This window comes from Lathyrus oleraceus, chromosome 2 (assembly GCF_024323335.1).
Source record: "Lathyrus oleraceus cultivar Zhongwan6 chromosome 2, CAAS_Psat_ZW6_1.0, whole genome shotgun sequence".
Lineage (NCBI taxonomy): Eukaryota > Viridiplantae > Streptophyta > Magnoliopsida > Fabales > Fabaceae > Lathyrus > Lathyrus oleraceus.
This window is the reverse complement of record NC_066580.1, coordinates 40,774,812-40,846,900: the sequence shown is the minus strand read 5'-3', so window position 1 is coordinate 40,846,900 and position 72,089 is coordinate 40,774,812. Positions and strand designations below refer to the sequence as shown.

Sequence of the window (72,089 nt, the reverse complement as noted above, 5' to 3'; positions counted from 1 at the left end):
GCCGCGTAATATAAGACTTGGGTTGGCCAGTGACGGATTTAATCCATTTAGAACCATGAATTTGTCTCATAGTACTTGGCCTGTGGTATTAATACCATATAACTTTCCACCTTGGTGGTGCATGAAGGCTGAGTATTCTATGTTGTCTTTATTAATCCTTGGACCACGTTCACCTGGGAATAACATTGATGTGTACCTTCAACCATTGATAGAAGAATTGGAAGTGTTATGGGATTTGGGTGTAGAAACATATGATGCATCACTAAATCAAACTTTCCATTGCTGAGGGTTATTTGGTTGAAGAATGCTTGACATTTTGCTCTAGGTATTTTCATAGTGGTGTTGAAACAAGATTCACTAGAATAACAAGGAATAGCGATATATGTGATCCTCATGAACGTGAAAGTTCAAGCTCTTGTCTCAATGTTGGTCATCCTATTGGAGGAAAGAGAAAGGGTGAAGCAATTTCTTTGGATTGCAAATCAAGGAGTTTAGCCCATCGTTACATCTTATTCAATCATGAAGATGTCCAAAATTTTATACGGTAAATGAATATACTTGTAGGTTTCAATTGCATAAAAGAATTGTTTTACAATAACTTTAACAATGTAGTTTTAATTGTAGTGAGCATGAAAATAAAAATCCCAATAAGAGAAAGGGGTGGAGCAAAGCAAAGAGTCAAGGTTTAGATTTTGTTGAATGGTTTAAGAAGCGTGCATTGTTAAGTGATGTATCTGAAAACCTTAGGAAGCTATCCAGAGGATCAAATGAAATTGCACGATGTTTTTCTGGTTATGTAATTAATGGATATAGGTTTCATACAAAACAACGTGATGCTAAACGTAAAACACAAAATAGTGGTGTGACACTGGCGGCAATAACTGAAAGTTTTTCAAGTACCAAAGATGAAAATCCAATAACATAGTCAATAACTTACTAGGGATTAATTACAGAAATAATTGAGGTAGACTATTATGGTAAGTTGAAGTTTGTGTTATTTAGATGTGACTGGTTTGAAGTTGAAGAGGAAAAATATGGGATGACTTGTGTTTACTTCAACAAGAGATGTTACATGGATGATCCTTTTGTATTGGCTTCTCAAGTTCACCAATGCTTCTACATTCAAGATCCTTCTGATGCAAATAAACATTATGTTATGAAATCTATTCTGAGGGATTTTTTTAACATGAATGAACAATCAGATTCAAATCTCCATCAATCGTATGATAGTGATGTATCAGATCATGCAGTGAATCTAGCTTCAAACGATGAAATTTGTGAAGTTGAATTTGTTAGGAATGACATTCCACCAACCATTGTTGATAATTTTGTACCTGTGTCAGATCTAATAGAATCTGATGACGATTCAAATTTATGACAATTTTTTATCTATATTTTGTGAATTTCATTTTGAAACAGTATATATATGTTGTGGATTTTATTTTGCACTTTCCTATTATTATAGTATTTAGGCACAAAGTTGAGACCACTAATTTCCCAGACTATGTTATTAAGATTGAGTTTTTTTTATTCTAACAATTCTGAAAAATGTGTGCTAGAATCAATTTAATTTAGTTTGTGAATCAATTTAATTAGTTTTGTTCTAAAAATTATAGTATTTAGGCCTAATAAGTTGCTTTTTATTTCATATTTAGTATCCGCATATAAAATGGATTTTATTAATTTTTGCTGATTGCTAATTTTTGTTACTGCTATATAATATACTAAGATCCAGCGTGATGGCATATTATATATGTTCATACTCAAAGTTAATATTCAGCCTTGATGTTAGGTTACTCGTAGATGTTTGGTCTTGTAAACTACTTGTTGTAAAGAAGGCGTATGTTGTAAAGAAGCCTTGATGTTAGGTTACTCATAGATGTACGACTTGAGCAATTTTTCCCTCTTGAACTAATTCTTAGAATTGAGCTGGGTCTAGTCAATTTTCAATCATAATAAAATAATGAAAAACATATTGTTTAATTGTTTCTTTTGCAGGATAATGACAAACAAGAATGATTTTATGTTTGATTTCCAAGCTAAGTCTAGTACAAATTTAAGGCGGAAGATGAAAATCAAGGTTGAAAATGAAAAAGCTTTAAAAGACAGCCCAACAAATCAAGGAAGCATTCATATAAACACCAATGTTGAAAAAATTCAAAAGCTAAACCATCAAAAGCAATCAAAAGTAGAAGTCTCTAAGAAAATGGTTAAGCCATGCATGGTTTCTTCTCAGAACAATAATAAGAATCAGTTGGATGTAGAATCCTCCAAGAAAACTATCGGACCAAGAAAAGTGTCTGTACATAACAATAACACAAGGAGCCAATCAGAAGTAGAAGTTGTCAAGCCGAGAAAAGGGTCTGTTCTGAATAATAATAAGAGACAACTTGAAGTAGAAGCCACAAAGGAAAGTATTGAGCCAAAAAAAGTGTTTGTTCTGAACAATAATACTACGAAGAAATTGAAGTCTACGGTGGATCATCAAATTAAAGGTTCGATTGAATCACAAGTCTCAAAGAACAACAATGAGCAAACCAAAGAGGTAATATTTAGTAATTTCTAATTCAATCCTAATAATAAAAATGGGGACAAAACCACTTATAGTAATTTATTATTTTATTAAATGGATTTTTAATTACTATTTGTTAATATCAAATTCATTAAAAATCACTTATAGTAATTTATTATTTTATTAAATGGATTTTTAATTACTATTTGTTAATATCAAATTCATTATTCTTTTACATTCAGATTCTGCAAAGCCTCAACAATACAATGAACAAGTCTCAAGAAGCATTTGAGAAGAAAAAAAGTATTCCAAAGTGTATATCCATGCCACTTACTGAATGTCTAGATAAAAATAAAGAACAAAATGGAGTTGAGGAATTTGACGATTATGATATAGAAGAAAATGAAATGGAAGAATATATGGATAATGGTAGCAACCATGATATTGAGGAAGTTGAGGGAACATGTGCAAATAAAGCTGAAGGTAATAGCTTAGGTGCTTCATCCTCAGGACTAATAAGAAAACGAGGAAAGACTTTATGTCGGAAAATTCATGCACAAGAATTCAAAGATAGACAAGAGATCACCTTGAATAAAGAAGGACAACCAATTGGGCCAGATGAAAAAACAGTGTCTGAACTCAGTAGTTTTTTAGGGACAATAGGAAGAAGTTCAGATTTATGTCCTCTCACTTTCACTAGTTGGATTGCTTTGGTTAAGTTTTGGGAGCAACACAATATAGATCCTGTGTGAGATTATGTCAATGTTGTTAATTTTTTTTATTTGATTTGTTGTTTGTTAGCATACTTTAATGTATACATCTATCTAAATATATATTTTTGCAGGAAAAATACAATGTTCCAAAGGAAGGAAGGAAGACTGTATTTGCTATTATAAATGATGCTTGGAGACGATACAAATGTTTTCTTAAAAGGAATCATTTTAGTAAGTATAAAAGCTTGCGCGAGCAGCTAAAAAATCGTCCACGAGAGGTACCAGAAGAAGATTTTAGAAAGTTATTGGATTATTGGAGAGATAAAAAACTCAAGTAAGATATATTCATATTTATGTTTTACAATGCTGAATTATGTACTGAATTAAAATCACTTTTGGGTTCTAGCAGAAGTTTCAAATGAATTATATACTGAATCTGATAAGTAACATTTCTTAGGGACTTTAGTCATAACATCTTACTACTATGTGACTTTTGAATATCCATAAAAGCTTGATTGAACTTATACATATAATTGTTGTCCATCATCCTGATACACACTTCACAATAAACACGAATGATTGTAGGAAGTCAGTCATCAAAATGCCGAAAATATAGCTCAACTAAAATGGAGACATCGAGTGGGGAATAAAGCCTTTGCTGTTACAAGAGAAAAAATGGTATTATTTTTTAAATTATTCTCATTGAATATTAAATTATATTATTGTATTAATATTCTCATAATCTTGTTTTACTTGGTTTAGCGTGAAAGTAATGAAGATAAAGAACTCCAACGCAGGCTGAAATGTTCATTGCTACTCGACAAAGTAGAAAAGGAAAAGAGTTGGATCAAGAAACTAACCATGCAATAGTAAGTTACTGTTGTTAAATGTTATTATTATTGTTAAGAGTTGTTGTGCATAACATGTATATATTCAAAACAACAAGGAGTCTAGCTAAATCAACACATGTATATATTCAAAACAACAAGGAGTCTAGCTAAATCAACACATGAATATTCACAAGTAACCGATGAGTACAACCTTTTCACACTTGTTTTTATATAGTTATTATGTTCATTTACTAGCTGTGAAAACTGAAACCATGTAGATTAACAACAAAAAGTTCTAATGAGTTTTCATGAAAGAATCCAAAAATTTCATCCTACTAATAATAATCAATCATTCCTTTTTCTCAACAATTTTTTTTGTTAGTCTTTTAATTAATCATACCTAGAAAAAATCTGATTTATCCTCCATGGTATTTTGATTAATTAATCATGTCTTAATCTTTTAATTAATCTAAGAGTAAGCTTTTTTATTTCTTAAAGTTGTGATATTTTGATTGTTCTGTCTTGTTCTTTGCATTTCATTCACTACTACTATATTATGTATATGCTAGATAAAGCTTCAAGACTTGATTGAAAATCATGGACAACCTTCTTCAGAAGCTTTTGAAAGTGTATTTGGCAAACAAAAACCTGGAAGAATGCGTTGCCATGGAAGAACCACAACACCAACTCTCTTGAAAAGAAATGAAGAAATTGCCAAACTAAAAAAAGAGCATGCGGATGAGGTTAGACAATTTAATGATAAGATACAAGAAATTGAGGAGAAACGTCTTCAAGATAAGGAAGAAATGGAAAGAAAAATGCAACTGCATCTTAAGACCATTTTGAATCAAAACACCTCAGAGTTGAATATAGAGGCTCTCGCAGCTCTGATATCAGCTCCTGCAACCGATGCTAATAGTGTCTTACGTTCTTCTGCATCAACACATGCTCCAACTAATGATCAAGTAATTAAGATTGAATTGTCTTATGCTTTACATTATAGTTTTAGAGCTTTATAATAATCTTATTTTCATTTTATTACTTTTATTTTGCAGATCATGAATGATAATATCAATGAAGATTTTCAGTCATTCGATGATGAAGAGACGTAGATATGGAGATGTAGATGTAGATGTTTAAGTTTACTTTTATAGGTTAAAGATGTTATTTTCATTATGAACAATGATTGACAATATGAAATGTATATTGAAGATGTTTTGTTGATTATATATTTTAAATTGAAAGATCATTTTAAAATTTGTATATGAATATTGCTATGTATAAAAAATTATGAATAATTATCAGGTTTATAAAACAAAATGGTTTCACATTAAAAAAAAATCATTTGTTACAACAGTTATAAAGTATTGTCGTAGTATAAAATCGTTGCAATAGCTTTTGAAGAAGAAATTTAGATATGGATCTACTAGAACAGTTTCAAATGAACAACAACTACGAACCGTTGTTATATCAAATGAAACAGCCGTTCCCCAAAACACCAGAAAGTCAACGGTTTTAATATGAGAACGAAGTACAATTGTTGCTATTGGAAGCCGTTCTCTAAGGAATACTAAAAAAACGGTTATGTACGGGGTGTTGCCATTGGACACAATAACCGTTGCAATATGTTAGAGCAACGCCTTAGTTTGACACGGTCTAAAAACCGTTCTAATAGAGAAAGGCAACGGATTTATAAGTTTTTGCAACGGTTTTGTTGCGATGTTGTAGAGTCAAAATATTGTAGTGGGAATAAATGATGACATATCTATCAAATACCGCTGGACCTTCCACCGGACCTTCACACCAGCCACCATTGGATCATGTCAGCACTCAAAGACCCCAAACATCTCAGGAAAATCGTGAGAGACCTCGAAGGCAGACTAACGCATCTGGATGTGGAAAAAGAGGACATTTTAATCCGGCGGATCATTGAATTTCTTATTAATTCCATGTAATTTTTCATTATAACATAAATATAATTTTTATTTTCAGTATTTTTTTATTTATTTGTAAAATTAACATTTAAATTTAAAATAAAATAAAAATTAAAGGTGCATGCACCGCATGCATTAACGCACATTATATAGTGTATGCATGCGCCAATGCCAAGAGACATGACGCATAGATGTTACACTATTGCATACATGCGTCAATGATAATTGTGTCTCCTTTGATGCTTAATTGGATGCCCCAGTTCAACTGACACATCAGTTAAAAATAATAATTATTTTAATAATTTTTTCAAAAAATTAAATTTAAAAATAATCATTATTTAAAAAAAAAATCACGTCATGTCATATATATACTCGAAAGTCCTGGTCTTCCCATTTGGAATAACGCGTCTTTTTCATTTACTCCAGTCCCTACTCGTAAGTCCTGGTCTTCCCATTTGGAACAATGCGTCTTTTTCATTTACTCCAGTCCCTACTCCTACGCATCTTAAATATACACCAAACATTTCTATGAAATATGAATTTTCTACGGTCCCCCTCCCGTCTTAAATATATACAAAATATTTCTATGGAATATGAACTAATAGGTACTATCAATTATCATAATAAAAATTGCAACAGTAAAACTTCTTCCATAGGCCGTGTTTCGTACGGTTGAGAAGGCATACCTACTACAAAACAAGGACCAATTTATATCTGCCACTCCATAATTTTAAAATTTTAAAATTGTCTTTAGAAAAAATTTAAAATACATGAAAAAAATTTACATTATCAAAAATTCTATTTTTTATTAAAAATTTCAAATTTTTTAATATAAAATAAAAATTTCTGAAAAAAAACATGAAGAATAACATAATTTTCAAAAAAAGAAATTCAAAATTTTCGACAATGTATCAAAATTTTCAAAAATACAAAAATAAAATTTAAAAATTTCCAATAAATAAATTTAAGATTCAAAAATTTCAGATATGTATTAAAAATTTCTGGTACAAACATATAAATTTAAAAGAAATGAATTTTTACAAAAGGATATTCAGTAAAAGCGTTATAAATGGGATCTCAGGTCTAAGTGAGAGGATCTCAGGGTAAATGCTCTAAAATAAACAACGCCGACCCAATCAAACTGGAGATCCAAATCTAATTTAAAAATGAATTAAAATTTTAAAAAAATACAATTATAATAGTTAAAAATGATATATATAAAATATAATTATATTTTAATAAATTAAATTAAATTATAATTATATTGACTTTGATTAATCTCACTTTTTAATATATTGAATTTTTATCATAATATTTTTTAAATTTATTTGATTTTTCATAATATTTATTTATATTTATTAATTTTAATATAAAAAAAGCTGTACTTTTCAAAATTTTGAAACCCTCTCAAATTTGAAATTCTTTGTGGTAGAGCCTAGCCTACTAGTCATGCACAGGCGGGCCCGAAAACAAGGATATGCCAATTCTGAATTTTTAACAACTCTAACAATACAAATTTTGTAATTAAAAAATATAATATTATTTATATAAAAATATTTTAAAAGATAAAAGAAATTAAAAAATTTTAAATTTTTTATATGAATTAATAAATATTTGATGTTTAAAAAACATTAATATATATATATATATATATATATATATATATATATATATATATATATATATATATATATATATATATATATATTTATTGTGAATTATTATTTAAATTAAGCATTGTTTTAATTTAATTGTTATAACAGATCAAAATATATTTTTTGTTTTATTTTAAAATGATGAATCAATTTGTCATCTAAATTGATTCCTTGATAGATCCAAGCAAAAATGGCGGAGGACACTGATCATGCAAATTTATAGTTTTTTTATACATGATAACTCACTATTTTTGAGATAAGTATTTATAGGGTGAATTAAGTATGTTGTATTATTTTTAGCTTAGTTGGCGTGGCATATCATATGTGGTCTTAAAAATAAATAAAAGTCTTTTAATTTTTTTAAACTTAAATGTAGTAAAAAAATTTGGGTGTATTTAATGCCTTTGTTCCAAAAGTATTTTTCCATTAATTACTTAATATTATGAGTTTAATTGAAATACACTGACAGTGTAAAAAGATTTTACACCGCCAGTTAATCATAGACGTCAGATTTTGAAAGAAGTTTGACTTTTATTTTAAAAATCTATAAAGTAATACAAACGGATGATGGTGATAAATCGACGGTGTAAATTTTTTTACACTGACAGTGTATAGTAATTAATCTCTAATTTTATTAGTGTAAGATAATTTAATTGATACATATTTTTATTATTAAAAAATTGACACGGCTACATACACATGGGAAAAACCTAAAAAAAATTTAAACAAAATAATGTGACGTGTTAATCACGTCGCAACTTTAAAAATAAAATAAAAAAGTAAATGTTGTCAGACATGTACAGATAAGCACATGGGAAAGACAAATGAACATTTTAACCAATATATGGTGACGTGATAATCACGTCGTAACTTTAAAAGTACAATCAATTAAGAAAAAGAAGTCAGGCGTGCACAGTTAACAGGTGGAGAGAGATTTGTAAAATTTTAAAATTTTAGTTGTGACGTGAAAATCACGTCGCAACTTGAAATTCAAAAACTAAAAAAAATCGTTGACTTGATGGGGGATGTTTGATTGACACATTCATATGATCGTTGGGAAGTTGCGATGTGAATATCATGTGGTAAGGTTGCGACGTGAAATTCACGTCGCTAAATTGACTATATAAATTCCATTTTTCTTTCTCACGCACAGACTCAGTTTCATTCTTCATTTCCTATCAATTCATTTCCTATTCTTCTTTTTCTTTAAAAGTACAATCAATTAAGAAAAAGAAGTCAGGCGTACACAGTTAGCAGGTGGAGGGAGATTTGATTTTTTTTTTAAATTTTAGTTGTGATGTGAAAATCACGTCGCAACTTAAAATTCAAAAACTAAGAAAAGACGTGACTTGATGGAGGACGTTTGACTGACACATTCATATCATCGTTGGGGAGTTACAACGTGAATATCACGTGGCAAGACGTGAAATTCACGTTGCTAAATTGGTTATATAAATTCCATTTTTCTCTCTCACGTCCAGACTCAGTTTCATTCTTCATTTCATATCAATTCATTTCCTCTTCTTCTTCCTTTCATCACATTTCATTTTCAAATCCCCCCACCCAACCCCAATATTATCTTTCTCAAAAGGTATTTTAATATAATATAATTTTTCGTTTTTTATGTATTAAATATTGTGTTGATATTTTAATTGTATAACTAACATTGTTAATTTTTTTCTTCAAGATCTTCAACATATATCACAATTCAAGCATCAAGGTTCATGATTCAAGCTTGTGTTTATCTTCATTGAGGAATTTCAGAAATTTATTAAATAGAATATAATAGTTATTTATTAAAAAAAAATTATTATATGTTTATCAAATGAGCTGGTATTTCAGTTATTTAAATTATAAAAATAAATTATTATATGTTTATTAAGTGAGCTGGTATTTTAGTTATTTAAATTATAAAAATAAATTATTATATGTTTATTAAAAAAATAGAATATAGTAGGTATTTCAGTTATTTATTAAAAAAATAAATTATTATATGTTTATTAAATAGAATATAGTAGTTATTTATTTAAAAAAAACAAAATATTTATGTTTATCTTAAAGAATTTAATATATAAGTTTATAAAAAATAAAATATTATGAAATTTATTTGTAGTTATATATATTATGTTATTTATTTGTAGTTGTATGAAAAGTAGTTTCTAGTTAATATTAGTTTATGTTTAAGAATAATATTCAGTTAGTTAATACTTGTAGTTAATGTTTTATCAAAATTTCCGAAATTGATTAATATATTAAAATCACATTTGTAATTAAAAAGACAATGATTGTATAAATATGCAGTATGAAATATTATCAGTACTATTGAAGTTGGATGTATGATAGGTTGTATCCAGAAAGACGCGACTTAACCCAATTTTTGAAGAAGGAGATAAAGGATTTATCACGTGGACATTTGTTCAGGAATGTTATCGAAGCAAAGGAGGAGTTAGATGTCCTTGTCTTAAATGTGAATATATACCTATAATTAGTGACCCATAGGAAGTAGAACGTCATTTGAAGAGAAGGGGTTTCATTGAAAATTATTGGGTGTGAACATATAATAGAGAAGAACTATCGAGTATCGTACAAGAGACCAGTAATATGAATGTTTCAAGTAGTTGATCATCGATGGAATATGTGGAAAACTTTAATCTGATCGATGAGATGGTGGGCGATGCTTTAGGTGTGAACGTGACCTATGATGAACCTGAAGATTTTGATGGGGAAGAGATGAAGACGCTGTTGTTTTAGGGGTCTTTGGACTCAAAAAATTATCAATGTGTGGTAGACCATTGACCGCCAAGTCAAATTGGAATCTTCCTGATTAATATTTGGAGCTCTTCGCAAAAATGATGGTTGCCACGACTCTTACGAAAGACAACCTGCCTATAAGTTTTTATGATGCAAAGAAGTTGGTGTCGAAGTTGGGTTTATAAGCAAGAAAGATTGATTGTTGCATTAGTGGTTGCATGTTGTTTTATGACAATGAGTTTGGTACTAGTGATGGAGCGTTGAAGGAATGTAAGTTCTATAAGAGTCCAATATATAAAGTTTGTAGTAAAGCCATTAACCGTAAGCAAAAACGTGTAGCAGTGAAGTCCATGTTTTTTCTTCCGATAATACCAAGATTAAAAAGAATGTTTGATTCAATGCACAATGAAAGTCAAATGACATGGCATCATACAAGCAAGAAAAGTTCAGGCACTATGCGACATTCATCTGATGGCGAGGCATGAAAGCACTTTGATCAGATACATACTGATTTTGCCGCAGAACCTAGAAATGTCAGGCTTGGATTATGCTCTGATGGTTTTACTCCATATGTCAAAGCGTCGAGAAGCGAATATTCTTGTTGGCTAGTTATTGTAACCCCTTACAACCTCCCTTCTGAGATGTGCATGACAAAACCATACATGTTTTTAACCTGCCTTATTCCAGGACCGTCGAGTCCAAAATCCGGAATCGATGTGTACTTACAACCTTTAATTGATGATTTGAAGAGGTTATGGATTGAAGAATGAACTTATGATATATTCTGTAAATAGAACTTTATTATGCGAGTTGCCTTGATGTGGACTATTAATGACTTTCCAGCATATGACATGTTGTTGGTTGGGGTACGCATGGCAAAATGGGATATCCATATTGCATGGAAAACACCAAGGCGTTTACGTTTGAGAAAAGGGGGGGGGGTTCGCGGTTTAACTATCATCGCAAATTCCTACCAAGGAATCATCCCTACAAAAGAAACAAGATTGATTTCAGAAAGGAAGAACGAGTAACAAATTTGCCTCCGCCTCGATTGTCACCAGGTAAAGTATGGAACCAAGTTTGTGAACTACCAAAATTCACAGATATTGGTAAAGCATGTAGAATTCAAGGATATGAGGTCACACACAATTGGACAAAAAGAAGTATATTTTGGGACCTCCCATATTAGAAAGATGATTTATTGCGCCATAATCTTAAAGTTATGCATATTGAGAAGAATTTGTTTGATAATGTATTTAACACAGTAATGGATGTTAAAGACAAAACAAAGGACAACGAGAAGGCTAGACAAGACATGGAAATTTGGTGTAATCGAAAAGAGTTGGAGTTAAAGCCTCAACCGAATGGGAAATTATTAAAACCCAAGGCTAATTACAGTCTAACTTCCCAAGAAGCTAAAGTGGTTTGTTAATCGTTAAAATAATTGAGAATGCCTGATGGTTATGCTTCAAATTTAGCAAGGTGTGCCGACGCTAACACTGGGAAGTTGCATGGTATGAAAAGTCATGATTTCCATGTTTTTATGGAACGATTGCTTCCAAATGCGTTCGGTTTACTACCCAGTCATGTGCTTAATCCACTAAATGAAATTAGTCAATTTTTTAGAGATATTTGTGCGTCAGCTTTAAGAGTGGATGGTATCATTTAGTTGGACCAAAATATTCCAGTCACTATTCTGTAAGTTGGAACAAGTATTTCCACCTGGTTTTTTTGACTCTATGGAACAGCTATTCAATATAGGTGGATGTATCCATTTGAAAGGTTCATGGGTGATTCAAAGTGATCGGTGAAAAATAAAGGTAAAGTTGAAGGATCAATATGTGCACATTACTTGCATCGAAAAACATCACATTTTTGCAGTCACTATTTCAATCACTTGATGTTAACTCCAAGAATCATAGGGAATCCCGTAAATGTTAACGAAAGAAGTCAATTTACCTTATCATTCTTTGGGCTTCCAGGTCGTCCCTCTGGAAAGAAGGGTGTGAATTGGCTGACCTAAAAAGAAATGCAATCTGCACATGTGCATGGCTTGATTAACTGGGTTGAAGTTAAACCAGATCTTGAATAAGTATATCCCAACTGTTTAATTTTCTTTACAGTGTCAATATAAAACCTATTACCTTGAAACTTATAGTGTGTTTCTTTTTAGGGAATTTAACACCTCCTATTTTTATAGCACGGATGTATAAGTAACCTCCGGTCACATACATGTTCATTTTCCAGCATGGTTCAAGGAGAAATTGTCATGCATTGTTGCACCGACTCAAGAAATACTCCATTTGAGAAACTTTTATGAAGGCCCTATTCAAAGCATAAATGAATGGTACACATACTTCATGAACGAATATAAATTTCACACTTGAGACTTAGACTGAAGGGAAAAAACCATAAAAAGTGGTGTATTTATAAAAGGAATTACAGATGGCGGTGAAGACGACTTATGTGCCTTTGTTAAACATATCTACGAGTTGGTATACAATTACTTAGACTCGGAAAATAAAGTTGTCTTGTTTTATTATGACTGGTACGATCCATCTTCCAGAGGTACAAAAATAGATAAGACATATGGTACTGTTGAGATTCGAATGGACCGAAGGTACAAAAAGTATGACCCTTTCATACTATCACATATTGTTAGACAAGTTTACTATGTTCCTTATGTTCAATTGTGCCTCATAAACAAGAGTGGTGTGTTGTAATCAAAACAAAACCATTGGGTCATATTGAAACAGGCGATCTAGTGGAAGATGTTGCTTACCAAGTTGATGAAGTTGAACAAATTAATGATGTGATTATAATTGAACAAATTACAAGTTTGTCTGGTACAATGGTTGAGGGGCATCAAGTTGATGCATCCATATTGTTGGTAGAAAATAATGTGGACAAAGAGCATTAAGAGTTAGGATCCGAGGACAATATCACATCAGATGATGAGAATGATATGGATGAAGAGCATGCAGATTTTGAATAAATTGTTTTTGTAATTTTACTTAATGAAACCTTGTATTGACTGTGTTAATGAATATATATTGATGAGATTGTGTTAATAAATAGGTAAAATGCCACCCCGATCTAATAAGGGTAAGAGTAGTGGTAGCGGTAAGAAGACCCAGCATCTAAGGGTAATAATATGTCAGGCACCTCAGTCGGCCATGTGTCCTCCCCCGCAGAGTCGAGAAGATCCTATGTCCATGACCAGTTCTCAACCTCTTATGACATAACTCTCATCTCATGAGTATCCATCTTTTATTAGCCCATATGAGACTCCAACTTTGATTAGCCCATCTAGGGGACCTAGTTATCCATTCAAGCAGACTGGGGGACCTAGCTATCTATACCAGCAGACTACAAGATCTAGTTTTCCACCTTCTTCATAGGTACCCCCATCCTTCATGCAGTTTGGGGATCTAACTTTCCATCTTTCCCACATGTACCTTCATCCTTCATGCACTATGGGGTGTCCCGCACCACACATCCTACACAGGTACCCTTACCATCCACACATATACCTGCGCGTGAGGATGATCATGAGCAGCCAGATGAGGACGATCATGAGGTGCATGACGAGGACGACGATCATGAAGAGGAGGATGGAAATCATGAGGTGGTTCATATCATTGATGAAAGATATTACATTTGGCCCAACGAAAATTTGTAAGTTATAAATTTTTATTTAAGTATACATATTGCCATTTCTTTATATAAACTTATATTTAATACTAATTCAAATTATTGATGTTTAGTTTCGAGCCGAGTTGGACTACTGCCTAATGTATAAGATATGTAATTCAACAATAGTATAAAAAAACTTGGAAGAGATTTAAAGATGTTGATGGGGAAGAAAAAGAAGTTTGGTTTAATTTATTTAAGGTATAATTAATTTGTTTTTGTTAAGTTATTTAATTTATTTGTTAAGTTATTTTTGTTTAAATTAATTTTTTATTATAATTATCTAATTATTTATTTGAATGTCATACAACATTGCATGAAAAGTGTACGTGGGAAAAAATGAACGAGAAAGTGGTTAAAAAATTATTATGACTGAACATCACTTCGACTTTCTAACATGCTACGATGTGCTAGAAAGCGTTGGAAAAGAGAAAATATTTGTCCCAACTGGATAGGAAAATAAGTATTTGATAAACTTCTTATCTATTGGGATACAACTGGTTTTAAGGAAAGATACGAAAAAACAAAGAAAATGAGGGCATCAGAAAAAAGGGGGTTGCCTTAGTGTAGTTGGAAGTATAAGTGTTGCCGAACATGCTCGACCAATGGTAATTATTACTACTTTTTAAAGTTATATTTTGATTTATTATATATTTGTAATTAAATTTTATTTTATTATTTAGGGTAAGAGTTTTGGGAGACCTCCGCTAATGAATGAGCTGGTTATAAAGACTCGGACAAAAAAATCGGGGGAATTTGTTGACGTACGTACCAAAAAAGCTTTGGTAAGTTATTTTAATTGTTTATATATATATATATATATATATATATATATATATATATATATATATATATATATATATATATATATATATATATATATATATATTAATGACAAATTTGTGGCATTATTTTCACGTGGCAACTGAGATATTGTGGCATGAAAATCACGTGGCTATATTTCATTTATAATTTAATTTAAGTTGTTTAAACTATACATATTTAACTTAAATTTTTTATTGTATGTGTAGGAGGATTATCAAACATTTCTCACACAATTTTTGGTTGAAAATCCTCAATATACTCCAAGAGGTTCCGAGCCGCTTAATCCGCATGTGGATTTTTATATTTGGGGTTCAGTAAATGGCGGAAAGGGACCTAATAGGTGTTTTTCTGGTGCTGGATCTTTGACCGACAACCTTAGAAAAGGGAATAAAACTTTATTTCAAAGAGTTAGAGGTGGGGAATGAACGTCACATCCACCACAATTGACACCTGAAAGGCTAGAAACAGTAAGGCAATTGGTGCTAACAGAGGCAAGACGCGAGTCTGCGCAACATGAGGCGGCACTAAAGACCCAAATGAAGGTGCAACAACGTCAAATAGAGGCAATGACGAAGAGGTAAGCTGATATGGAGAAGATGATGCGGGAATTTATGCAATCACAAAGGAGCGATAATCAAGCGTTTGGTGGAAATGAATGAGTTGATGGTCAAGAACAGATGGATGGCGATAATCTTCACCTTGACGAGTTTCTTGATCCCGATGATCCATAGGATTTATATTATTTAAATTTTAAATTTTAAAATTTAATTTTTGTAAGATATTAATTATTCATTTTAGTATATTATAGACTTATTATTTAAAAAAATTATTATTATTTTATATTTAAAAAACAAAAAACAAAAAAATTTATTTATTTTGTATTTATTTATATTTAAAAAATTTATTATTAATTTTAGTATATATTAAAATGTAAAACAATAATTATAGTTTTTTATTTAAAAAAGAATAAAGTTGCGACGTGATTTTCACTTCACAAATTTGTGAAGTGATATTCCCTTCACAACTTTGCCACGTGAAAAACACGTCGCAAGTCACTGTCACCTTCCCTACTTTTTTGACTATAACAGATAAAACTTTGTGAAGTGATTTTCACTTCACAAATTTGCAACGTGAAAATCATGTCGCAAGTTACTGTCACCTTACCTGTCATCTCTGCTACACTGGATTATAGTAGATAAAGCTGAAAAACATGTTGTGAAGTGATTTTCACGTGACAACAAAGTTGCCACCCGTGCTCCTGCCGAGTGAAAGTTAACGTCGCTAAAATCGTGTTGTGAAGTGATATTTCACGTTGTGACGTGAATATCACATGACTATAAACAATTTTTTTTATAGTGTATGTGTGTGTGTGTGTGTATATATATATATATATATATATATATATATATATATATATATATATATATATATATATATATATATATATATATTATTCTTTCGATTTTCTTAAAAATAGAAGGAATATAACTACAAAGAAGTTCGCTTCTAATCTGTGTTACTGCCATCTATGTTTTTTTTTTCAATTGTTTAATTAGTATTTTTCATTTGACGTTTTTCTAGTTTCCCTTTTTTCTTTGTTAATTTTTTTTCCAGTATTAACCTCGGTTACATGGTCCAACTAAGAGGTAATATATTTTGCATTAATATTTTCAAATCAATTTTTTCAAAAGTCCTTTTTAATATTTTATATATTCAAATCTCTCAGTTTTTTTAAAAAACTGACGTGATAGATATTTGAAATGTATTCCTAGAATATGGTGTTATGGTGCTTTTTATATATTTTTTATTTACAATTAAAACATACGCATAATTTTTTTTTTAAAATTGACGTGATTTCTCTTTTGCAAGAAATACTTCAGAGAACTAGACTCTAACTTTTCATTTACCCATCAACGCTCTAACTTCATATCGTCATTCTCTTCGCAAAAACTCTAGACAATTTTCATCGCCGCTCTCATTAAAACTCTTCCAATAATAGGCGATATTCATTAGCACTTGAATATCAAAAATCATCACGTTTGAGGTACGTTTGTTCTTCTTTTTCAATCAAACTCTTCCAATAGTAGGGTTATATCACTGAAATGACTTTAGTATCACTAAAATGACTTTAGTTTCTCTTGATCATTTGTTTTTCCATTTTGATCATTTGTTTCGATACCTATTGAATCAATGTCTTATATAAGTTGTTTTTCACTTGCATTTTTTCACAAAAATTGTTTTAGTATCACTGAAATGACATAATATCAATGAAATGACTTTAGTTTCTCTTGATCATTTGTTTTTCCATTTTGATCACTGAAACATCGTTAGTTAGTATGTTTCTACGTGTTATTTATCACTAAAATGATGTTAGCTAGTATGTTTCTATATTTAGATAGTAATGGTCGATTCAACAAGTACCTTCCATACAACATTTGTTGCAACATTTATTAATACAAAACGTAAAAGAAAAACTAGAGGTGTCATGTTGTATATCAAGGTGAAAAAAGCTTATGAAAATGGTGTTCGCTACTCAATTACAGTTGATGTTGCAACCCGCGGGGCTTATGGTGAGAATGATGAGGATTTTATGGGTTACATTGCGTTACAAGGTAGAAGTAAAGTGAGTATTTTGATAGATAGTTGGCATGACATTAACGATGAATTGAAAAACATCATATGGACCGATATTACGATATTTATTTTGAATTTTATGATCTGTTTTACAAGTATATATGATCATTTAATTATTTTTGTTTCATACTAATAACAATTGTATTGTGTAAACATATGAGGTCTTTATTGTTAGTCCAGAGGATAGTATGGTAAAAAAGAAATTGCTTACATATGCTGGTGAGCGTTAGAGGGGCCTTAAGACACAACTCATCTGTGATTATATTAATCATCCAAGTGATGACGCTCAACGTCCATACTCTATGTATTCATTTATTGATCAGGATGTTTGGGATAAATTTATACAGTTTCGCACCACTCCTGATTTCTTGGCTAAAAGCAAAAAAGGAAAGGATAATAGATCTAGAAATATATATCTGCATAGGTTGTCTCGTGGAGGATATGAAAAACTTGAAAAGAAGATGATTGAATAAAAAAATAAAACAAAGCGAATTTAAGATGGGATATTCTATAAGCCTTGATCACACTTCATCTCTACCCTCACACCATGAGAAATGGATGAGGATACGTCAAAGAAAAGATGGTGAATTCACATTAAAGGCTACACACGAAGTGAGTGAAAAGATTGTAAGTAGATATTTTTTTCAACAATATTTATTTTAGTTAAGTCAATTTGGTAAAGATGAAAATTTATATGTGTTATAGGATGTGTTGGTTGAACAATCCAAAGATGGCCTCTTTGATCCACAAGATCATCATGACATCTTTGTAGAAGCGATTGAAATCGAGGATCATTATGGGCTTGTCCGTGGTTTTGGAAGAGGCGTTGGCTTCTAGTCACATTTTGAACCATCTAAATCATCTAGAGAAGTAAATCGTAGGAGAGAGAATAAATAGATAGTTGATGTAAAGGTTGTGGAGGTAAGAGAGAAGTGGATTCAGGAGGAGAAGGAGAATTTGTTGCAGCAGGTGTTAGAGAATGCCCAGAAGGAGCAAGAGAAGCGAGAAAGGTGGCCGAGGAGGAGCGAAAGAAGTCGAATGAGGAAGATCTTGAGAATATGCTCGAGAAATGTACCTGCGACATGATTGAGGTATATGTAAAAGTTACAAAATTTGTGTTATATGTTTTTGTTATTATTGTTTGCGTATTTTACTTTTTGTATCGTATTTCTATTGTTTTTATGATATAAAAATTGAATTCATTGGGTCTACTCTACCAAACAATTTCAAATGCTCAATTGTACATTCATGATAAAGTTATGGGTAGTACAAGCACGAAATAAAGTTGTTATGTCCACCGAGACAATATTGAAAGCACACCACCACAACTAGATAACACTAAGAGACTTTCAATGATATTAGATAGTATTTCATACATATGCGAGAATATTAAATTCATTCACAAACCATATCAGTTTTACATACTTCCTGTAAGACCCCAATTTTGACCCTAAGATCCCTCATGTAACTTCATCATATGCATTAGTATTGGGATCATACCTTGGCATTCTCCTTACCCCTCTTTCATTGGGTTTATTTTGGGATAGATCACCAAGCACCATGTGATTGTATCATACTTATATTTTATCATTTTTACTAACCAAAATACCAAAAATATGTCTTTGCATTTGCCTAACTCTTTTGTAGGTAGAGCATGATCTCATTGATCTATCAAGTTCACATCTAGGGTCTGAGACCCTCATGACAAAAATCATAACCATGGATTGATCCAAGAATGTTTGTAAGCATCATATATAAATCCCAATGCTTTCTACATGTTATATTGATCAAGTTTTCTTCAAGAGTTTGAGGGTGATTTGCCTTGGAAACCCTAGTTTGACTGGGTATCTTGAGTAACTTCTCCAACAAGATATCTCACCAATTGATCAAATTTCTCAAGGGACACTTCAAAATTCATCATCTTATGCATATATTATCTACCATAAGCCAAGAAAGTCAAAAGAATTGAAGGTTAGCAAGTTGGTTGATGGTGGTTGGCCAGATGAATTCATCTGATCAAAACTGGGTCTCCCTAGACCCTATCTCCTACAATTTTCACCATATGAAAATGATTCCAAGATCAAAGTTACTCTAAATGATATTCCAAACAACTTTCACGTTGAGACCTAGAGCTATGTTTTCTTGGAAAATAATTTTCTATGTTGAAACATTATAGGTCATTTTGTCTAAACCCTAATTTGAAAGTCAACTTCCCAAGGCCATAACTTCCTCTATTTTTATGAGATGAAATATTTCCAAGTTGCATAATCAAATTCAAGATGTCTACTTCAACTTTTATGTGTGGAGTGAAAGCAAATTCAACTTTTATGAGCATGTGATATGAGGTTACATTATAGGTCATTTTTTTACCTATACCATTGAACAAGTGATTTTTCCAAACTTCAAAAATGCATAACTCTATCATTCTAAATCCAAATTACATGACATTTGTTACCATTTTGAATGTATTTGAAAGAGCTACAACTTTTATGAAGACACTTTTCTCATTTGAAGCTCACATAAAAAGTTAAGTAAGGTGGAATATTGAGATATATGGCTTGACACTTAGAAAAAATTTCAACATGTTGAAATTTCCAAACTTCCACCTCCAAGTTATCCATGTTCCAAGCTCCAAATGAAAAAGTGTTCAACATCAAACTTGTTCCCCTTTATCCAAGCTTTCCAAAGAACCCAAGCTCATGCATTTTGGACAAGGTTTGCTAGGTCTGCGCATGGCTTTAACAGGACTGCTTCATTGGATAGAATCAAACTTCAAAACTTCAGTTCACACTGCCTTGCAAATCAAGCTTCCATTCAGACTTCAATTGGAATCATTTTGGACCTTTATGCATTGCATCATGGGCATGTATATGCCCATGCACTCGTGCCATCCACATTGCCAATTTTGGACAAAATTTGAAGTGTGCAAATATCATTCCATTTGGCTATAAATAGCAAGCTTCTGAGCTCATTTGAACAACACTTTACGCGCCAACTTTGTCCCCCATTGAAACCCTCTCATTCTAAAGGAAGACCTGATAAGTTTCAATTTGAAATTTGAGTTTGAATCTAAATTGTTGGAGATTCAAGAACTCTAGGATCCAGAGCCTTGCAACCTCATCAATCACTTCCTGCTAGCTTCTTAAGTGTGATCAGATCGTGTTTGGAGCAAGCAACATCATGAACTGCATAACATTGAAGGTAATTTTCAGAAAACTTCATCTCTTCGATTCTCTCTCAATTCTACTCAATTCTCTTGGATCTTTGGTTGTCTGAAATCTTACCAATATAGGCAAGAAGATTGAGTTGCTTAGAGGTCAAATCGAAGTAACTCAGTTGACACACCTCAAAATTCAACTCCACATATCTTTCTATATATGTGGAGTTAGTTAAAATTGAGGTCAGATTCGTGTTCTACGCCATTTTTTCTTTCAGATCATGTCCTCCATTTTCATTTTCTTGATGGTAATGAGTGAACCAGTCCGGCCAGGGTCATCAAAGAAGATGACCGACCTTTGGACTCCGGCGATGCGCTGGAAGTGTTCAGAGCCATTGATCTTTTTAAAAATGTTTTAATCTCACGCGCCTATTGTGAATACCAAGCCTACGCCACGTCGACTGCAGTGCATCATGGAACACGCGCGCTGGGCCACTTGATTTGCCACCTCAATTAATGAGGGAGATCAAGTGGTCCACATTTTTCATATTTTCTGATTTTCACTTTAATCCTTTTACTTTCATTAATTCATATTAATTTTAATATTGATCCAAAAAATATGAGAGTTTCATCAAAAAATTTCAAATAATTTCCTCTTTCATATTTTGAATTAAAATTATATTTTGGATCATTATTAATATTTTTCATGATTTAATTGATTTTGTGATTGTTTTTAATTGTTTAAAAATACTTTTAAGTCTTTAAAAATCTTGAATTTTTTTCTCTAAGGTCCTTTGACCTTGTTTGACCTATGATAAATCTCATGGCAATTTCTTTGGTGTTTTGATGAGGTTTTAGGAATTTGACAAACCATATTTAATTAGATGTATTATTTTAGTATTTTTAAATTGAATAATTCCTTTGGCCACCTCTTTTGCATATTCTTTTTGTGCGTGGTATGTTTCATGAGCATAGTCCATTATATTATGTCTCTAACATGCATTAACACCAAAATTCTATTGCCCGACCTCAAATAGTTGTGACTTCTACATAAGTCCAATTACGATTGCTTAACATAGCGCTAAATTTGTGACACCAAAAGGCATATCATTCTAGTTAGTGAGATTGCAAGTCTCCCCTCTTTCATGGTATTGTGTGGAAACTTGTCCTTTTTTCCTTCCTTTGGAAGATGTCTTGGTGCAAGGATCCATGCTTGTGATAAGTGGGTTGAGTGTTCTCCAAAGAATGACTTCAAATAAAAAGCAAAAGCAAAAGCAAAACAAGACTAACTTCTAACTCATTAACAAATAACATTTAATTTCAAGCCATTTACTTTAATGTCATTTAATTTTAGTCTTTACTCATTTTGCCATTATTCATGTCATTCTAATTGTTTATGTTAATGCAATTTTCACTTTGTCCACTTGGACCATATTGTGTGATATATTTTGCTTGTGTATACTTTGTTTGTTTGTATGGTCTTTGACCATTAATGTACATAATAACAACAAAGAACCCTAAAAAACTTTTGAGTGGACTGTTGGCTTGATCTTGGACAAATGGACTTAGAATTTAGGCAACATTCCCATGCTAAAGGACTTGGCAAATGCCAAATTTTGTGAAACCAAGTGCTTACAATTTGAAACTTCATCTGATACATCTTTGAAGATCCTTTTTGAGTTCATCTGCAACATGGTCATTATGAAGCTGTTATTTTGAACCTGTGACTTATGGAATTCATCTGTTACATGGGCTAATTTGAAGAAGATCATGGAGTGGCTAAGCTTGGATGTGACTATCTTTATTTGATGCCTTGATCTTCAAGATAATATAATTATGCATTTGTGTGTTGTTTGATTCTAATGTCCAAGGGAATTTGGGTTTCTATTGACATTCTTGTCTATTGGACTGCTACCCATTGGTCAGATCTTTTCAACCCTTAACTTTTAATTTTGTGCATAGGATTAGTCTCTTCATCTCCTCCCCATTTCTTTAATTTCAAAATTTCTCCCTCCTTTTAAAAAATCTTCTTTGTTTGAACTATTTTTGTTCTAAGCTTTGACCACTTTGTAAAAAAAAAAGATAGAAACTTTGGCCTTATGCCGTTGCATTTTCCAACTTCTTTTCTTAAATCAAACTTGTAAATAAACTTAACTATACTTGACTTAAACCTTCAAAAATCCAAAAAAGAACTAACTCATTCAAACCATTTTTAGGCCTTTGTGCCTTTCAAACTTATTTTTGTTAAAAAAAGCAATGCATCCATTTTGTAATTTGTATCTTGAACTACGAGGTTTTGATCCCTCATTTTTATGTTGGCACGTAGGCACAAGTCCGAAGATCTTGTCAAACACAAAAATATAATTAATGAATTCTTTTCTCATCCCCCCACTCTATTTGTTTGTAAACATCACTTTGTACAAAAATACATATGCACACAAGAAAGGGCTCCATATGAGTACCTAGGTCACTTTGGGTGCTAACACCTTCCCTCTGTGTAACCAACCCCCTTACCTGTAATCTCTGACATTTTATTAGTTTTAATTTGAAAACTTTTTACTTTTGGGTTTTGTTCGTACTTTTCTCCTTTCCCTTGGAAACAATAAAAGTGCGGTGGTGACTCTGGTTTTATCGACGTCTAGCTTATCCATAGCTTGATGGTCATGAATTTACCGCTACAAAAATTAAGTGGCGACTCTGCTGGGGAGTAGTCTCCAGTGGGTTTAGCCTACTTTTTGTGTGTATATAATTGTATATATGTGATGTTTGTATATATGTATGTGTGATATAATCTTCTTGTTGTGCTTGGTGATCTCTGAGTGGTGAGATAAGTTCTAACCCGAACTTGAGTGCAATTAAGATAGGAGGATGGTATAGTCATGTTCGACTTGTGTAGAGTAGTCCTTAACAAGTTGGCTTGAGATCCATCTGCTTAGTGGAGACCCTTTTGGATTTGGAAATGTCACACAAGTATTTGTGGTTAGGCATTACTATCTCTAATTTGGGTCTGAGAAGCTGAGGACCTTAGAACATTTAACCCCTCTTGGCCTATTTAGGACGTAGTGCAGAAACTATTCAAGTGTAGACTGGATAATAGTTGTTACGCGATACTACACTCAGGCGAGTTTCTCTTGAGAATATTATGGGTCGATGAGTCAGTCATCTTAACCTATAATATTCGATAGATGGAATTAAGACTCTGGGAACTTTTTAGAACATGACCTACAGGTTTTTATCCTTAGTTCACTCCTTTGGGATGGTTCTTACCCAGACTCCATGCTCGTGACTTACAAAAAACCCTTGATTCTTGGTTGATCCAATCAAGTCTTGTCAATATCAATGAAACTTGGGTGTTGATAAGGTGTAAACCATAATCCACCAAAATGGATGATTGATCTTGACAATGACTTGATTCGTCCCTTGACCTTTGTTTGCTTGCTTTGTGTGTGATCCCTTATTTGTGATTGTTGCATCCATGCATTCATGCGCATTATAACATTCATCACACGAAAATTTCAAGGAAACTGAGGTATTATTTGCAAATATTTTTAGACCATGGATTGTGGACGAAGGAACACTAAGAAGTACAGTTTCAGATGTCCCGACTTGAAAGAGTTAAGGAAGCTAGAATATTTTGTATTAGATCCATTGGACTTCAAACAACGTCATGGGAAGCTTCTATCTATCTTTTCTTCCGATATGGTTGAAGGACTTTTGAGTGTGCTAGTGCAGTTCTATGATCCTCTCTACCGTTGTTTCACTTTCCCAGATTATCAACTTGTGCATGCATTGGAGGAGTATTCTCCTCTTTTTGGGATACCTATTTCTAGTAGAGTACCTTTTAGTTGATTGGAGGAGATTCCCCGATTTAGTCTTATTGCTGAAGCTCTTCACTTGAAGAAGTCTGAGATAGAGGCTCATTGGGTGAAGAAAGGAGGATTATTTGGGTTGCCATCTGATTTCCTCATCAAGGAAGCTACTGCTTTTGTTCAAGCCGGTAGTGTGGATGCTTTTGAAGCTATTTTTGTGTTTCTCATCTATGGATTAGCTTTGTTCCCTAACATTGACGGTTTTGTTGATGTCAACGCCATTAGACTTTTCTTGATTGGGAATCCTGTGCCTACATTGTTGGGTGATATGTATTTCTCTTTGCATCTAAGGAATTCTAAGGGTGGTGGAACTATTGTCTATTTCATTCCTCTTCTTGTAACACCTCAAAATTTGCCCTCCTCTCTTGGGACTAGCTTAGCATATTGCATCTCATTTTTTGTAGGACTTTAGGCATTACATCTTTGCATGTCATGTGAAATAAGCAAGTCATCCTCCTAAGTCTTTCTCAGAAGATGGAGAGGTTAAAAGATTCAAGCTGGAGGGTTTCATGAATTGATCACTAATCATTTGAGGTTTGTGCTTCAATTAGGGTTTATTGGTTCCTCAAGAAGGTTGGGTATTATCTTGGTTGAAATGGTACACCATCATCATCATGGTTCATTATTCCTGATCAGATTCCTTGGGATTAGGGTTTTGACCTCTGGTCAACCCTAATCAGTTGCATTCTTCTAGTCAGGGTTCTGCAAGGAGATGAGGTCTTTATTGAGATGGAGGTCCTCATATGATTTTATTGAGCTTGTATAAGCTAGGGTTTCATTTTGGAGTTATTTCATCAAGTGGTTGAGGCTCAAAATCATCTGTTCATGACCAAGTCATCCATCAACCACAAAAGTCAACTGTCAGGTCAACTGTTGGATTTGAAGGGGGGAAGTGATGAGAAATACTCCATTCATGTTCAAACAAGTCTCATTTGACATTTCAAACACTCACATTGGAGAATTTAAAGTCAGGTCAAAACTTTCCAAAAATAGAAAGTGACCTATAATTCAAATTTGCCAAAAATGGAAAGGTTTTAGCCTAACTTCAACTTCAGATTACATCATCAAGAAAGCTTCAAATTAAATTTTGTTGAACATGAAAGTTGTAGATCTTTCTCTCCCATTTCCAAAAAGTCCAAGATCATCAATTTCTCATGTGTGGTTAAGGAGATATGATCAAAACTTGACAAAGTATGCATTGGACTTCAAATAAGCATAATTTCTCAACCAAAGCTCCAAATTGGATGGCTCTTTTTGCATTTTTCTTCTCTTAACCTCTATTTTCCAAATGAAGCATTGCATTACACCATTTATCATCACATGAGCATTTGATGATTCCTTGGATTTTTGGAGGGAAAATTTGAAATTCAAAATTGGTGCATGGCTTGATCATTTTACCATTACTATTGGCTCTAAAATCAAAATTTAGGTGGAAATGAATCAGATTTTCATGCACTATTCACCATGCATTTCATGCATAGGGTGAAAAACCAAATTTGCCAAAACACTCCATAACTCACTAATTCCATTTGCAAATTGGTTTAAGCATAATTAAGCATGATTAGGGGAACCTATATAAGCCAAACCCTAACTGTTTCTCAAGGGGAGAATTCAGAATTTCAGATCTAGATCAAAATTTTTCACACTTTTTCTCTCAAATTTTCTTTCAATTTCTTCAAACAAATTGCATTTCCTTTGGTTGAATCATCATCTGGAAGCATCATTGAGCAAGATTGAACATAGATCCATAGCAATTCGTGCCTGTTTGAAGCATATGCAAGCTTGAACTCAACAATGGTGAATCCAAATTTTGGTTGAATCACGAGCAATTGAACCTCAAGCTTTCATCCAATCAACTTCACAAGCTTCATAGAGGAACATTGGAGCATTGCAAGGCTTGAATCAACACAAATCCAGATCTGCTCTTCAAGAGGTCATTGAATCGAATCTCTCTTTTCTCAAATATATTATGATGTTGTTATAGATCTTGATTTGCTGGTTAATTTGAGCTTTGAACCATGAAATTCCATGCACTATTGGCTGAGTTAGGTTAAGTTGAATTTTCATGTGTGAAACTTGATTTGCTCAATTCCATGTGTACATGATGATCCATGCTTAGTTTGTGTTAGATTCGGGATCTATGATGAATATACTGCATGTTGATATGATTAATTGTGAAATCTGGGAAAAATGTTCTTGATCATTGATGAACACTCACTGTTCATGAGCTGCGATGAAGAAGATGAAATGCAGGTCTTTGGCAACGCTTTCGATCCATTTTCTGCCACGCAAAACCGTTCCAGAATGTTTGTATTAGGGTTAGCATGTGATTGGCGCATGAGAATTCCATGCAGCGCTCCCATTGGCCAGTTTCTGTTGACCATGCACGTTGAAAGCCAGCGTTTAAATGAAACGCGGCGTTTCATGCTGGCGCCATTTTAAATTCAAATTAAATAAATAATTCCATTTTATTTCATTTAATTGTCACATGTTTATTTCATTTCATTTCCAATCTTTCAAAAATCAAAACAAATTGAATATTGATCCAAAAATTACCAGATTTTTTGCATTGTGATCCTTGATCTCTCTACTTTTTTATCACCATGATTTTGCAAGTTGTGCTTGGCTGAATTTCATTTTGTGCTAGGGTATGTGAGCATGTATGCATTTTGTAGCTTGCCTTGCTTATTCATTTGTTAAATGCTGGTTTTTAATCCAATGAATCTGAAAATTTGCATGATGAAACTAGACTCATTGCTTGACATTTTGGTGTTGATTTGGTATTTTTACCATTTATCATTCCTGTTTTATGATCATGTTAAGTTGGTGTGACAATTTGTGTCACACCTTTTGATGTTCAACTTATGTGATGTGTTTGCCTTGCCAAATGATCTCCAATTGTCCTGATTTTTTGTGTGATGCATATTATGAATGTTGTGATTGCTCATGAATTTTCTTGGAATTTTTGGAACATTTCTGATTTAATTGAGATTTTTCATTCTGGTTGGTCACATTTGAGCTTTAAAATTGCCTTGAACTTCAATTGGTCATGAAATGGATTTGGTAATTGATATTGATGTGAGACCTTTTGGATTGTTTCAATATGTGTTTAAAGTTGATTCATGTTGATTTTCAGCTTCTGTTTTGAATTTTTTTCTCCATCTTTGACCTTAGGCTTTGACCTAGTGGTTTGTTGCTTATGTTTGAGCTTTGATTTCAGGTTAAACATTCAAGTTCCATGGTTAATGGTGCTCCATTCATTTGAGCATTGATGTTTGTTTGTGATTACTAACATTGTGTGTTTTTGTAGGTTGATGTAAACTCATTTGAGTCTTTGCTTTTGGCTTACACCTTATGTACATTGGGATTGTTTGTTGCTTATTGACTGTTGTTTGATTGTCTGAACTTTGTACTGATTTGTTTGATGTTTCCACAGGTACATAAGTTGCTTTAAGTTCACTTTGAACTTTGCTTTGCTTGGTTGATTAACCACTGAGGTATAACTCCTTTGACTTCATGTAGTCTGGAAGACCTGTCCTGTTATGTGGGCAGGCACCTGTCTGAAGCCCTCCTTAAGAGGCAATGCTTGTGAATGTTTACTTTTGTGCCAAGCAGGAAAAGTCCTCTTATGAGGCAATTGGCAGATAAAAGAGATGTGTAATCCATCTCCTGCTACTCAGTGTGTCATTCACTTTGCTCACATACCTCGTGTTGATGCATTGTGGATAATAGCCCAAGATCTCTGTTATGTCAGTCATCTGTGGAGAAGAGTTCCTACTTTCTGAACTCCCACACTTTCATTTGTCTGAAGCTCTCCCAGGCCAGGGATAAGAGCTGTGAGGTCTTACCCTCACTTCCCATTTCATCTGCTTCACCCTAACTCTCAATGTTAGGGTTAAGAGCTAACTACACCCGATTCCAGTTGGCTTGTGTTTCACAGCCTAACCTTGTATGAGCCCATTTGTTTGCATATAATGTGTGTGCTTGCTTTGTGTGCTTGTATGTATTTGCTTGTGCTGTTTAGGATAACTTGCTGCCTGTGCAAGTTAGATAGAAACCTCAACCTAGGACCATTGTGGATTGCATGATAACTATTAGGCTCGAGTCCGGCTCCCTTCTAGTTTGCCATTTCCCTGTCTCTGGTTAGGTTAGAAGTTCTTTCCCTGTTAAGGGGAACTACGTTGCCCTGATCCTCATACCAGATGAGGTACGTAGGCAGGAGATCGTACGAGATCTCTCAGGGCACCCCTTTTCCTTTTTTTTGTGTGTGTTTGCTTGACAGTTATTAGGCTCGAGTGCCAGACTCCCTATTAACTTGTTGGTTGTTAACCTTCTTGTGTGTGTTAGGAGATGGATGTAAGACCAGCGATTGGCATTCCGTATCCTATTGGTGTTTGTTTGTGTGGAGTCTGACGTAAGTCCAGCGATTGGCAGTTGGTTTCCAGTGTGTGTTTGTTGGTTCGGAGTCTGATGTAAGTCCAGTGATTGGCATTCGGTTTCCATGTTTGCCTGTTTGTGTGGAGTCTGACGTAAGCCCAGCGATTGGCAATCGGTTTCTTTGCGTGTGTTTTGTTTCGGCGTGCGTTAGCCGAACTACGGTAGCTCTGATTCTCATTCCAGATGAGATACGTAAGCATAAGATGCGATATCCTAGCGAGCCCGTTCCTCCTTTTCCATCTGTGTTTTATTCCAGTGTGCGTGCATTCTTTTGAGCGGTGTTTAGCAACCTTTCTTCTATCCTTTTGAGCGTGGATCTCGTCGAGTACGACGGATGCGTAGGGGTGCTAATACCTTCCCTTCGCATAACCGACTCCCAATCCCATCTCTCTTTGGTCGCGAGACCATGTCTTTTCCAGGTTTACTTCGAGCGTTTCCTTTCCCTCTTTTGGGATAAATAACGCACGGTGGCGGCTCTGTTTGTTTGCTTTTTCCCGCCGATTGTTTTTCACGGATGCGACACTTCTATACAAGTGGTTTATTTCGCACTTGCCTCAGACACCTGCTTTTATGGAGAACAAACAATGTCTACGGTGGTCTCAGAGACTTATGTCTCTCACTAATGATGATATAGTTTGGTATGATTTGTCTTTGAGTAGTTTGGAGACTATTGATAGTTATGGTGAATTTTCTAATGTGCCTCTAATTGGTACACAAGGAGGAATTAACTACAACCCTGCTTTAGCTCGTCGTCAACTTGGGTTCCCATTGAGAGACAAATCTAATAACACTTTGTTAGAAGGTCTTTTCTATCAAGAGGGTAAAGATCCCCAACATTTGAAGTAGAAGATTGTGCATGCTTGGCATAATATGCATAGGAAAGGAAGATCCAATCTTGGTCCACACAATTGTGTAGCTTTGGAAGCTTACACTCTTTGGGTGAAGAAGAGAGCTATGGAGTTGAAGATGCCTTATCCTTGCGAGAGACCTATGTCTATGGTTGTGGTTGAGCCATTAACTATTCCTAACCAAGATGTAGAGGAGTTGGAAGACGAACTCACCAAGATGAAGCAAGAGAAGGATATGTGGGAAGAGCGTTTCCGTGCTTTGGGCAAAAAGCATGAAGAGTTGCAGTCGGAGTCTAAGGATAAAGATGCACTTATTGAGCTACTTGAAGACCGAGTGACAAAGAGACAGAGGGAGCGGAAGGTTCCATCTTCTAGCATGCCTCATCCTTCCGTTGCTTGGAAGAAGATTGTTGATCAGCTAGTCCTCGAGAAGACTCAGATGAAGACTTCTTTTGAGACCTAGATTCGTCGCATTCGAAGGAAGTACGCGCCTTCAGCCAGATCTTCTGACATTCTTGTTAGGGATCCTTAGGATGACTAGTCTCCTTTTCTCTTGTATTTTTATTTCGGTTTCTGAAATTGTACTCAGTGTAATCCTTCCAGTTATATAAATGAAAAGAGATTCTTGGTCATATAAAATTGTTGCAATTGTTGATATATATATATATATATATATATATATTATATATATATATATATATATATATATAAATATATATATATATATATATATATATATATATATATATATATATATAAATATATATATATATATATATATATATATATATATATATATATATATATATATATATATATATATATATATATATATATATATTTGCAAATGATATAGTAAGTTCCTTGAAAATAAAAATAAATAAACAAGCATTGCATTTCATGCATCATTTGCATAAGCAGGTTTACATGTCGCCAGATGTCTCATTGGTGTTTCTTCTGTGCTTCAGCCAAGCTGACTCATTGGTACAATATTCGCGCCAATCATCTGAAAATCATGGAACATTTGGAGCAAGAGAACAGAGAGCTGAAGGACGAGATCGCCCGCCTGACTGCCATGATGGAGTCAATTCTTGCTGCTCAGAGCCAATCTTCTCCAACGTCTACAACTCCTCCTGCAAGGACTGTTATTTCAGAGGTGGCTACCTCTACCATGCCTGCTGCTATCACCGATTTCGCGCCTACCATGCATGCTGGATTCCCGTGGGGAATGCCGTCCAACTTTATGCCCGAAGGCTTTGCGCCTACATTTTCTTCCATGCCGGCATCTAGCCTGGTCATGTCCGTGCCACCTCCCGTTGTGCACACCTTACCTCGTATAAAGGACACCATTTATCACTCCGAGCCTTCTGAGGGTCCGGATGTTTACGAGAAAATGGACGAAATGAAAGATCAGTTTCTTGAGCTGCGCAAGGAATTGAAGACACTAAGGGGTAAGGATCTGTTTGGTGATCGCGACTTTATGAGTCGAATTTGGGGTACAAACTGCAAGTGCACAGTTCTATCGCGTAGTTTTAAAAGATATCGATCCCACAGGGACTTATGAATCGATATACCGTTATCTAAGGTTACTTCGTAAAGCTAAGGCAGGTAATACTTTGATTGTTTGGGGGAAAAGCTAAAACTAAAATAAGATCTAAAATAAATATCTAATAAGCGGATATCGGTATGTAGTTCGTCGTAATTAGGGAATCAATTCTTTGTTGGTTTCTTGGTTTTAAAATAAATCTTTTCAGTTGACGCTATTGATTAAAAGTCTTATCTCAAACTCTCGCTCTGTTGAATAAACTATGATTTTATATTAACGTAGCTGTCAATTATAGTTAAGTCAAAAACCACTTTTTGAAAACAATAGGATCCCTAGACACTCTTTTTAAGAAAACACTAATCGTTTAAACACCCTTATCTCAAACTCTCGCTCTGTTGACTTAGGTTATATAATTAAATTCAAATGCTTAACTCTCGTCCTCACATTCAATCTTTAAAAATACTTTTTGAAAAAGGTTAGAATTTAATTAACTCTAAAAATTGCTCTCGCCCTGATCTAGAATTAATGTCCAATTTACACTGTCCAGTCAAAAACTCAAACTCTCGCTCTATTGCTTTTAACTTCTTTATGTCTTTTACTTTCGTACAAAAACCTTGTTATTAAACCTGTAAATTGAGACCGTAAAAAGAGTGATTTTAATTTTAAACTTAATTAAACCAATTTGGTTTTGATTCCTTCATTCCGCTTACTCTACATACCGATACCTAAGTAAATCAGCCAGACATGCTAAACAGACTTAAATAATTATCATGCATAAACAGATTCATCTCAGGCAAATAATATAAATAAACAGTAAAATAGGGCATATATAAATTCAAACAATAATTAAAGAACCTGAGAAATTAAATAGCAGTCTTGAACACTCCACCACAGGTCGGTTGGATTTGTTCTTGAATTCTTCAATCAGGCAGGAAAATAAAAGCGAAGGAATAAAAAAAACTAGATTCTAACGTAAGGTTAGATCCGGTAAAAGGTACACAATAGTTTCCGGTGTAGAAACTATTGTGCGAAAAAGAATTAACTAAATGCTAAAAAGGAAAATAGAAATTGCAAGGGAAAACAATATAAAAATCGTAAAAGCTATGCTGTAAAAAATATGCTCGTACTGCTGGAAAAGAAAAAATGCGAAAAAGCGAAAACGACAAAGAAATCTGGAAAAAGCGTGGAACCCTTAGCTTTCCAAAAAGCTACTATTTATACTGCTACTTGTGTAACTGCTTCCAAGGGTTTTCCGTGTACACGGTCTTTTCGTTCCAAGGGTCAAGCGTGGAAGTAGCTTCAACGTGGTCTGTTGCGTTCCTGGTGCCAAAAATATAGGGGAATGGTGTGACGTCCGTCACACCATGTGTGACGCTCGTCACAGGAGTGTGCAAAGCGTGACGCTCGTCACACATGGTGTGACGCTCGTCACAGGCACGACGCCTATGCTTTTTGGGTTAGGCTTTGGCCTTTGGTATTTGCTTATTTTTATTCCTTTTTGCACCTCCTTTTCTTCCTTTTTTACTTGTGCTTCAAATAAACCACCTGAGATAAATAGAAAGAAAATACTGCGTAATATCTAATAAAATGAAATAAATTGAAGTAAATAATAATATAATTTAATTAAATTGAGTCCTAGAATGTGATACTATTTCATGTTATCAAACTCCCCCATACTTAGATCTTTGCTTGTCCTCAAGCAAAATACAGTATAGAACTTGTTTTAAAACTTTTATCCAGATGAAATTTCGAAACACACATCAATTCGTACTAGGTTGCCTGTAAACCTAGTTTTGAAGTAACTTGGTTTTAATCTTGACATCAACAACCACCGTCACAACCTCAGATAACCTCACCTTATGCAAACCAGTTCGAGTAATGCCATTATAGCTATCCTAGTTCCTTTACTCTTATTTCACCCGTTTTCATTCTAGCGAAATCATATTAAGCCCTTTATCTTTTCGCGCACATAGTGGAGTAACCGGTTAGTGATTCTGATCCCCTTTTAGCTAGAAGTTCTGGTACATAAGTCGGATAACTTCGTTATTCAGTCCATTGCAAATTGCGGGGGATCGGACCGTAGTCCGCCCTACCAAGTTCAGTACCAGATACCTGCTGAACCAACTCATAATGGATCTTTCATATTATGCTTTTGTATGATCTGCAACCTTTAGATTAAATGATCTGGTAAGGATCACCTAACTTAATTAGTGCATTTCCTGATATATATATATATATTTTTTATGTTACTTTGGGAATCATTCACTTATATTCATCGGCTCTCCACGTAGTTTGCTATTGAGATGGTGCTGACTTCTCGTATAAACTACTCGGGGTTACTATAAAACTAAAAGTTCAAGGGATTGGTATAATAGGTACTTATCCTGATCTAACATGTTGAGGTTCTAAGAGCGTTGTTATGGTAATGATTTTTGTCTTGGTTTCACTCAAGTTTTATAAAATAAGCGACCTTTATACATATTGAGTGTGATGAATTTTTGTTATGGCTCATGAAAATTGAGGGGAATAGATAATAGAAGGTTTTCACATTTGGGACTTAATTTAAAATAAATCTATATTATAAGAAAATTATTTTTTATTATATATATATATATATATATATATATATATATATATATATATATATATATTTTATAAGGGAAATAACAATGAAAAGAAAGATACATACTTGAAAAGGAAAAAGGAGGATATAAAGAACATGGTTTTCCCCCCCATACTTAAATGAAACATTGTCCTCAATGTTTGAAGGGAAAAAAAATGAATTACAAAAAAAAAGGAGAAAAAAAAAACTAAAGTTAAGGTTGCCTGTCGCCTCTTGTTCTTGGACCTGGTGATCTTTGGCGTACTTCTAAGTTGTCAAACCTGCTAAGCAAATCAGTTGTTGGCATCTACACCGGATATTTTCCTAAAGAGGTCGAAAGCAGCAACGGTGCTCCAGTTTAGGTTTGGAGGGATTCTGGGGTAGACTTGACCTTCTATGGGGAATTGTAGCATGGTACTCAATTGGTTTTGGGATAGGGAGTACTCGATATTGAACATACGGAAGGTTGCGGTACCGGTTAAGAATTCGTCCTCACCGGTGGGAGTGTTGTACGCATATGAACTTAAGAATTCTAAGGTTAGGGATGTGTAGGTGGGTTGATTATGCGTGCATAGAAAGGTTAGATCGGCAAGGCGGAGCATCCACTCGATACCTTGAAGTAATCCTAATTGTTGTAAACAAGTTGAATCAGGATACCTGGTAGAAGTGACACCTCGTTGTTGAAAGCGCTCGAATTGTTTCCTTTGATAATTATCATCTTCGGATCGGAAGATGATATTTTCGAAATTTTGATTTCCCGCCATACTGATGAATGAATTTAAAGGAGTAATAAAGAAAAGAAATGTATTTGATATTAGAGAGTGGTTTGTGGTGAATGAAGGAAGGTTTGGTGGGTATTTATAGGAAAAAAAAATTGGAAGCTGGAAAAGAGGTGGTTGAAAAGTGAATAAATGTGGGTTAATGGGAATAAATGGGGAAGGTGAAAAGGTGAAAGGGTGTAACGTTCGTCTCCAACGGCTCTGTAACGTTCACCTAGTCAGAAAGGTGTTACGCTCGTCACAGGGGCGTGACGGGCGTAACAAGTACTTGGCGTGCCGTCCGTCAAAGATTGTGTGACGCTCGTCACACAGTCTTTTTGGCGTGGCTTCAGCTAGCGTTCTTCAGAATAACTTTGGTAATTTATTTTTTTATTATTTATTTTGTTTTGATTCAGATTATTTTATTTTGCTATTTAATTTTCCTGCATGCTATAATAGTGCATAAATGTATTATATTGTTAATAATTGATGTAGGCAGCAACAGTAGAGAGCATTTTTTTGATAAATATTGCATAATTCATAATAAAATAGGATAATTCAATAGCTTCATAAAATAATCATAATGTAACAATGGAGAAAAACAAAAATGCGAAAGAGAAACAAATACGAACATAACTTGAAATAACATTAAATAATAAAACTAACTAAAGCTAGATAACTAAGAAAAACGGCTTCTATCCATCTGCACGATCTCTGGCCGGAGGAGCAAAGGAGTTAACACGGTATAGTAACTCGTGAAACTGATTTGTCATACTGTTCATGTATCCCAAAAATTCGTGTCTCAAGCTAGTGAACTCTTCTCTGAGGGCGTCTTGTTCTGACATCAAAGCTTCAATGGCAGTGTTATGATCAGTTCCGGGCATATGATGTCTAAGGTCGGGTATTGCCGATTCTTCGGTCTGAACAGGTTGAGGAGGAGGATCAATATCATAATAACCAGATGGTGTCTGAGGGTCTGATTCAGCATAAGGAATCTGGTCATCACAAATCTCATAGTCCTGGATGGATTCAGTGGATCTAGCAGGAGAGGGGGTTTCGTTCAGATTGTAGAGCCAGTTAGTGCGGTTATGAACACTAGTCCTAGGATCGGGCATGGTGAATAGGCAAAGAACTTGGTTATTAATTATAAGCTCAAACTCATCAGATCCTAGGTTTGCTATAAACATAGTGTTGAAGAGGAAGGGTATACTCATAGTAGTAATGCCACAAAAAGGGCTTAAGTCAAGCATAGGCTGACGTAATCCGATAGCATTACCAATCATGGTTATCAAACCTCCTATTCGAATTGGTGCTCATTCATCTTGGATAAGGTGGTCTAAATTTGCCAACATAAAAGTGGCACCGTTTACTGGACGGTTCTAGGAAGCACAAAATATGATGAAGAGTTCATCACGTGAAACTGTGGTACTGTTTGGCTTCTTCCCAAATAAGGTGTGGGTCAGGATCTTATGGAAATAACGGAAGGCCGGGTTATGTATGTTTCCAGAGAGAAACTCATGTTCCTCGGGATCGCCATTTCCAGTCAAGTTACCCCAAAAGTGTTCAAGTTCTCTATATTCAAAAAGTTCTTCTTGGCTCACTGTGAATGTGTCAAAGGATGTAGGGAAACCTAAAAGGTTGGTAAAATCTTGAATATTAAATTGATACTCCATGTTAAACATTCTGAACTGGATGAAACCTATGCTTATTCCTTTTCCATGGCTGGGTAGATAGATCAGAGAACTAAGGAATTCTAGAGTCAGTCTCCGGTAAGTGACAAATTGTCTACGGATAGGAGCGGTTTCCCACCCTATCTGACTCAGCAAATACAGGACACTTTGTCTTAGTCCAAGGGCAGTCATTGCCCAGTCATCAGCATACAAACTAGGTAGCATCTCTCTCGTGGCTAGTTCCTCAAACTTTTGTTTCTGAGCTGTTCCTCTAAATTTGATACCCATACGATCAATTTGTCCCATCAGGTTAGTGTTAGCTAGAGAAAAGAAAAACAAGAGTTTTAGTCAGGATTTGGCCAAATGCCGAAAGAAGAGGAGAAAAGTTTTTAATAAATAAAAATAAATTAAGAATGAATACTACACAAAAATTAAAAGAATAATTAAGGAAGAAATAGAAAAATAATAATAGAAGAAAATAATAAAATATTTGTGGGTTGTCTCCCACTAAGCGCTTTGTTTAATGTCGCAAGCTCGGCATAAAAACTATCAATTATAATCTATAAGTTCTTGAGGCATTTCGTCTAAGTGCAAGACTTGCGAATCTTCAGTGTTTTCTGCATAGTGATAATGTTTTAGACGTTGCCCGTTTACGGTAAATGGTTCCATAGATTTGCCTTTAATTTCTACTGCTCCACTGGGAAAAACATTGGTGATTTGAAAAGGACCTGACCATCTAGATCGTAGTTTTCCCGGGAATAACTTTAGTCTGGAGTTAAATAAAAGGACAGTATCGCCTTGTTTGAAGATTTTCCTTGATATGCGCTTGTCATGCCATTGTTTTGTTCTTTCTTTGTAGATTCTAGCATTTTCGTAAGCGTCTCTTCTGAGTTCCTCTAATTCGCTTATATCAAGGATTCTCTTTTCGCCGGCGGCTTTATAGTTTAAATTTAGATTTTTAATAGCCCAATAGGCTTTATGTTCTAATTCTACCGGGAGGTGACAGGATTTTCCATAAATTAGCTTAAATGGGGTTGTCCCTATGGGAGTTTTGTAAGCAGTTCGGTAAGCCCATAAAGCTTCTGGTAATTTCAATGACCAATCTTTCCTTGAAGTGGCGACTGTTTTCTCTAGTATCTGTTTGATTTCTCTGTTAGACACTTCCACTTGCCCACTGGTTTGAGGGTGGTAAGGTGTCGCTACTCTATGTCTTACGCCATACTTAAGCAATAGTTTTTCGAGTACCTTGGATATGAAATGCGATCCACCATCACTGACTACTATTCTTGGGACACCAAACCTTGGAAATATTATATTCTTAAAGAGTCTAGTTACTACTCGTGTGTCGTTTGTTGGAGAAGCTATAGCTTCAATCCATTTCGATACGTAGTCAACTGCCACGAGTATGTATTTGTTACCGAAAGAGGATGGAAAAGGTCCCATGAAGTCTATTCCCCACACGTCAAAAATCTCTACTTCCAAAACGCCCTTTTGTGGCATCTCGTCACGTCTAGATATGTTTCCTGTGCGTTGACATCGGTCAAATTTCTTAATAGCTGCATGTACATCCTTCCATATATCTGGCCAATAGAAACCGGCTTGTAGGATTTTAGAGCAGGTCTTGGATGTACTTGCGTGTCCACCATAAGGAGCGGAGTGACAGTGTTGGATTATATTTTCTACCTCTTCTTCGGGTATACACCGACGGAAAATACCATCGGGGCCTCTTTTAAAAAGTAAGGGGTCATCCCAGTATAATGTTTTATGTCATAGAAGAATCGTTTCTTCTGTTGGTAGGATAAGGTAGGTGGAACTATTCTGGCAGCTAAATAATTGACGAGGTCAGCGTACCACGGTATAACAGATATAGCTAAAGTGGTTTCTACCTGTTTATCAGCGTTATTTTCTTCCAAAGTAGCTATAAGTTTATCGTACGAGAAATCATCGTTGATCGATGTTCTTTCCGGTTCAAGGTTCTCAAGTCTAGAGAGGTGATCTGCTACTACGTTTTCAGTTCCTTTCTTGTCTTTGATTTCCAAATCGAACTCTTGTAGCAAAAGGATCCACCTTAGGAGTCTAGGTTTAGCATCCTTTTTTGTTAAGAGGTATTTGATAGCAGCGTGGTCAGTGTAGATGATTATTTTGGCTCCGACCAAGTAAGAACGAAATTTATCTAGCGCAAACACTACTGCTAGAAGTTCTTTCTCGGTTGTGGCGTAATTCATTTGTGCTTCATCTAGAGTTCTACTTGCGTAATATATAACATGAAGCTTTTTATCCTTTCGTTGTCCCAAAACAACACCTACAGCGTAATCACTAGCATCACACATTATTTCGAATGGTTCATTCCAATCTGGTGTCTGCATTATGGGTGCGGAGATCAGTGCTTGTTTAAGCGTTTGAAATGCTTCTAAACATTTATTGTCGAATATGAATTCAGCATCTTTCATTAATAGCCCGGTTAAAGGTTTAGTTATTTTAGAGAAGTCTTTAATGAATTGTCGGTAGAAACCGGCATGTCCTAAGAAGCTTCGTACTTCTCTCACAGTTTTCGGGGGTTGAAGATTTTCGATTACCTCTATTTTAGCTTTGTCTACTTCAATTCCTTTGTTCGAGATGATGTGTCCTAAAACAATTCCTTCTTGTACCATAAAGTAGCATTTTTCCCAATTAAGTATTAGGTTTACTTTTACACATCGCTCTAGAACTCTTTCTAGGTTTTCAAGACATTCTTCAAAGCTTTGTCCGCATACGGAAAAGTCATCCATAAATACTTCCATGACGTTTTCTAGAAAATCGGCGAATATTGCCATCATGCACCTTTGGAAAGTTGCAGGAGCGTTACACAAGCCAAACGACATTCGTCTATAAGCGAAGGTACCAAAAGGGCACGTGAACGTTGTCTTTTCTTGGTCATCAGGGTGAATTGGTATTTGAAAGAAACCTGAGTAACCGTCTAGATAGCAGAAATGAGAGTGTTTTGCTAGTCGTTCTAACATCTGGTCAATGAATGGTAAAGGGAAATGATCTTTTCGGGTTGCTTTGTTTAGTTTTCTATAGTCAATGCACATTCTCCATCCCGATTCGATTCGTTTGGTTATAGTTTCTCCTTTTTCATTTTCAATGACTGTTACACCTCCTTTCTTTGGTACTACGTGTACAGGACTAACCCATTTGCTATCATATATAGGATATATGATACCTGCCTCTAATAACTTGGTTATTTCCTTCTTCACTACCTCACTCAGGATCGGGTTTAGTCTCCTCTGGTGTTCCCTAGAAGTTTTACAGTCTTCTTCTAGCATGATGCGGTGCATACAAATAGAGGGACTTATTCCTTTAAGATCGGTGATGTTGTAACCTAGTGCGGTTGGATATTTTCTTAAGATATGCAAGAGTTTTTCTGTTTCGAGTCTTCCTAGGTCAGCATTAACTATCACTGGTCGTTCAAGCTCTAAGTCTAGGAATTCATATCTCAGATTTTTGGGAAGTGTTTTCAGGTCTAAGGTTGGTTTCTTAAGGCATTGCGTAGGGTCCGGTGTTATTGCTAAACACTGGTTAAGTTTGTCTTATACAAGATAGTCAGATGATTTGTCTTTTTCTAACTCCGTTTCTTTTATGCATTCATCGATGATATCCATGAAGTAACATGTATCTTCTATTACAGGTGCTTTCAAAAATTGGGAAAGAATGAACTCAATTTTCTCTTCTCCTACTTCAAAAGTGAGTCGTCCTCGTTTCACGTCTATGATTGCACTGGCAGTTGCTAAGAACGGTCTTCCCAGTATAATGGGTGTAACTTCATCTTCTCTAATATCCATAATTATAAAATCAGTTGGAATGTAGAATTGACCTATGCGCACTGGAACGTTTTCAAGAATTCCTACAGGATATTTGACGGAACGATCTGCTAGTTGCACAGACATTTTAGTTGGTCGTAATTCTCACATTTCAAGTCTCTTGCATATGGATAAAGGCATAACACTAATACCGACTCCTAAATCGCATAAGGCTTTGTCAATGACAAATTTTCCTATGTGATAGGGTATAGAGAAACTACCTGGGTCTTTAAGTTTAGGAGGCATATTCTGGATTATAGCGCTACATTCAGCGGTGAGTGTAACGGTTTCGCTATCTTCAAGTTTCCTTTTATTAGAAAGAATTTCTTTTAAAAACTTGGCATATGAGGGCATCTGCGTAGTAGCTTCTGTAAACGGAATTGTGACGTTTAATTGTTTTAGTAGGTCAACAAATTTTTTAAATTGGTCCGCATCTTTGGTTTTAATAAGCCTTTGAGGGTAAGGGATAGGTGGTTTATAAGGTGGTGGAGGTACATAAGGTTTCTTCTTTTCTACGGTTTCCTTGTTACTCTCTTCCTTTTCCTTAGGTTCACTTTCCTCCTCAGTTGACTTTTTAGAGTTTTGGTTTTCTATCCTTGGGTCAGACGGTCCTTCCACTTCCGTTCCACTTCTCAGTATAATCGCATGAGCGTGGCTTCTTGGGTTAGGTTGGGGTTGGCCAGGAAATGTACCAGTTGGGGCAGAAGTAGGCGCTTGTTGTTGAGCTACTTGTGAAATTTGCGTTTCCAGCATTTTGTTATGAGTAGCCAGGGCATCTACTTTACTTGCTAGTTGTTTAATTTGTTCGCCAGTGTGTACATTCTGGTTTAAGAAATCTTTATTGGTTTGCTGTTGAGAAGCTATAAAGTTTTCCATCATGATTTCCAAGTTGGATTTCCTAGGGGCGTTATTGTTAGGTGTAGATGGGATCGGCTTCTGATATCCCGGAGGTATAGCTGGGGCTTGATTTAGAGATTGTCCAGGTGCATATAAAGCATTATTACTCTTATATGAAAAATTGGGATGATTCTTCCAATTTGAGTTATAGGTGTGCGAGTAGGGGCTTCCTTGAGCATAGTTTACTTGCTCCGCTTGGATTCCTATTAGGAGTTGACAATCTGCAGGAGTGTGACCTTGGATTCCACAGACTTCGCAATTCTGAGTTATGGCAACTATGGTGGTTGGAGGTGATACATTTAAACTTTCATTTTTCTGGACCAGAGCATCCACTTTTGCATTAACATGATCAAGGTTACTTATCTCGTACATGCCAGTTTTCGTTTGAGGTTTTTCTACCATTGTTCGTTCGCTTCCCCACTGATAGTGGTTTTGAGCCATGCTTTCGATAAGTTGGTAAGCGTCAGCATAAGGTTTGTTCATCAGTGCACCACCTGCGGCGACGTCTATTGTTAACCTCGTGTTGTACAGGAGACCATTATAGAAGGTATGAATTACTAACCAGTCCTCTAAACCATGGTGTGGACAAAGTCTCATCATGTCTTTGTATCTTTCCCATGCTTCGAAAAGAGACTCGTTATCTTTCTGTTTAAATCCATTTATCTGGGCTCTTAACATAGCTGTTTTGCTTGGCGGAAAATATCGAGCAAGAAAAACTTTCTTCAACTCGTTCCATGTGGTGACTGAGTTGGAAGGAAGAGATTGAAGCCATCTTCTAGCGCTATCTCTTAATGAGAAAGGAAAAAGACGAAGTCGAATTGCCTCTGAAGTGACACCATTAGCTTTAACAGTATCAGCGTATTGGACAAATACAGATAAATGAAGGTTTGGATCCTCGGTAGGATTTCCAGAGAATTGGTTCAGTTATACTGCCTGCAACAGTGAAGGTTTGAGTTCAAAGTTGTTTGCTTCGATTGCGGGTGGAGCAATACTTGAATGCGGTTCATCTTGCGATGGAGCGCCGTAATCTCTAAGAGCACGAGCTGGTTCTGCCATCTCGGGTATCGAAGGGAAAATATTTTTGAAATCAGGAAGTTCAACAGGAGGGAGATTGTTTGCAGCACGATATTCCCGAATTCGTCATAAGACTCGGAGATATAGTTCGATATCGTTGATTCGTAAGTAGAACGACTCGCCTTGTGAGCGAGTGGGTGGCATACAAATCAACGAAAGAAAGAAAAGAGAAAGAAAAGCCTTAGTCTCTACAGCGTAACAGAAGAGTTACGATATCGACTAAATAAAAGTCCCCGGCAACGGCGCCAAAAACTTGATCGCGACTTTATGAGTCGAATTTGGGGTACAAACTGCAAGTGCACAGTTCTATCGCGTAGTTTTAAAAGATATCGATCCCACAGGGACTTATGAATCGATATACCGCTATCTAAGGTTACTTCGTAAAGCTAAGGCAGGTAATACTTTGATTGTTTGGGGGAAAAGCTAAAACTAAAATAAGATCTAAAATAAATATCTAATAAGCGGATATCGGTATGTAGTTCGTCGTAATTAGGGAATCAATTCTTTGTTGGTTTCTTGGTTTTAAAATAAATCTTTTCAGTTGACGCTATTGATTAAAAGTCTTATCTCAAACTCTCGCTCTGTTGAATAAACTATGATTTTATATTAACGTAGCTGTCACTTATAGTTAAGTCAAAAACCACTTTTTGAAAACAATAGGATCCCTAGAAACTCTTTTTAAGAAAACACTAATCGTTTAAACACCCTTATCTCAAACTCTCACTCTGTTGACTTAGGTTATATAATTAAATTCAAATGCTTAACTCTCGTCCTCACATTCAATCTTTAAAAATACTTTTTGAAAAAGGTTAGAATTTAATTAACTCTAAAAATTGCTCTCGCCCTGATATAGAATTAATGTCCAATTTACAATGTCCAGTCAAAAACTCAAACTCTCGCTCTATTGCTTTTAACTTCTTTATGTCTTTTACTTTCGTACAAAAACCTTGTTATTAAACCTGTAAATTGAGACCGTAAAAAGAGTGATTTTAATTTTAAACTTAATTAAACCAATTTGGTTTTGATTCCTTCATTCCGCTTACTCTACATACCGATACCTAAGTAAATCAGCCAGACATGCTAAACAGACTTAAATAATTATCATGCATAAACAGATTCATCTCAGGCAAATAATATAAATAAACAGTAAAACAGGGCATATATAAATTCAAACAATAATTAAAGAACCTGAGAAATTAAATAGCAGTCTTGAACACTCCACCACAGGTCGGTTGGATTTGTTCTTGAATTCTTCAATCAGGCAGGAAAATAAAAGCGAAGGAATAAAAAAAACTAGATTCTAACGTAAGGTTAGATCCGGTAAAAGGTACACAATAGTTTCCGGTGTAGAAACTATTGTGCGAAAAAGAATTAACTAAATGCTAAAAAGGAAAATAGAAATTGCAAGGGAAAACAATATAAAAATCGTAAAAGCTATGCTGTAAAAAATGTGCTCGTACTGCAGGAAAAGAAAAAATGCGAAAAAGCGAAAACGGCAAAGAAATCTAGAAAAAACGTGGAACCCTTAGCTTTCCAAAAAGCTACTATTTATACTGCTACTTGTGTAACTGCTTCCAAGGGTTTTCCGTGTACACGGTCTTTTCGTTCCAAGGGTTAAGCGTGGAAGTAGCTTCAACGTGGTCTGTTTCAACGTGGTCTGTTGCGTTCCTGGTGCCAAAAATATAGGGGAATGGTGTGACGTCCGTCACACCATGTGTGACGCTCGTCACAGGAGTGTGCAAAGCGTGACGCTCGTCACACATGGTGTGACGCTCGTCACAGGCACAACGCCTGTGCTTTTTAGGCTGGGCTTTGGCCTTTGGTATTTGCTTATTTTTATTCCTTTTTGCACCTCCTTTTCTTCCTTTTTTAATTGTGCTTCAAATAAACCACCTGAGATAAATAGAAAGAAAATACTGCGTAATATCTAATAAAATGAAATAAATTGAAGTAAATAATAATATAATTTAATTAAATTGAGTCCTAGAATGTGATACTATTTCATGTTATCATTTGGAAAGAGTGTTGCTGAGTTGTGTTTAGTGCCCAACGTCAAGATCCCGGTGAAGTTCAAAGTTCCTGACTTTGAGAAGTATAAGGGAAACTCTTGTCGGCTCAGTCATCTAGTGATGTATGCTCGCAAAATGTCTACTCAGACTGACAATGATCAACTGTTAATTCATTACTTCCAAGACAGTCTGTCCGACGATGTGTTCAGATGGTATATGGGGTTGGGCAGTGGTAACATTCACACTTTCAATGACTTGAGAGAAGCTTTCGTCAAGCAGTATAAGTACAATGTGGACATGGCGCCTGATAGAGACCAATTGAAGTCTATGTCTCAGAAAGATAAAGAGACATTTAAAGAGTATGCGCAGAGATGAAGGGAATTGGCTGCCCAGATCACTCCTCCCTTAGAGGAAAAAGAGATGAAAAAGATCTTTCTGAAAACCATGAGTTCATTTTATCATGAACGAATGATTAATAGTGCCCCTAGTGGCTTTACCGAAATGGTAAACATGGGGATTAGGCTTGAGGAAGGAGTCCGTGAAGGACGATTGTCAAAAGATGAAGCATCGTCGAGTAAGAGGTACGACAACAATTTTGGGAAGAAGAAGGACAGTGAAACAAATACAATAAGCAGTGGGAGGCAGAGGAGGACTCAGATCAGAAGGAATCCACCATCCCATCAACATCATCATCAAGTATCTTCTGCTATCCCTATATTTTCTAATCATCAATCAACACCAGTTAAACAACCACAATGTCAACAACAACAATAACCGCAACAACAAACGAACACCTATAACAACAATAATACCAACAACAATCATCATCAACAAAACTTTGAAAGGAAGAAGGTCTCTTTCGACTCGATTCCTATGTCTTATGCAAAATTATACCCATCTTTGGTTCTCAAGAACCTACTCCAACCAAGTAACCCGCATCAAATCCCAGAACCACTTCCTTGGTGGTACAAACCAGAACTCCGTTGTGCTTTTCATCAAGGAGCACCCGAACACGACATCGAGAATTGTTACCCACTCAAGTATGAGGTTCAAAAGCTGATGAAGAGTGGAATGATGTCCTTTGAGGACCGTGTGCCAAACGTGAAAGCAAATCCATTGCCCGCTCATGGGAACTCTTCTGTGAACATGGTGGATGGTTGTCCTGGCGAATTTAAGGTTTTTGATGTGCGGTTTATCTGAAGGTCCTTGGTGCAGATGCATACAAATATTTGTTTGGTGAGTGACTGTGAACATGACCATGATGGTTGTGTTATCTGCAGTGTTAACTCGAGGGGTTGCGAAGTTGTGAAAAGGGACATCCAATGACTGATGGATGAAGGCATGATTCAAATTGTTCAATCCAGTCATGTAGATGACGACGTGAATGTCATAGTGCCTGTTTTCAAACAACCAGAGCGATTGGTAATCCAGTATGACGTCAGTAATAACAACAGCAATAGATCAATATCATCGTTGGTAATACGGTTAGCGGGCCCTGTCCCGTATTCATCTGATAAAGCTGTGCCGTATCAGTATAATGCTACAATGATTAAAGATGGTCAAGAGGTCCCGTTGCCTACGACTAGCTCGGTGGTGAGCATTACTGATGTTACCAAGGTGACCCGCAGTGGTCGAGTGTTTGGGCCGATGTTCCCAAAGGATAAATAAGAATTAGTTGTTGAAAAGAAGGCCGAAGTGCCTAATGTAGATCCAGTTGGTGTTTCAAAGGGTAAGTCTGGTGAATCCAACAATTTGAAAGCTAACGATGATGATGAGGTACTTAGATTGATTAAAAGGAGAGAGTTTAATGTGGTGGAGCAGCTGCTCCAAACCCCCTCAAAAATCTCAGTGTTGTCTCTACTCATGAATTCTGAAGCGCACAGAGAAGCACTGCAGAAAGTTCTGGAACAAGCATTTGTGGAACATGATGTTATGATGGATAAGTTCGATCATATTGTGGCTAACATCACTTCTTGCAATAATCTTAGCTTCTGTGATAAAGAACTCCCTGAGGAGGGCATAAATCATAATCTGGCTTTGCACATTTCTATGAATTGCAAAGAGGATGCTTTGTCAAATGTGCTTGTTGACACCGGGTCATCACTAAATGTGTTGCCGAAGTCAACTTTGTCAAAGTTATCGTATCAAGGAGTGCCCATGAGGTATAACAGTGTAATCGTCAAAGCTTTTGACGGTTCGCGCAAAACCGTTATTAGTGAAGTGGACCTTCCAGTTAAGATAGGTCAGAGTGATTTTCAAATTACTTTTCAAGTAATGGATATCCACCCGGCCTACAAATGTCTGTTGGGAAGGTCGTGGATCCATGAGGCGGGAGCTGTTACCTCCACATTGCACCAGAAGCTCAAATTTGTGAAGAATGGAAAGCTTGTGATTATTGGTGGGGAGAAGGCGCGGTTGGTTAGCCACCTGTCATCTTTATCTTATGTTGAAGCTGTGGATGAGTTTTGGGACTCCATTCCAAGCCTTATCTGTTGCTGCTGAAAAGAAAGTTGGGGCACCTATGTCCTCATTGAAAGATGCTAAGAAGATTGTGGAAGAAGGTACTGTTGGTCAGTGGGGGCGCATGGTAGAGGTCTCCGACAACAAAGGCATAACTGGTCTGGGGTTCCAGAAAGGTTCATCAACTACAAGGTCTAAAGGTATGCAATTTAGCTTCCGTAGCGGAGGGTTCATTCATGGAAATGAACAACACTTAGTTGCTGTGCTGGAGTATGACGAAGAGGAAAACTGCACCAATTTTGTGACGCATGGAAAGGCTTGCAACAATTGGACTGCTGTTGATATTCCTGTTATTTTGCATCGATCTAAGTAATTGCTTTTATATGTTTTAAAATCCTTCTCCTATGCCTAAGGGAGAAGTGAACATTGTTTGGGCATTTTGAAATTGATCATTAATAAAATTAATTCTATTCATCCACATCTATGATGTTTTGTTTTTACTTTTTGCTTTATTCTGAAAATGGTAATCACAAAAAGCATAAATAAACAATATAATTGTCCATCTACATAATATTTGATCACAAGTCCACTTCTCTAAAATCAAAATATTAAATCATTATGCAGGTTGGTTTCTAACCCCATTGAATACAATGATCCTTCTCCTTCTCCAAATTTTAAATTCCCTGTGTTTGAGGCCGAGGAGGAAAGTGATGAAGAAGTGAGTGATGAATTATATCGTCTTCTTGAGCATGATGAGAGAATCATTTAGCCGTTTGAAGAGCAGATTGAGCTAGTCAACTCGGGTTCCGAAGATGATGTGAAGGAAGTCAAGATTGGGTCTCGCCTGTGTCCAGATGTTAAGAAGGGGTTGATTGATCTTCTTCGAGAGTATCCAAATGTGTTTTCTTGGTCCTATCAAGAAATGCCTGGTTTGGATTCTGAGATTGTGGAGCATAGATAGCCGTTGAAGCCAGAATGCCCTCCAGTCAAGCAGAAGTTGAGAAGAACGCATCCTGATATGGCAGTGAAGATCAAAGAAGAAGTGAAGAAGCAGATTGATGTCGTTTTCCTTGTGACCGCTGAGTATCCGCAATGGGTGGCCAATATTGTGCCTGTGCCGAAGAAAGATGGAAAAGTCCGCATGTGTGTTGACTATAGAGATTTGAATAAAGCCAGTCCGAAAGATGATTTCCCTCTGCCACACATTGATATGTTGGTAGATAATACTTCCAAATTCAAAGTATTTTCGTTTATGGATGGATTTTCCGGATATAATCAGATCAAGATGGCACCCGGAGATATGGAGAAGACCATATTCATTACACCTTGGGGAATATTTTGTTATAGAGTGATGCCTTTCGGTCTAAAGAATGCTGGTGCAACTTACGAAAGAGCAATGACTACTCTTTTTCATAATATGATGCATAAAGAGATTGAAGTTTATGTCGATGACATGATTGCTAAATCCATTGATGAAGAGGAACATGTTGAGCATTTGTTGAAGTTATTCCAGCGTTTGAGGAAGTATAAACTCCGCTTGAATCCTAATAAGTGTACTTTTGGTGTTCGTTCTGGTAAGTTGTTGGGCTTTATTGTCTGCGAGAAGGGTATTGAAGTTGATCCTGCCAAGGTCAAAGCAATACAAGAGATGCCTGCGCCCAAAACTGAGAAGCAAGTCAGAGGTTTTCTCGGCCACTTGAATTATATCTCCAGATTCATTTCCCACATGACTGCCACATGTGCGCCTATATTCAAGCTTCTTCGGAAAGATCAGTCTTGTGATTGGACCGAAGACTGCCAGAAAGCTTTTGACAGTATCAAAGAATATCTGCTTGAGCCTCCGATTCTGTCTCCGCCTGTTGAAGGAAAACCTTTGATCATGTATTTGACTGTGCTTGAAGATAGTATGGGCTGTGTTCTTGCTCAATAAGATGAGACTGGAAAGAAAGAATTTGCAGTTTACTACCTCAGTAAGAAGTTCACCGAATGTGAGACTCGGTATTCCATGCTTGAGAAAACTTGTTGTGCATTGGCTTGGGCTGCTAAGCGTCTGCATCAGTATATGTTGAGTCATACCACTTGGTTGATATCCAAAATGGATCCAATCAAGTATATATTTGAGAAGACTGCTTTAACTGGGAGGATTGCTCGTTGGCAGATGTTGTTATCAGAGTATGATATTGAATACCGATCTCAGAAAGCGATCAAAGGTAGTATCTTGGCTGACCATTTGGCTGACCAACCAATTGAAGATTATCAGTCAGTGCAGTATGATTTCTTTGATGAAGATATTTTGTACTTAAAAATGAAAGATTGTGATGAGCCATTGCTTGAAGAAGGGCCAAAACCTGGTTCCCGATGGGGCATGGTATTTGATGAAGCTGTTAATCAATATGGAAATGGCATTGGGGCAGTGATCATTACTCCTCAAGGCACGCATCTACCATTTACAGCTAGATTGACTTTCAAATGTACAAACAACATGGAAGAATATGAAGCTTGCATTATGAGGCTTGAAGAGGCCATGAATCTCAGAATCAAGTATTTAGATATCTTTGGAGATTCAACTTTGGTTGTGAATCAGATCAAAGGTGGATGGGAGACGAATCAACCCGGTTTGATACCGTGTAGAGATTATGCGAGGAGGATTTCAACTTTCTTTACAAAGGTTGAGTTTCATCATATCCCTCGAGATGAAAACTGGATGGCAGATGCTCTTGCAACGTTGGCGTCAATGATTGTAGTGAAGTATTGGAATGAAATTCCCAATTTGTCTGTAATGTGTCTTGATAGGCCAACTCATGTGTTTGCTATTGAAGAGATCAAAGACGATAAGCCGTGGTATTACGACATAAAATGTTTCCTCCAAAGTCAGATTTACCCGTCTGGGGCATCTTTGAAAGATAAGAAGACTTTGAGAAGATTAGCTGGAAATTTCTACTTGAATGGTGATATATTGTACAAGAGAAACTTCGACATGGTTTTGCTCAGATGCGTGGATAAACACAAAGCAGACTTGTTGATGACTGAAGTGCATGAAGGTTCCTTTGGTACTCATTCCAATGGACATGCAATGGTGAAGAAGATGTTGCGAGCAGGTTGCTATTGGATGACAATGGAATCTGACTGTTGCAAGTTTGTGAAGAAATGCCCCAAGTGTCAAATATATGCTGATAAGATTCATGTTCCTCCAACACTATTGAATGCTATTTCTTTCCCATGGCCCTTCTCCATGTGGGGGATTGATATGATTGGGATGATTGAGCCCAAAGCTTCGAATGGACATCATTTCATTTTGTGGCAATTGACTACTTCACAAAATGGGTTGAAGCAGCATCGTATGCAAATGTAACCAAGCAAGTTGTTGTAAGGTTTATCAAGAATCAGATCATATGTCGTTATGGTGTGCCAAGTAAGATCATTACTGATAATGGATCAAACTTGAATAATAATATGGTGGAAGCTCTTTGCAAGGACTTCAAGATTACACATCACAACTCTTCTCCCTACAGACCTAAGATGAATGGGGTTGTTGAAGTTGCAAACAAGAACATTAAGAAGATTATTCAGAAGATGGTTGTCACGTATAAGGATTGGCATGAGATACTCCCATTTTCTCTGCACGGGTATCGTACATCCATCCACACTTCAACAGGAGCAACCCCTTTTTCTCTTGACGTATAAGAATAAACCCACAACTGTCGAGGAGGAAAATAAACACTGCTCTGCTGAAGGGATAAGAGGTGAAAACCTCAACAAGCACTCCGATGGGGAGATATAGCATCAAATGCAGTATATCATATCAACAACCCTGGCGACAGTGCTGAGGAGAGAAGCAACAACTCCGCTGGCGGCTGCACTGGGGAGAGTGATGGGGTACTGGGGTCTCGAACCACCTACTACCGAATCTTCCAAAGGAAAGCACCCATGCTGGGGAGAGAATACTGTTGGAGAAGACTGTGAAGTCCTAACAACACTCTGCTTGGGGAACAACCCCAACAAAAGCTCTGCTTAGGGAACAACCCCTACAACAATCAGGATAAAGAGGATACAACCATGCCAGGAATATGAACGAATGTCTTACCTGTTGGAAATCACGCCACCCTCGGGAGAGCACTGAGAAATTCTTAAGTATCCTTTCGTCATTGTGAATGTTCACTTTGTTTAAAACAACAAATTTTGGAAAATTTTATTTGTTTAAAACAATGACATTTTATCAATTAGAACATGCAAAACATTTGTTGAATTGAAACAAATAAGAGTGCAAATAACTGGATAAAAAGCTCCATAGATCTGTACAAATTTGAAATCAGTGATATATATTGGAAGAGGGCTACATTGAACATAATGATCCTTTCTCTACCAATTTGAATCTCGATGTATTCGAAGCTTCAGTTGACGATGAACCGAGAACCTCTGACGAAAAGACAGCTGTGGAACAGAAAGTCTTGTCAGGATGCAGTTACTTGCCAAATCCCTAATTTTTGCCTAGATTGCCCCAGGGTGAGGTACTCAATCTAGCGGGATGCAAATATTCTTTTTTTTCATGTCTCTAACTTTTGCCTGGATCGCCCTTGCGGGTTCTCCACCGAGACGCTCATTTTTGCCTAAGCCGCCCTTTCGGGTTTTCAACTTAGCGATCTATTCTGTTTTTCATTTGCATATACTTCTTTTTTTTTTTAGGCAAAGTATTTCTTGACTGCATCTGAATTCACAGGACGAGTGAAATCCTCCCCATCCATTGTTGTAAGCATCAAAGCTCCGCCTGAAAAGGCTCTCTTAACAACATATGGACCCTCGTAGTTTGGAGTCCACTTGCCCCTGGAATCGGGCGCGAAAGACAAAACTTTCTTGAGCACGAGGTCTCCTTCTCGGAACACACGAGGCTTGACCTTCTTATCGAATGCTTTCTTCATTCTCTACTGATATAACTGACCATGGCACATGGCAGTCAATCGCTTCTCTTCAATCAAGTTCAGCTGGTCATAACGACTCTGAATCCATTCAGCATCAGTCAACTTGGGGTTTGAGGGTATACTCTTTCTTTTTTCTTTTTTGTTTTTTTTTGTTTTTCACCCTCTTCTCTTTTTTTTTTACATTACATTTGTAATGCCCCAGTTTGACTGTTTTGCTGATTCTCAAGATACAGCTGAATGAGCTTCCTTTCGTGCTCAAGAAGACGGGTAATCTCATCAGGAATCCCCTTCAACATCATCTTCCTCTGCTTCAAATACAGGGAATTCAAGATTGGGAGATGGTGTTGGATCATTATGTTCAATGGGTTTAGAAATCAACCTGCATAATGATTTAGGATAATAAAACTTTAGAATTTAAACAAGCAAATCATTATGCAGATGAAAAGATAGTTTTTATTCTTGTTTTTATGGGTTTTTATGATCACTGATTTCATGCAAAAGCTAAAAGTGAAAACAAATGGAAAAACAAATGTTTAACAATGCATTAATTGAATGAAAACATCATTGTATATATGCTGCCAACAATGTCATCACTTCTCCTTTTGGCATGGGAGAAGGGTTTTGAACAAAGTGAACCATTACTCTGATCTATGAATGACTGTAGGAACATCTACAGCGACCCAATTGTGGCAGACGCCACCAGGTATGATGAAGTTGCTCAAGTCCTCTACATCCTCTTCCAAGATAGCAGCAACTTCCTCAGGTTGATCAGCATGGATGAATCCTCCACTCTTGAACAACCCTTGCTCGTTAAATGCCCCAGAAGAATAGCCAATGCCAGCCCGGGATTTATTGTCTTCAAGCTCAATCATCTTCCCCAAACCAGCGACTGCACCACATTCAATGGCCAGTTTCGCATCTCGATAGGAAGCAAATGAAGGAGACTTCTTCTCAATTGGCTCAACAACAGATAAAGCTTGGAAAGGAGTTCCAACTTCATCCTCAGCATCAATATAGGAGAAAGAAGACAAATGGCTAACCAGGAGAGCCTTTTCTCCCCCTACCACAACCAGTTTCTTATTCTTGACGAATTTCAGCTTCTGGTGTAGGGTGGATGTCACGGCGCCAGCCTCGTGAATCCATGGTCTGCCAAGGAGACAACTATATGATGGGTGGATGTCCATTACCTGGAAGGTAACTTGGAAATCACTTGGTCCAATTTTGATTGGGAGATCAACTTCCCCAATCACGGTCTTACACGACCCATCAAAAGCCTTCACAACAACACCACTCTGCCTCATGGGAGGCCCCTGATATGACAGTCTCGAAAGAGTGGTCTTTGGCAATACATTTAGAGATGACCGAGTGTCCACCAACACGTTGGACATGGCGTCAGTTTTGCAATTCATGGAAATATGTAAAGCCATGTTGTGGTCTCTTCCCTTCTCAGGAAGATCAGCGTCACAAAAACTCAAAGTGTTGCAAGCAGTGATGTTTGCAACAATACTGTCAAACTGTTCAATAGTGACGTCGTGATCGACATAAGCCAGATCCAAAACTTTCTACAGAGCCTCCCTATGGGGTTCTGAGTTCAGCAGCAAAGATAAAACGGAGATTTTGGACGACGTTTGTAGAAGCAGGTCTACAACGTTGTACTCACTCTTCTTGATGAGCCTCAGCATCTCATCACATTCTTCATTCACAGTGCCACTCGAGCCAACAGAAGAAACAAGAGTCTTTTATACAGAGGAGGGTTTGGCAACAACAAGTGCCGGGTTCTGAACATTCACTGCGGTCCCAACCGGACGCTCAACAGAATCAGAAACAACAGCTCTAGCCTGAGGCTTAGGCGCAGAAAACACACGACCACTACGGGTCAATCCACTCACATCAGCAATATTAATAATAGAAGTTGAAGGCAACGGTACTTCTTTCCCATCTTCCACAACAACGGGATTATACCGGAAGGGAATAGCTTTATCCGAAGAATAAGGCACAGGGCCTGCAGGCTTGATGACCAGAGAAGGAGAAACCTTTGGCTTGCTACCATTGTAACGGATGACAACAGGCTCGGGCAATTTGAATACCGGAGAAATAACATTTACCTCTGGTTCGTCTTCATCAACATTTCGATTCTGCAGAATCTCAATGGTACCCTCATCCAACAGCTCTTGAAGCTCTCTTCGCACTTGGCGACAACCCAATCTATTAACAGAACAGATGCGGCATCTGTCATGGTCGTGCTCCATATGACTGTACTGACACAGAAAACGATGCAACTCGACCAATGACTGTCGAATATGGCTCACATACTTGACTTTATACTTCCCAGGGCAACCCTGGACCATATTAACTGACTTTCCATGCTAGGGCAATGGGTTCTTCTTAACATTCGGGCCTGAGTCCTCGAAGCTCAGGATGCCGCATCGCATAAGGTCTTGAACCTTGGTTTTCAACGGATAGCAGTTTTCAATATTGTGTCCCAGAGCACCGGAATGATAAACACAATGTTGGTCGGGCTTATACCACCATTGCGGGTTAGCAGGCACATCTGGAGGATCCCTGGGTGTAACCAGTTTCCTCTCCAACAAGGAAGGATATAATTCAGCATATGACATAGGAATGGGATCGAAACTGATTTTCTTCCTATCGTAATTCAGATTAGCTTGGTTGCTGGTACTGCCACGAGGCTGGTAAGCCTGTTGCTGTGGACGATGTTGCTGCTGATACTGAGGTTGTTGCTGATGCTGATTAGGCTGCTGATACTGAGCATTATCTCTGAAGACAGGTGCTATATGAGCCACCTGGTGCTGATGACGCACGGGCTTCCTCTTGACAGAGGGTCTTCTTGGTTTAGCATGGGATTGCACAACATGTGCCTCCCCATCTTTCTTCTTAAACGCCCCATACCGTTTAGAAGAGCTCTCATCTTTCGACAGACGTCCTTCACGAACTCCTTCCTCCAGACGCATCCCCATGTTCACAATCTCGGTGAAATCAGAGGGAGCACTCGCAACCATCCGCTCATAATAGAATGAGCTAAGAGTCTTCAAAAAGATCTTAGTCATTTCCTTCTCTTCCAGCGGAGGAGTAATCTGAGCTGCTAACTCTCGCCACCTCTGGGCGTATTCCTTGAATGTCTCCTTATCCTTCTGGGACATGGCCCTGAGTTGATCACGGTCAGGCGCCATATCAACATTATATTTATATTGCTTGACGAAAGCCTCGCCAAGATCGTTGAAGGATCGGATGTTTGCACTATCAAGGCTCATATACCAACGAAGAGCCGCACCGGACAAACTATCCTGGAAGTAATGAATCAAAAGCTGATCATTATCTGTTTGCGTAGACATTTTCCTGGCATACATGACCAGGTGAGCGAGAGGGCAGGTGTTCCCCTTGTATTTTTCAAAGTCAGGCACTTTGAACTTGATTGGAATCTTCACACCGGGAACGAGGCAAAGTTCAGCAGCAGACTTGCCAAACAGATCTTTCCCTCGGAGGGTCTTCAATTCCTTACGCAGCTCAAGGAATTGATCATTCATAGCATCCATCTTCTCATTGACATCTGGGCCCTCAGACGACTCAGAATGATAGATGGTGTCGTCTACCCTGGGAATGGTATGCACGACAGGAGGAGCAGCAGCAAGGACCGGGCTAGATGCCGGCATGGAAGCAAAAGTTGGTGCTGGAATATCTGGCATGAAACCCGGAGGCATACCCCATGGAAACCCGGCTGGCATGGCATTAGGCATGAAATGAGCACTGGCAGCTGGCACAATCGGAGCAACGACTTCAGATATAACCGTCCTCTGGGGAGGAGTTGCAGGAGGTGGAGAAGGTTGATTCTGAGCAGACAAAAACTGTTCCATCAGAGCACTCAGACGAGCGACCTCTTCCTTCAGTTCTCTGTTCTCTTGTTCCAATTGATCCATCACTCTAGCAGAATTGGCTCTGGTATAGTACCGGTGAGTCAGCTTGTCTTCAAAATAAATGAAGAGCACAGAGTTAGGCCACAAACAAGAAGACCAGAACAATACCTGCTTATGCAAAATGATGCATGCAATGCTTGTGCATATGCTTTGTTTTTATTTTCAAGGAACTTTTAGGGTATTATTTGCAATTTTTGAATATTTAAGCATTTAATAGCATATGGAAAATATCTCATCAAATATATATATCGAGACAAAGAAGTACATCATTTTTTATTGTTACAAGGGAAAAGGAAAACCACATCCTATGGATCCCTAGAAGCTCGGGATGCTGGAAGACGAGATGCACAAAGCTTCTTGATCTCTCTCTCATATGCTGCTTCCATATCCGCTTTCTCTTTTGAAAGTCGATCATACTTCCTCTTCCAGAACTTGGAAGACTGAGGAAGCAGAGAAGTCCAAGTATCATTCGGATCATCGATCACCTGATGCTCGAGAAACTCAATCAGAGCGTCCTTCTCCTTAAGCTGATGGAGCAACTCCTCTCTTTCACGGATCCAAGCACGTGAAAGGTCTTCTTCTCTCACCTCCTCTACACCCTGGTTGGGGAGGGTTGAAGGCCCAGCCACATCCAATGGTGTAGGTCTCGGATGATCATACGGCATAAGGTACACAACAACTCTCTGTCTGACCCAAGAAGTATATGGCTCCAAAGCAATGCAGTTCTTCGGACCCAACTCACTCCTACCCTTCTTCTGAATCTTGCGCCAAGCGCGGACCATCCTGGCTTTCAGGCCTTGGGGATCTTTACCCTCCTGAAAGAACACACCTTCTAACAGAATGTTATAAGGTTTATCCTTTAGGGGGAACCCAAGCTGACGACGTGCTAAAATAGGATTGTAGCTGATCCCACCGCATGTACCGAGAAGAGGCACATTAGGGAATTCACCACAATAATCAATAATCTGCATAGTATCATACACGCGATCATACCAAGAGATATCATCATTAGTGAGAGACATAAGTCTCTGGGACCACCGTAGACATCCCTTGTTCTCCTTGAAAGCGACCGTCTGCGGTAAGTGAGAAATAAGCCACTTATACAGCAGAGGCAAACAGCACACAATAACTCCTCCACCCTTCGCATTCCTCAGATGCAAAGAGAAATAGGCATCACCCAACAGAGTCGGAACGAGATTAAGAACTGAAAAGATCCTAATGGCGTTCACATCCGCAAATTTGTCGATGTTGGGGAACAACACCAACCCATAGATGAGCAGCACAAATAAAGCCTCAAAGGCATCCTCACTCCTGGCCTTCCCATACACGGTAGCTTGAGCGATGAGGAAATCAGAAGGAAGACCCTGAATTCCACCTTTGGTAGTCATATGCGCTTCAATCAGGGATTCATCTATGTGCAACAAGTCTGCAATCTCTCGAGAAGTAGGAATACTCTCCAAGCCACTGAACGGCACCTGATCCAGAATCGGGATCCCAATAAGATGAGCATACTCCTCAAGCGTAGGCAACAACTGGAAATCCGGAAATGAGAAGCAGTGATACAGAGGATCATAGAACTGAGCCAAAGTACTCATCAACCTTTCGTCAACCTGAGTAGTCAACAGAGGCAGAAGCTTCCCATAACGAGCTTTGAAACCCAAGGGATCTAATACATAGGATGTCAGATTCCTTAACTCTTTCACATCGGGCTGTCTAAAGCTGTACTTCTTTGTATGCTTTTTCGGTCTTTCCATGTCTGAAAATTTTGCAAATAAACCCTTTAAGTTCCTTGAAAATTTTCTGATTTTTCTGATGACATGAATGCAGATGAATGCATGAATGCATGAATGCAACAATCACACTCAAGGATCAAGCAAGTCACACCAGACAAAGGTCATGGGAAAGCTCATTGTATCCCTAATATCAATCATCCATTTTGGTGGATTATGGTTTTCACCTTATAGACACCCAAGTTCCATTGATATTAACGATACATGAACCGGCTCAATCATCCTTAATATCAATCATCAATTTTGGTGGATTATGGTTTACACCTTATCGACACCCAAGTTCCATTGATATTAACGATACATGAACCGGTTCAATCATCCTTAATATCAATCATCCATTTTGGTGGATTATGGTTTACACCTTATCGACACCCAAGTTCCATTGATATTAAGGATGTCTTAACGACTCAACCACGAATCACGGGTTTGTTGAGAGTCACGAGCATGGAGTCTCGGTTAAGAACCACCCAAAGGGAATGTACTATGGTTTAAACCTGCCGAACATGTTCTACCAGAGGTTCCCATAGTCATCATCCCATCTTTCGAATATTATCGGAGGAACGAATACTCGTATTCCAAAAATATTCTCAAGAGAGACTCTTATGAGTGTAGTATCGCGTAACAATCACATCAGATCTGACATCTGAACGACCTCCGCACTACGTCCTAAAAATAGGCCAAGATGGGCTTGGTAAACTAAGGTCCTTGGCTTCTAAGGCACATGATTGAAAGAATAATGCCTAACCACAAATAACTTGTGTGACATTATTAATCCAACATGACCTCCACCAAGTGAATGGACTCGCAAGTCAACTTGTTAAGGAATACTCCACACAAGTCGACGAGACTATGCCATTCTCCTATCCTAGAGTGCACTCGAGTTCGGGTATAGAACTCATCTCACAGAGATCACCAAAGCAAACAACAATTGCATATCAAGCAATTCAAACATTACAATCAATACAGTAATCCCAAATTGTACAAAAATATGTCATATAACAAATAAACAAAATCATACAACAAGGGTGAAAAGTAGGCAAAACCACCAAGGAAGGTCTAATGTTATCCCCAGCAGAGTCGCCACTTTTCTGTAGCGGTGTATTCGTCACTTTATGATTTATTGATTAAATCAAAAGCAAAGCATACAAAGAAATCGAGTCGCCACCGCACTTTTATTTTTCCAAAGGAATGGCTAAAAAGCGAACAAAAGCCTAAGAAGTTTTACACATAGAAAACTAATGAAAAGATCAGAGAGTCTGGGTAAGGGGTTAATTACGCAATGGGAAGGTGTTAGGCACCCAAAACGTCCTAGGTACTCATAGGGAGCCCTTTTCACACTTGTTGTATAAAAAAGTTTATTTGTTTATGACATATTGTACAAACAATGATGGAAGGGATGAGAAAAGAATATACAAGTTATTATTTTTGTGTTTGAACGGATGAACCCGTTGCCTACGTACCTTTCCATGGAAGGTAAGGATCAAAACACCGTAGTTCGGCTAAAAGATTTCCAAAATATGAGTGGGTTCATTTTAAACAAAAGCCCTAAGGTCTTTCGTTATCCACGGGAGAAAACTCAACCTTATACAAACAACAAGTCCACCATGTGAGAAAAGCTTCAACTTGCTAGTGAGGGGTTAACCCTATAATAAGCAAGGAAGTCTTACAATTCAATCACTAAGGATAAGAAGGTGAGATTAATCTCAACCAACTAGGATAAATCAAACCTATGGCTAATGTATGAAAACTTATCAAGAACGGATAAAGCCACAAAACAATTGAATGAGTTGGATTAACCAATTAGGATTTATTCACAAAAGAGGGTCAAAGTATGATTAAAATTCAATTCAAAGAAGTATTATGAAATGGAGTTTGAAAAATCAAAGGCCTAAAGCCTAGGTTTCTAATTTTGAAAAGAGATGAGAATGTTTGCACAATATTTTCAGGTTTTGGATTAGCATGCAAATGGAGGTTTAAAGAACAAAAGGTGGGTGGGTGAGGAAGTAAAACTTCTTAGATGTTCACCTCTTGAAATCATATGTAGATGATTCAAGTGATTCCTTTGGAATAGGCAACAATGCAAGTAAGCAAATGAACAAAGCAAGGTGATACCGGATGCCAATCAATGGACTTACACCAATCTCACAAACAAATATGGATACCGGATACCAATCAATGGATTTACACCAATCTCCTAAACCAAAACAATGATATCGGATGCCAATCAATGGACTTATACCAATCTCACAAACAAACATGGATACCGGATACCAATCAATGGATTTACACCAATCTCCTAAAACAAAACAATGATACCAGATGCCAATCAATGGACTTATACCAATCTCACAAACAAACATGGATACCGGATACCAATCAATGGATTTACACCAATCTCCTAAAACAAAACAATGATACCAGATGCCAATCAATGGACTTATACTAGTCTCATACCATATCATTGGAACAACTGCCAAGTAATGGACTTATGCTTGTCTCCTCCATGGACAAAGCAAAAATGCTATAAAGCAAAGCTTATGAAATGATATACAAATGATGATGATAAATGCATTAAGGCACACTTAAGCAGATATGCACAGATGAATCAAGTAAGCAAATACACAAGTCAATTAGCACACACTATATACAAGCAATTAAGCTCAAACAAGGTTAGACTTTAAAGTCAACTGGAATGGGGTAAGTTGCGCTCTTAACCTTAACATTGAGAGTTAAGGTGAAGCAGATGAAATGGAGATGAGGGGTGTGCCTCATAGCTCTTATCCCTGGTCAGGGAGAGCGTTGAATAATAGAATGTATGGGAGTTCAGAAAGTTGGAACTCTTCTCCACAAATGATTTGACTCTATAAGATCTTGGGTTAATATCCACAATGCATCAACATGTAATGTGAGCAAAGGGATGACACACTGAATAGTAGGAGATGGACTACACATCTCTTTTATCTACCAATTGCCTCATATGAGGACTTTTCCTACTTGGCACAAAGAGTAAACAATCACAAGCATTGCCTCTTAAGGAGGACTTCAGACAGGTGCCTGACCACATAATAGGCCAGGTCTTCCAGACTACATGAAGAAAAGAGGTTATACCTAAGTGGTTAAGCAACCAAGCAAAAGCAAGTTCAAAATGAACTTAAGCAACTAATGTACCTGTGGAAACATCAAACAAATCAGTACACAGTACAGACAAACAACCAACAGTTAATATCAACAGTCAACCAATATACACAATGTGTAAGCCAAAAGTCAAACTCAAGAGAGTCAACATCAACCTACAAAACACACATTAGTAATCAAAAGCAAATATCAAATGCTCTCAAGATGAGGCATCATCAATTGTGTAACTTGAATGTGTAACTTGAAACAAAGCTTTAAACATGAGAGGCAAACCACTAGGTCAAAGCCTAGGGTCAAAGATGGAGAAAAAATTCAAAACAGAAGCTGAAAATTGACATGAATCAACTTCAAACACATCTTGAAACAATCCAAAAGGTCTCACATCAATATCATATACCAAATCCATTTCATGATCAATTGAAGTTTAAGACTATTTTAAAGCACAAATGTGACCAACCAGAATGAAAAATCTCAATTAAATCAGAAATCACTCAAATAATTCCCAGAAAATTCATGCTCAATCACAACATCCATAATATGTATCATGCAAAAAATCAGAGCAATTGGAATCCATTTGATAGGGTAATCACATCACATAAGATGAACAAGCAAAGGTGTGACACAAATTGTCACACCTACTTAGAAAAATCACAAACCAGAAAAGATAAATGATAAAAATGCAAACTCAACACCAAGATGTCAAGCCAAGTGTCTAGTTTCATCATGCAAATTTTCAGATTCATTGGATCAACAACCATCATTTCACAAATGCAAAAGCAAGGCAATGTCAAAATGAACACATGTACAAGAACCCTAGGCAAAATATTTAATCAGCCAGGCACAACTTTGATTTCAATGATCACAAAATAGTACACAAAATAAGGAAGGCAATGCAAAAATCCTCACATTTTTTGGATCATTTTTGGATTTGATATGATTTTTTGAAAGTGCAAAAAAATTGAAATGAAAATTGAAGCAAAACAAATGAATTAAATGAATTATTTGGAAATTAATTTGAATAATGATTCTGGCGCCACATGCTACGCTGCATTTCACTAATTATCTCGCCTGGCCAATCAGCGCTCAACATGGAGCGCTCCATGCACCAATGGCAACAAAGCCCTAGGAACCTATGGGAACGGAAATGCGTTGCAAAACAAAAATCCAAAACCGTGGCCAAAACACCTGGATCGTCTTCTCCAACTCGCGATAGCCATGAACAGTAAGAGCTCAAGATCATCATGAACATTTTTTCCAGATCTTAAAACTAATCATATCAACATGTAGCATGAACGTACTAGAGCAAGAATCAAGCATCTAACATCACAAATCACATGGATCGAGCAAATCAAAATTTACCATTCAAACTTTAAATCTTCGAATCTAAGTGAATAAGGCATGGTTTTCAGTGATTCAAAGCTCAGAGTAACCACAACAACATGATCTACAACATTCACATAACAAAAATGAGAATTAAGAGGAACGATTTTATGACCTCTTGAAGAGCAGCTTTCAAATTCACGCGTTTCAGGCCTTGCACTGCTCAAATGATCTTCTAGCAAGCTTGTGGAGTTGATTGGAAGAGATCTTAAGGTTCAATTGCTCGTGATTCAACCAGAAATGAATTTCACCATTGTTGAGCTTCAAGCTTCCTCTGCTCCAATCATGCACGAATTGCTTTGTATCTTGGTTCAAACATGCTCCATGATGATTCCAGATGATGAATTAAGCAATGAATATGCAAATTGTTTGAAGAGATTTGAAGAAAAATTGAAAGAAAAGTTTGATGAAAAATTCTAGATCTGAAAATTATGATGTGTTCTTCCCAGAAAACAGTTATGATTAGGTTTATATAGGTCCTGTTAATCCAATCCTTAATCATACTTAAGCCAATGCAATTGTAATTAGCCAAAATGGAGTGTGAATGCAAATTAGCCATTTCACCTTATGCATGGGGTGCATGGTGAACAGTGCACGGGTTTGTGATCCAATTCCACTTAAAACATCATTTTGGAGCTATTGGAAGTGGTGGAATGCTCAAAATATACACCAATTTTAAATTTGAATTTTCCCTCCAAAATTTAAATGAAAATGCAAATGATTATGTGATGAGGATGCATGTAATGCAATGCATATTTTGGATAGTAGAAGTCAAGAGAAGAATTTAGCAAAAAGAACCACTTGAATTGGACATTTGGTTGAGAAGTTATGCACATTTGAATCTCCAAGTACACTTTGTCATGATTTGATCATAACTCCTTAACCACACATGAGAAATGGGTGATCTTGGACTTTTTGGAAATGGGAGAGAAAGATCTACAACTTTCATGTTCAACAAAATTTCATTTGAAGCATTCTTGGTGATGTAATTTGAAGTTGAAGTTGGATGAAAACCTTTCCATTTTTGGCAAGTTTGAATTATAGGTCACTTTCTAATTTTGGAAAGTTTTGACCTGACTTTATTTTCTTCAATGTTGATGTTTGAAATGTCAAATGAGACTTTTTTGAACATGAATGAAGTATTTCTAATCACTTCCCACCTCCAAATCCAACAATTGACTGAGCAGTTGACTGGCTAGGGTTTCGGTTGACTGAAGAATGCCTTGATGAGATTCAAGCCTCTACCACTTGGGATTCTGATTCAAAATAGCATCATAGCTCATATAAGCTCTTGTGAATGAATGTGGTGTCCAAATTCTCAAGAATGGCCACCATCTATTGCTCAATGACTGCCTTTGACTGCTTTGACCTGTTGATTGCTTCATCTGCAAGACAAGGGTTAGATGACATATTTTTGTACTTTTGGTTAGTGGTAAATGAAAAGCAATGATATACAAATGCAAAAGATGCTTGGTGATCAAGAAATCACTCTCAAAAAGATAACCAACCCACAGGGAAGGAGGCAAGGTGCACAATGATCCTTGAGGCAATGTTATGGTATGATATGATGCCATGAGGGATCTTAGGGATAAAATTGGGATCTTACAGTAGGCAGAAGATCGTACGAGATCTCTCCGGGCACCCCTTTTCCTTTTTTTTTGTGTGTTTGCTTGACAGTTATTAGGCTCGAGTGCCAGACTCCCTATTAACTTGTTGGTTGTTAACCTTCTTGTGTGTGTTAGGAGATGGATGTAAGACCAGCGATTGGCATTCCGTATCCTATTGGTGTTTGTTTGTGTGGAGTCTGACGTAAGTCCAGCGATTGGCAGTTGGTTTCCAGTGTGTGTTTGTTGGTTCGGAGTCTGATGTAAGTCCAGTGATTGGCATTCGGTTTCCATGTTTGCCTGTTTGTGTGGAGTCTGACGTAAGCCCAGCGATTGGCAGTCGGTTTCTTTGCGTGTGTTTTGTTTCGGCGTGCGTTAGCCGAACTACGGTAGCTCTGATTCTCATTCCAGATGAGATACGTAGGCATAGGATGCGATATCCTAGCGAGCCCGTTCCCCCTTTTCCATCTGTGTTTTATTCCAGTGTGCGTGCATTCTTTTGAGCGGTGTTTAGCAACCTTTCTTCTATCCTTTTGAGTGTGGATCCCGTCGAGTACGACGGATGCGTAGGGGTGCTAATACCTTCCCTTCGCATAACCGACTCCCGATCCCATCTCTCTTTGGTCGCGATACCATGTCTTTTCCAGGTTTACTTTGAGCGTTTCCTTTCCCTCTTTTGGGATAAATAACGCACGGTGGCGGCTCTGTTTGTTTGCTTTTTCCCGCCGGTTGTTTTTCGCGGATGCGACACTTCTATACAAGTGGTTTATTTCGCACTTGCCTCAGACACCTGCTTTTATGGAGAACAAACAATGTCTACGGTGGTCTCAGAGACTTATGTCTCTCACTAATGATGATATAGTTTGGTATGATTTGTCTTTGAGTAGTTTGGAGACTATTGATAGTTATGGTGAATTTTCTAATGTGCCTCTAATTGGTACACAAGGAGGAATTAACTACAACCCTGCTTTAGCTCGTCGTCAAGTTGGGTTCCCATTGAGAGACAAATATAATAACACTTTGTTAGAAGGTCTTTTCTATCAAGAGGGTAAAGATCCCCAACATTTGAAGTAGAAGATTGTGCATGCTTGGCATAATATGCATAGGAAAGGAAGATCCAATCTTGGTCCACACAATTGTGTAGCTTTGGAAGCTTACACTCTTTGGGTGAAGAAGAGAGCTATGGAGTTGAAGATGCCTTATCCTTGCGAGAGACCTATGTCTATGGTTGTGGTTGAGCCATTAACTATTCCTAACCAAGATGTAGAGGAGTTGGAAGACGCACTCACCAAGATGAAGCAAGAGAAGGATATGTGGGAAAAGCGTTTCTGTGCTTTGGGCAAAAAGCATGAAGAGTTGCAGTCGGAGTCTAAGGATAAAGATGCACTTATTGAGCTACTTGAAGACCGAGTGAAAAAGAGACAGAGGGAGCGGAAGGTTCCATCTTCTAGCATGCCTCATCCTTCCGTTGCTTGGAAGAAGATTATTGATCAGCTAGTCCTCGAGAAGACTCAGATGAAGACTTCTTTTGAGACCTAGATTCGTCGCATTCGAAGGAAGTATGCGCCTTCAGCCAGATCTTCTGACATTGTTGTTAGGGATCCTTAGGATGACTAGTCTCCTTTTCTCTTGTATTTTTATTTCGGTTTCTGAAATTATACTCAGTGTAATCCTTCCAGTTATATAAATGAAAAGAGATTCTTGGTCATATAAATTTTTTGCAATTGTTGATATATATATGTACATATATATATATATATATATATATATATATATATATATATATATATATATATATATATATATATATATTTGCAAATGATATAGTAAGTTCCTTGAAAATAAAAATAAATAAACAAGCATTGCATTTCATGCATCATTTGCATAAGCAGGTTTACATGTCGCCAGATGTCTCATTGGTGTTTCTTCTGTGCTTCAGCCAAGCTGACTCATTGGTACAATATTCGCGCCAATCATCTGAAAATCATGGAACATTTGGAGCAAGAGAACAGAGAGCTGAAGGACGAGATCACCCGCCTGACTGCCATGATGGAGTCAATTCTTGCTGCTCAGAGCCAATCTTCTCCAACGTCTACAACTCCTCCTGCAAGGACTGTTATTTCAGAGGTGGCTACCTCTATCATGCCTGCTGCTATCACCGATTTCGCGCCTACCATGCATGCTGGATTCCCGTGGGGAATGCCGTCCAACTTTATGCCCAAAGGCTTTGCGCCTACCTTTTCTTCCATGCCGGCATCTAGCCTGGTCATGTCCGTGCCACCTCCCGTTGTGCACACCTTACCTCGTATAAAGGACACCATTTATCACTTCGAGCCTTCTGAGGGTCCGGATGTTTACGAGAAAATGGACGAAATGAAAGATCAGTTTCTTGAGCTGCGCAAGGAATTGAAGACACTAAGGGGTAAGGATCTGTTTGGAAAGAGTGTTGCTGAGTTGTGTTTAGTGCCCAACGTCAAGATCCCGGTGAAGTTCAAAGTTCCTGACTTTGAGAAGTATAAGGGAAACTCTTGTCCGCTCAGTCATCTAGTGATGTATGCTCGCAAAATGTCTACTCAGACTGACAATGATCAACTGCTGATTCATTACTTCCAAGACAGTCTGTCCGACGATGTGTTCAGATGGTATATGGGGTTGGGCAGTGCTAGCATTCACACTTTCAATGACTTGGGAGAAGCTTTCGTCAAGCAGTATAAGAACAATGTGGACATGGCGCCTGATAGAGACCAACTGAAGTCTATGTCTCAGAAAGATAAAGAGACATTTAAAGAGTATGCGCAGAGATGAAGGGAATTGGCTGCCCAGATCACTCCTCCCTTAGAGGAAAAAGAGATGACAAAGATCTTTCTGAAAACCCTGAGTTCATTTTATCATGAACGAATGATTGGTAGTGCCCCTAGTGACTTTACCGAAATGGTAAACATGGGGATTAGGCTTGAGGAAGGAGTCCGTGAAGGACGATTGTCAAAAGATGAAGCATCGTCGAGTAAGAGGTACGACAACAATTTTGGGAAGAAGAAGGACAGTGAAGCAAATACAATAAGCAGTGGGAGGCAGAGGAGGACTCAGATCAGAAGGAATCCACCATTCCGTCAACATCATCATCAAGTATCTTCTGCTATCCCTGTATTTTCTAATCATCAATCAACACCAGTTCAACAACCACAATGTCAACAACAACAACAAACGCAACAACAAACGAACACCTATAACAACAATAATACCAACAACAATCATCATCAACAAAACTTTGAAAGGAAGAAGGTCTCTTTCGACTCGATTCCTATGTCTTATGCAAAATTATACCTATCTTTGGTTCTCAAGAACCTACTCCAACCAAGTAACCCGCCACAAATCCCAGAACCACTTCCTTGGTGGTACAAACCAGAACTCCGTTGTGCTTTTCATCAAGGAGCACCCGAACACGACATCGAGAATTGTTACCCACTCAAGTATGAGGTTCAAAAGCTGATGAAGAGTTGAATGATGTCCTTTGAGGACCGTGTGCCAAACGTGAAAGCAAATCCATTGCCCGCTCATGGGAACTCTTCTGTGAACATGGTGGATGGTTGTCCTGGCGAATTTAAGGTTTTTGATGTGCGGTTTATCTGAAGGTCCTTGGTGCAAATGCATACAAATATTTGTTTGGTGAGTGACTGTGAACATGACCATGATGGTTGTGTTGTCTGCAGTGTTAACTCGAGGGGTTGCGAAGTTGTGAAAAGGGACATCCAATGACTGATGGATGAAGGCATGATTCAAATTGTTCAATCCAGTCATGTAGATGACGACGTGAATGTCATAGTGCCTGTTTTCAAACAACCAGAGCGATTGGTAATCCAGTATGACGTCAGTAATAACAACAGCAATAGATCAATATCATCGTTGGTAATACGGTTAGCGGGCCCTGTCCCGTATTCATCTGATAAAGCTAGGCCGTATCAGTATAATGCTACAATGATTAAAGATGGTCAAGAGGTCCCGTTGCCTACGACTAGCTCGGTGGTGAGCATTACTGATGTTACCAAGGTGACCCGCAGTGGTCGAGTGTTTGGGCCGGTGTTCCCAAAGGATAAATAAGAATTAGTTGTTGAAAAGAAGGCCGAAGTGCCTAATGTAGATCCAGTTGGTGTTTCAAAGGGTAAGTCTGGTGAATCCAACAATTTGAAAGCTAACGATGATGATGAGGTACTTAGATTGATTAAAAGGAGAGAGTTTAATGTGGTGGAGCAGCTGCTCCAAACCCCCTCAAAAATCTCAGTGTTGTCTCTACTCATGAATTCTGAAGCGCACAGAGAAGCACTGCAGAAAGTTCTGGAACAAGCATTTGTGGAACATGATGTTATGATGGATAAGTTCGATCATATTGTGGCTAACATCACTTCTTGCAATAATCTTAGCTTCTGTGATGAAGAACTCCCTGAGGAGGGCATAAATCATAATCTGGCTTTGCACATTTCTATGAATTGCAAAGAGGATGCTTTGTCAAATGTGCTTGTTGACACCGGGTCATCACTAAATGTGTTGCCGAAGTCAACTTTGTCAAAGTTATCGTATCAAGGAGTGCCCATGAGGTATAACAGTGTAATCGTCAAAGCTTTTGACGGTTCGCGCAAAACCGTTATTAGTGAAGTGGACCTTCCAGTTAAGATAGGTCAGAGTGATTTTCAAATTACTTTTCAAGTAATGGATATCCACCCGGCCTATAATTGTTTGTTGGGAAGGTCGTGGATCCATGAGGCGGGAGCTGTTACCTCCACATTGCACCAGAAGCTCAAATTTGTGAAGAATGGCAAGCTTGTGATTATTGGTGGGGAGAAGGCGCGGTTGGTTAGCCACCTGTCATCTTTCTCTTATGTTGAAGCTGTGGATGAGTTTTGGGACTCCATTCCAAGCCTTATCTATTGCTGCTGAAAAGAAAGTTGGGGCACCTATGTCCTCATTGAAAGATGCTAAGAAGATTGTGGAAGAAGGTACTGTTGCTCAGTGGGGGCGCATGGTAGAGGTCTCCGACAACAAAGGCATAACTGGTCTGGGGTTCCAGAAAGGTTCATCAACTACAAGGTCTAAAGGCATGCAATTTAGCTTCCGTAGCGGTGGGTTCATTCATGGAAATGAACAACACTTAGTTGTTGTGCTGGAGTATGACGAAGAGGAAGACTGCATCAATTTTGTGACGCATGGAAAGGCTTGCAACAATTGGACTGCTGTTGATATTCCTATTATTTTGCATCGATCTAAGTAATTGCTTTTATATGTTTTAAAATCCTTCTCCTATGCCTAAGGGAGAAGTGAACATTGTTTGGGCATTTTGAAATTGATCATTAATAAAATTAATTCTATTCATCCACATCTATGATGTTTTGTTTTTACTTTTTGCTTTATTCTGAAAATGGTAATCACAAAAAGCATAAATAAACAATATAATTGTCCATCTGCATAATATTTGATCACAAGTCCACTTCTCTAAAATCAAAATATTAAATCATTATGCAGGTTGGTTTCTAACCCCATTGAATACAATGATCCTTCTCCTTCTCCAAATTTTAAATTCCCTGTGTTTGAGGCCGAGGAGGAAAGTGATGAAGAAGTGAGTGATGAATTATCTCGTCTTCTCGAGCATGATTTGAGAATCATTTAGCCGTTTGAAGAGCAGATTGAGCTAGTCAACTCGGGTTCCGAAGATGATGTGAAGGAAGTCATAATTGGGTCTCGCATGTGTCCAGATGTTAAGAAGGGGTTGATTGATCTTCTTCGAGAGTATCCAAATGTGTTTTCTTGGTCCTATCATGAAATGCCTGGTTTAGATTCTGAGATTGTGGAGCATAGATAGTCCGAAAGATGATTTCCCTCTGCCACACATTGATATGTTGGTAGATAATACTTCCAAATTCAAAGTATTTTCGTTTATGGATGGATTTTCCGGATATAATCAGATCAAGATGGCACCCGGAGATATGGAGAAGACCATATTCATTACACCTTGGGGAATATTTTGTTATAGAGTGATGCCTTTCGGTCTAAAGAATGTTGGTGCAACTTACGAAAGAGCAATGGCTACTCTTTTTCATGATATGATGCATAAAGAGATTGAAGTTTATGTCGATGACATAATTGCTAAATCCATTGATGAAGAGGAACACGTTGAGCATTTGTTGAAGTTATTCCAGCGTTTGACGAAGTATAAACTCCGCTTGAATCCTAATAAGTGTACTTTTGGTGTTCGTTCTGGTAAGTTGTTGGGCTTTATTGTCTGCGAGAAGGGTATTGAAGTTGATCCTGCCAAGGTCAAAGCAATACAAGAGATGCCTGCGCCCAAAACTGAGAAGCAAGTCAGAGGTTTTCTCGGCCACTTGAATTATATCTCCAGATTCATTTCCCACATGACTGCCACATGTGCGCCTATATTCAAGCTTCTTCGGAAAGATCAGTCTTGTGATTGGACCGAAGACTGCCAGAAAGCTTTTGACAGTATCAAAGAATATCTGCTTGAGCCTCCGATTCTGTCTCCGCCTGTTGAAGGAAAACCTTTGATCATGTATTTGACTGTGCTTCAAGATAGTATGGGCTGTGTTCTTGCTCAGTAAGATGAGACTGGAAAGAAAGAATTTGCATTTAACTACCTCAGTAAGAAGTTCACCGAATGTGAGACTCGGTATTCCATGCTTGAGAAAACTTGTTGTGCATTGGCTTGGGTTGCTAAGCGTCTGCATCAGTATATGTTGAATCATACCACTTGGTTGATATCCAAAATGGATCCAATCAAGTATATATTTGAGAAGACTGCTTTAACTGGGAGGATTGCTCGTTGGCAGATGTTGTTATCAGAGTATGATATTGAATACCGATCTCAGAAAGTGATCAAAGGTAGTATCTTGGCTGACCATTTGGCTGACCAACCAATTGAAGATTATCAGTCAGTGCAGTATGATTTCTTTGATGAAGAGATTTTGTACTTAAAAATGAAAGATTGTGATGAGCCATTGCTTGAAGAAGGGCCAAAACCTGGTTCCCGATGGGGCATGGTATTTGATGAAGCTGTTAATCAATATGGAAATGGCATTGGGGCAGTGATCATTACTCCTCAAGGCACGCATCTACCATTTACAGCTAGATTGACTTTCAAATGTACAAACAACATGGCAGAATATGAAGCTTGCATTATGAGGCTTGAAGAGGCCATGAATCTCAGAATCAAGTATTTAGATGTCTTTGGAGATTCAACTTTGGTTGTGAATCAGATCAAAGGTGGATGGGAGACGAATCAACCCGGTTTGATACCGTGTAGAGATTATGCGAGGAGGATTTCAACTTTCTTTACAAAGGTTGAGTTTCATCATATCCCTCGAGATGAAAACTGGATGGTAGATGCTCTTGCAACGTTGGCGTCAATGATTGTAGTGAAGTATTGGAATGAAATTCCCAATTTGTCTGTAATGTGTCTTGATAGGCCAACTCATGTGTTTGCTGTTGAAGAGATCAAAGACGATAAGCCGTGGTATTACGACATAAAATGTTTCCTCCAAAGTCAGATTTACCCGTCTGGGGCATCTTTGAAAGATAAGAAGACTTTGAGAAGATTAGCTGGAAATTTCTACTTGAATGGTGATATATTGTACAAGAGAAACTTCGACATGGTTTTGCTCAGATGCGTGGATAAACACAAAGCAGACTTGTTGATGACTGAAGTGCATGAAGGTTCCTTTGGTACTCATTCCAATGGACATGCAATGGTGAAGAAGATGTTGCGAGCAGGTTGCTATTGGATGACAATGGAATCTGACTGTTGCAAGTTTGTGAAGAAATGCCCCAAGTGTCAAATATATGCTGATAAGATTCATGTTCCTCCAACACTATTGAATGCTATTTCTTTCCCATGGCCCTTCTCCATGTGGGGGATTGATATGATTGGGATGATTGAGCCCAAAGCTTCGAATGGACATTGTTTCATTTTGTGGCAATTGACTACTTCACAAAATGGGTTGAAGCAGCATCATATGCAAATGTAACCAAGCAAGTTGTTGTAAGGTTTATCAAGAATCAGATCATATGTCGTTATGGTGTGCCAAGTAAGATCATTACTGATAATGGATCAAACTTGAATAATAATATGGTGGAAGCTCTTTGCAAGGACTTCAAGATTACACATCACAACTCTTCTCCCTACAGACCTAAGATGAATGGGGTTGTTGAAGTTGCAAACAAGAACATTAAGAAGATTATTCAGAAGATGGTTGTCACGTATAAGGATTGGCATGAGATACTCCCATTTTCTCTGCACGGGTATCGTACATCCATCCACACTTCAACAGGAGCAACCCTTTTTTCTCTTGCATATGGTATGGAAGCAGTGCTCCCCGTAGAGGTTAAGATTCCTTCATTGCGTGTGCTCATGGAAGCCAAGTTGACTGAGGCTGAATGGTGTCAGACCAGGTTTGACCAGTTGAATTTAATTGAAGAGAAGAGATTAACTACCATGTGTCATGGTCAGTTATATCAATAGAGGATGAAGAAAGCTTTTGATAAGAAGGTCAGACCTCGGGTATTCAGGGAAGGTGACCTTGTGCTCAAGAAGATTTTGTCGTTCAAACCAGATTCTAG

At 37.1% G+C, this 72,089-nt stretch overlaps 1 non-coding gene and 1 pseudogene across 1 annotated transcript; both read left to right on the top strand.

Annotated features, from left to right (window-relative positions):
* Positions 1-2,766: 2,766 nt before the first annotated feature.
* Positions 2,767-5,158, top strand: LOC127121099 (uncharacterized; annotated as a pseudogene).
* A 36,583-nt stretch (positions 5,159-41,741) lies between these two features.
* LOC127125141 (small nucleolar RNA R71) lies at positions 41,742-41,848 on the top strand. Its single transcript, XR_007804600.1, has one exon. It is a non-coding gene; the product is annotated as a small nucleolar RNA R71 (small nucleolar RNA).
* The last annotated feature ends 30,241 nt before the right edge of the window (positions 41,849-72,089 follow it).